The 72,089-nt window shown below is 43.7% G+C and overlaps 4 non-coding genes across 4 annotated transcripts; all 4 read left to right on the top strand.

Annotated features, from left to right (window-relative positions):
• The first annotated feature begins 1,645 nt into the window (after window positions 1–1,645).
• Window positions 1,646–1,727, top strand: trnas-uga (transfer RNA serine (anticodon UGA)). The gene has a single exon. It is a non-coding gene; the product is annotated as a tRNA-Ser (tRNA).
• A 22,240-nt stretch (window positions 1,728–23,967) lies between these two features.
• Window positions 23,968–24,049, top strand: trnas-aga (transfer RNA serine (anticodon AGA)). Its single transcript has one exon. It is a non-coding gene; the product is annotated as a tRNA-Ser (tRNA).
• A 2,127-nt stretch (window positions 24,050–26,176) lies between these two features.
• trnar-ucg (transfer RNA arginine (anticodon UCG)) lies at window positions 26,177–26,249 on the top strand. Its single transcript has one exon. It is a non-coding gene; the product is annotated as a tRNA-Arg (tRNA).
• Window positions 26,250–27,666: 1,417 nt separating this feature from the next.
• Window positions 27,667–27,748, top strand: trnas-aga (transfer RNA serine (anticodon AGA)). Its single transcript has one exon. It is a non-coding gene; the product is annotated as a tRNA-Ser (tRNA).
• The last annotated feature ends 44,341 nt before the right edge of the window (window positions 27,749–72,089 follow it).

Here is a 72,089-nt window from a genome sequence, read left to right as displayed (position 1 = left end):
GCAGTAAGTTTGAGGGGTTCACACTGATATTAAGGCGGTAAGTGTGAGGGGTCAGGTCTATAGTGATGCAGGAAGTGTCGGCGGGTCAGGCTGATAGTGATGCATTCAATGACCAAATATCCAAGGCTCACTGTAGTGCTGAATAGCGAGACTTCTCAAGGCTAAGACAAAAATCAATAGTTCTCATCCTGGTCATAATTCACAATGCTTCATTTTAAAATTGTCCTCTCCTGCTTCTCGATTCACCAATGAGGGAACAATATTTAATTGCACCACCCGGTTTATCTCTTCAAATATTTTGCAACTCTAAATGAGATTACCTCTCTTGTTTTGAAACTGTTAAAAAAAGACCGGATTTGCCCAATTTCAATGCACAGGACTAATGTTCATCCATGATATCAAGGCTAATCGCCATTCGTGGTATTCCTCATATGGCATTATTATCTTTCCTAAATTGAGGATTATAATTCCTCATACTGAAGTCGAAGTGCGGTCGAACTGAGCCACAATACATTGGAAATAATGCTTTGTTCTCGTGTTCTGAAATCCTTCTGCAGCTTTCACAACAGACTTCTACTACTGCTACTAGACTTCATTGACTTATGAAACACTTCTCCAAGATGCAATTCCAAAAGTCTCTACATCAGACTTTCTACTTCAAACCTTCGATAATAATCTCCACACATTTCCCTCCTGACAAGTGTGATAAAGTCAAATCGTTGCTATTTATTAAATCATGAGGGACATGGATAGGTTGACTCATCAAGGTATTTTCCTGCTGGTGAGGAAGTCAAAATTTAGAAAACAATGTTTTAAAATTAGTTGGTAAGGATTTAAAAGGGACGTCAGGGGCAAATTTTTCAGTCGTGTCCAGAATGAGCTGCCAGAGAAATTGTTGGAGACTGATACAACTGTAACATTTAATACCATCTGGATGGATATATGAGTAACAAGGTTTAGAGGGTTGTGGGCCAAATGTTGGCAAATGGGACCTATTAATTTAGGATAACTGTCCACCATGGTCAAATTGGAAAGAAGGGCCACTTTCCATGTTGTATTGTTCAAGGACTTGATGACTCTAGAACAATCGCAAAAACTTTGCAAATAATTCCTTCAAGACGATTTCAAGGTCCAAATCTTCGGTCAATCTTCCTCTCTTGTGCTCACAAGTTCATTACCTGATGTCAGAACTTACGGATTAGTTGCTGGATCCATTTCTGTAAATTGGTTCTGCATTCTTTCTAATTCCGATTTTTTTTAATGAATGTAGCTAGTGTTTATGGACTTAGCATCAATATTTCTAATACTATATTTCGATGAATATTAAAACACAACAGCATGTCTACTATGGCACCAGATGACGAGCAATTGAGTCAAAATCGATCGGACGCAGTGAGACAATGATCCTCACTTCGTGTGGTGTACATCCGTGACTCTATAATTCAATGAAGAATTATTCCCACAACTTCAGCTGTGTCAGGATCTCGTTTGCGGTGAAAGCCTGTCAATCTGCTAAGGTAACGTTCGTCTGGGTCTCTGCAAAGGATTTGGCGAAATCTTTGGGTCTTGACAATTTGTTCTTCAAACAAATTAAGTATTTCATGAATTCAGTTCTTTTGCTATGAAAATTGACACTCTGGATGCAGCTGTGATGGCCGAGAGGTTAAGGCGTTGGATTTGAAATCCCGTGGGGTCTTCCTACGCAGGTTCGAATCCTGCTCACAGCGTTGACTATTTTAAAACTCATTAATTCCTTTGCAGAATTTGGATTTCGTGGAGCTTGAGCTTTGCATTCAATCGAAAGTAAATTTTCAACTGTGAAGAATCCGAAGTAACTTCAAGATGTCTAATTGAATAAATTATATGTCGAGACACAAAAAGCCATCAACTGCCAACACGAATCAGTTTCCAAACATTTGTCGAACTATCGTGAAATTTGGATGTTCGGGAGGCGGGTGGGGTGAAATTAAGCAAAACAAGAAGCAATGCAATATATTTACCTGCAGGTGATGAGTTTTTTTTAGGATCAGTTGAAAGTCAAGCTGAGAAAGTTCAACCTAATTTACAGCTGACTCTCAAGGGCAATTATCTATTATATCAGCAGTCAATGAATTACAAAAAACAACTCCATGTGTGGAAAGGAACTCGACTGGTCCAGGTTCCTGGCTTGAGGTGTGATAAGGCAAGGCGATATCAGCGGAGTAGAATTTTCTGGAAATATGAGAAATGGAATGTTAACAGCCTTCTGCTGTCCACATTCGTAAGAAACTGTGCATTAAGAACTGAAATTGAAAATTAACGATGAAAATCAGACTTAGCCCTCTGTTTGTGGTGTAGCATTGTTCAGAACAATAGGTTGTTGCTGAGACTAAAATTGACCAAAATAATCGATGGGGATCTTATCCACGACCTCCGTTGGAGCAGTTGGTGTGGAGAGCTCAGCTTGAAGAACCAAGTGCCAATTATTCATCTTGGCTGTCTGAATTGCTCAGTTAAACATACTCCCAATTTAATGAAAAAACCTTTGCTATCAGTGCGAGATGTTTTCATGTCAGCATGTTCCGATATGAGAGGACACTCCATGGAGTAGATGTGACTTAAATTTTGACTCTAACGTCAGAGATGTTGACACATTTCTGCCCCAACACAGCACTACCATTGGTATCAAATCAAACTGAACAAAGGACTAGTTCCCGTGGACATTTCCTTTCTGCAGACTCTGCCAATGGACCGTTCAGGCCCGTTGTAGGAATAGGGCGTGGTGACATCTGTTCGCATGTGGATCACTTCATTCTTGCTCACGATCCATAAACCGTAATTCATTTTGAACTTCTTAGCCATCAGCATAATAAATGTGACATAATGCATAGGATTGCTTCTCGAAAGAAAGAGCGAAATCTTATTCAATGCAGACGCAAATTGAAGTTGTCTCTGGTCGACCAGAAGACAGATATCGTGAAACAAAGTGAATACAGAAAACAATCAATGTTTTCTGTGAGTCAAAAAGATGTACTGGAAGAACGGAAACGTATATTTGGAACTAAAGTCACATATTACTTCCAGACTAAATGTTCTTGAAATGTTATCTTAATTTGACCTTCATGTCCACCATTGCTGCAAAAATTATCTTAACAAATCAGAACTTTGTGTTCTTTGATATTGTCTCCTTCATGTTTCTCTTGATTTTGAAACTAAAACCGAGCAATAGTAATGCACCCTATTTCACTTGCAAAGATCAGAAGAAGATCAATTTATAAGAGAACAGAAATAAAGCTACGTCTGTCTTTCAAGAGAAAACACAGTTACCATTTCGCCTCCAAAAAGTCTTCTTCAGAAGTCTGCGCAATGAACTCGAAATAGAAGACCAAAAACGAAAAGAAAAGCCATAATGCCGCGAATACACGACCCGCAAGCGCATCAAGTCCTACTCGAATATGCCGTATACTCTCAACATCAGTGGAGAACGGAACAAAGCTCATTCTGCAGTTGTCAACCTGTTATGACGTAGTTTGTAACGTCAGAAATATGATTAGGTAAAAAGCGGGATGAAAGCTGAATATTAGAAGTCTGAAAAAAGCAAGTGTGTCCTCTGCTTTGAAGAAGGTTGGCAGTGATGAAAATGGAAATTAACTACAGTGACAGTTGCTTAATTAATACTCAGAATCGTTGCAACACACAGGGACGCAATTCTTTTTGCTGGGTTTCTGTTCTGCCATTTTATAATCATGACTGCTGTCGGGTTTGGTTCTCATTCCAGGCTTAGGTGACTGCCTGATGGAAGTTTGCACATTCGCCCAATTTCTGTGTGGTAGCTCTGGTTTGCTGCCACATTCTGAACATTTGCAGGTTATTTGGATTCGCCATTGAACGCACACGGTTACAGAAACAGTGATGTGGAGAGTGTCTGGATAGGACGTACTTCAGAGGATTTTTGTGAACTTAAATAGACAGAGTTGGGTGAGTCTGCTGTTTCTTGGGTGAGCTACATGGACAGAGAGGGGTCAGGGTATTCTTGACAGAGTTGGATTAGTTGCTCTTACCTGTGTCAGTCACGCAGATACAGTAGGGTCAGTCTGCCCTTCCCTGGGCGAATTTCTTTCATAGAGTGGTGATAGTCTGCTCTTCCCTGCCAGAGTGAAACAGAAAGAGCGGGGTCAGTATTCTCTTCCCTCGATAACTTTTGTTGACAGTCTGGCTTCTGTATGCTCTTCTCTGGCGAGTTACATTGGTAAAGTGGGGTCAGACCTCTCTTCAGTGAATGACTTATATTGACCGTGTTGGATCAGTCTGCTGAGTTACACTGAGATTGTGGGGTCAGTCTGCCCTTCACTCGGTGAGTAACACTGACTGGGTGGCTTCAGTTTGCTCTTCCCTCAGTGAGTTACATTGACAGAGTGGCATCAGTCTACTCTTTCCTGTGCGAGTTACATGGACAGAGTGGCTTCAGTCTGCTTTTCAAGGAGTGAGTTATTTGGACAGTGTGGGATCAGTCTGCACTTCCCTGGGTGAGTTGCATTGACAGAGTGGCGTCAGTCTGCAATTTCCTAGTTATGTTAAAGTGATCGTGTGAGGTCAGAGTGCTCTTTCCTGGTTGAGTCACATTGACAGATTGAGCTTCGTCTGCTCTTCCCTGGTAGAGTCATATTACCAGAATGGGGTCAGTCTGCTCCTTTCTACGTGAGTAATATCACAGATTGCACACAGTCTGTTCTTCCCTGGGTGAGCTACGTTAAGAGAGTGATGTCAGTCTGCTCCTCCACGGGCGTGTTACTTTCTCAGAATCGTGAGAGTCTGCTCTTCTCTGTCTGAGTTTAACAGCAAGGATGGTTTCATTACTGTCTTCGCTGGATGATTCACATAGACAGAATGGAATAAGTCTTCTCTTCTCTGAGTGAGTTACTTTGACAGAGTGGGGTCAGGCTCGTCTCCCTGCTTGTGTTTCATTGACAGAATCAGATTAGCCTGCTCTTTCCTGGATGAGTGACAGAGACAGAATGGGTAGAGCCTGTTCTTCTCTGAGTGGTGTCAGTCTGCCATTTTGCTGGGTGAGTTACATATGAAGTGTTGGGTCAGTCTGCTCTTCCCTGGATGACTATCATTGACAGAGTGGCGTCAGTCTACTCTTCCCTGGGTGAGTTACATGAACAGAGTGCGCTCAGGTCATAACTTCCTCGTTGAGTTACATTGATCATGTGATGTCAGACTTCTGTCCCCTGGTTGAGTTACATTGACAGAGTGGGGTCCATCTGCTCTTCTCTGGGTGAGTTACGTTAGCAGTTTGGGGTCGGTTTGCTTTCCGCAATCCAGGAACTCCATCTCTCACGGTTTCTTGTCAGTACCTCCATACTAAGGATTTGTGGAGTAAACAAAAGTAACTCGTCCACTACATCTTTGGGATAATTAGGGATTGGCAGTGAATCTTATCTCATTGAAAGACAACTAAGTCCCAGAAATGCATTTCTAATAATTGCATGTCCTCGTTCGACACTGCAATCGGTCGGGAATAACTTGAGGAGAGGTGCAGGGTAGAATAATTAAAGTCAAATGCTCCGATGCCTAGGAGACATGACACAAGATGTGAGTGTGGAGCTGATGGTGCAGGGCTCAGTGTCAGTGCTATTGGTTCAGCATTTATTGCTCACTGTTCGCAATGACTCACACACCACTGCTGTCAATTCACAACAATGAGCCTGTTCATCTTGGTTTGAAAATCCCTGCGTGTGTATTAACGTGGTTAATGGGACGCGAGAGGAGATGAGCACATCCTCTTTATTCTGTCAGTTTAAACAGACGAAAATATCTGTTGGATGCCAATGCAAGAGGATACTGTCTTTTTCTGTGCCTTTTTAGTGGGGCATGCTCAGCATTGAAACGTCTGTTTTAGCACAAGTAGAGTTTGATTGCCATTCATACTGAGCAACATTAATACAGAAAACACGTTTTCGAATTCCTGTGATCAAGTGGTTCAGGCATTGCACATATGGACGAGAAATCTGGCTCTTAACGTGGCGCCATGGCTTAGCTGGTGAAAGCAGCTCCCATCACACTGGTGCCTGCTCATTCTATTGAAAGCTCGTTATTTCTCGCAAGTATTGTTTTGCTGATCGAGAAACTCAGTGCTCTGTTTGAATTGCTGTGCATTCTGATTTCGCGTTCCAGCTTCATTTTCCTGGTTTAAATCCAGTCGTGTAGGTTGCTATTTTTAACTATTATTTTAACCTGGAGATTCTTCCTGCAGTTCCACAAGCACTTCTGCTTCTCATCCTCTTATTCTCATTCCTTCATTCCCAGTTTTGTGGAAATTAAGTGGTGAGGCAGGAGACACTGCAGCATTCCCGGGAAATGTTGTGGTAATGGCACTGACACCACGACATGATCACCCTCATCCTCTGCTGTCACCATTCATTCGTTGTACACCAACAGTAAATGCATCGTTGTTCTTCTTCAGCTATCATGTAATTACTTTCTTTTACTGATGGATAAGGAATACAACTATAACTTCGAAAGGGTCTTTAGATTTTGAGGAAGAAATGTCTCCTTGCCTCAGGTCGAAGTGACAGACGCATTATCTAGAGAATGTGAGACTACTTCGACCGACTCCAGCCAGACCTCAGAATGCCTCTCAGCAGTTCGAATCTCAAACTGTCTCTGAATGTCAGGCTTTTCAACAGCAGAAATGGGAAATGAGGGACATGGAGATCCAGAGAGTCAGAGAATGTGAAAAGGCCCAGGAGGATACAAAAACAAATATATAAAAAACAAAGACACATATTGAGGCAGAAACTGAAAGAAACAATTCTCCATTCGGCGTGACTGCTAAATAACGGAACCTAAAGGAAATGTAGCCAATAAAACATAGCCTTCCACCAGCTCAGGAAAATGAAAGTAGCATGACAGCTGATTAAGACCTTTTAAGATTGTAAATTCGATGTTTGTAAGCTCAAGAGTGATTTTGATAAATATCCTGATTCGACAGGGAAGATTATCCTTTTCCCAACAGTATAATCTAGAAATCTATAACTAACCTATTTCCTGTCCATCTTAAGAAAAAAACCTGTTTATCTCCACAGATGTTGCCAGGTGTAGCGGGTTTCTCTATCAATTCTCGTTTTTAGTTCATATTTCCAAAACCTGTACCTTTTTGATTTTTGATAACCTGGCACAAAACCAAGCATTACCAGGTTCGGACCAGTGGTAAGAAATACTGGTACCACGATACATTTGCACAATAAAACATGCATTCCCTGTCCGAGAATAGAACCAACACTATTGCAGTAAGAGTTCCAAATCCTAACTACAAGATTACACGGAATGAAGAAGACAATCTTGCACTTATTCTCAATGAAATAGATTTTCCATTTCATTTCTGATCAGATTAACTGCAGATTGGTTTCTACTCGTCTCCAAGTTTTACAGAATGGAAAATCCCTTTTGTTCCATGGTGCAGTCTGGTTTAAAGACATTCATCTATTCTATTACCAGTTTCCAGCTTTGATCCATTAACTTATATGTTCTGATGTTCCCAGTGCAAATGGCAGTGAGGTTCTCGCTTTGATCTTAGATGACACAACAATGGGATGGAAGTTCGACATAGTCACACTGTGTTATTACCCACGTCGTGTCTCCCACAGAAAGAGACACACAGACAGATTCCCCGAGAGGGGCAGAGTTCTCAGGATTTGACCAGGTCCTTGTGCTTCACTTCAGATGTCCGCTCCAACATGTATGTTCAACCTCCAAAAGGCAGCTTTTGGTTAAACCAAAGCCAGTTCTACAGACAATGAGAGACGTTGATCTGAGCTAGAATTTGAATTGGACAAAAGAAACTGTAAATTCAAAAACCCAAACCCTTCCGTTCCTGACAGACAACAGGAATGGACTAGCACGCTGCATCCTCGAGATTTTAAATGCGAACCGACAATCCCCTAATTCGACATCAGGCGTGTTACCAATTCTGTCACGAACCCAAAGACCAGATTTGGATATGACAGTTTGTCTACAGGTAATGTAATCGTCCACATCAGGGAAACAGCATTCACAAGGTGAAAAATCAGCAAACGTAATCACCGTCACTGTTTCACTTGGAATGCCACACTCTGTGAAACATTTCCCTTCACTGTACTTTCATACTTGAAGTTTTTTACATTCCAGAGCCTGAACTAATTCAGCGAGAAACCACTGGTCATTTCTAGCCCGTCATCCGGAATGAGGCGAGTTGAACGTTGCCTTTCTTGCTGGCAACACATCAGCGCAGCTCAAAACGAGCTTGTGTTAGCATCAGTCTTTAATTAACTTGCTGCAATATATCTGCTGAACAACAGCAGATTATCACAGCATTGCCTTCTTCACATTGAAACCAAGGGTGATAATATGAACCGACTTGGAAACTTGGAGAGAGAAACACTGCTGACGAAGACGATTATGACGTGAAGAGCAGGCACTAGAGTTTGTACAGGTCCCAAAGGCTACTGCAGTATCAATGGACATCCCTGCATACGAGTCTGAGTTTGCATTGCCCAGAACAGGCTTTCATTCCCAGTCAGGAAATGAAGATTTAATTCTCTTCTTGGGAATTATCCGAAGGAAAACTAAATCCTGGTTGCACCCGGAACACACACACGGATCCTGCCAGAACAATTCAGTGATCGATCAGCATCTGTCTGGAAGGACAATGGCAGCAAATATAAGCGAAAGCTATCACGCAATTACCCCTCCAAGGTTTTCACGTTTCCCATTCGAAAATACTTCGCTGCTTCTTCAATGTCACTACTTCTAAATCCTTGCCTCATGGCATCATGCCTCTACCCCGCTACTGAGGACATCCAGAGTTCTGCGGAGTAACTCAAAATCTCAATCTCTCGAGTAATTAGGGATTGACGGTGCATCCCATCACATTGAGCAATGACTTTGTCCCACTAATACGTTTCCAAAAGCTGCAGTTTCTAAGGGAACACTTGCAAGCTGTCGAGAATAAATTGTGTTTCGGAGATGCCGGTGTTGGACTGGGGTGTACCAAGTCAAAAATCACACAACACCAGGTTATAGTCCAACAGGTTTAATTGGAAGCACACTAGCTTTCGGAGCGATGCTCCTTCATCAGGTGTTTGTGGAGGGCTCGATCGTAACACAGAATTTATAGCAAACATTTGCAGTGTGATGTAACTGAAATTATACATTGAAGAATTGATTGTCTGTTAAGCCTTTCAACTGTTGAAAGAAGTGAAACTATCACTGTATTCTATGTGTAAATCACAAAACCCTTTTTATAAAAAGTTGCATTCTCTGGACAGCTGTTAACAATGGTAATAGCGAGACAATATGTTGAAGGTGTTACCCCCCTGAGTTATGTATCTATGACCTTATGCTTATATTGATTCCAATCCAATAAGTGAGATAACAGAGTTTTACATAATTTAATGCAGTTTTTGAGCTCAGAGTTCGACATGAATGTATGTGGTTTCTGAGTAAAGTGCAATGTAACCCTGAAAGTACCAAAAAAATTCATCACACAAAATATATGTGTGCATGTGGGTCTTTGTCTGTGTGTGTGTGTCTCCAGCGAAACCAAAAACTGACAACTCATGAACAGAAGCAGAACTGACAAAGAGAACATATTTTCAGACACACGGACTCATGAATGCTGTCTGTGAGGCAGAGCGAGTCGTCTGGGTCATGAGCTGCTCACACAAATTGCAGGGAGGCAATTCCAAATGGTGCTTGCAACGTACTGGCGCCTTAGAGCACCAATACTTCCAGGAAAGTGCTCAAGTAACACGAATCAGAACTGACTAACAATGAACCATGAAAAGTGAAGATTATCAATTACAGTCTCGATTAGATGAGGTTAACAATTGGGCTGATGTCTCCACCGGATCGAGAGGACCAATCACCAGCCTCTCTCATCAGGACAGAAATTAAGGAAACTAGGGATAAGTAACCAAGTTTCATATCGCAATTTCCCTCCTTTTGGTAACAACAACAGAAAACTGCGAGCGAATTCAATGTAGAACCAAATTTCACATCAACAGGGAAATAAATATCTCAATTCACGTGGCCGCGTAGGGATACAAACACAAGCCTTCTTAAGAAGTGGAATCTGAAAACAGAGTCTCAGCTTGCTAAGCCACGCGAGCACACAGGCCCAAACCGGAAACCCAAGAGCATGTACCTGATGATACCCTGCAGCATACTCACACCAACTGTACCAGTTCTGCAGAATAAGCGGTGGGAAGGAATTGCTCTATCTGAGCGGTCGTGCTTGTTGTTCTCATCAGCAAATCTGGCTTTGAATTTGCTAGCCCATATCTGCTGCCATGCTGAAACAGAATGCAATTCCGATTAGTCGCTGTGTGAAACTTTGTTCACTCTCTCTCCTCAGATAACGTGATCACTGGAGATAATGAATTCTGCTCCTGCCAGAAACGCCGACTCTCCTCCTGCTCAGACGAATTGAAAAACTGGTTTATCACTGGAATCCAAGAATGGCAGAACACGTAGCAAGCTTATTCGAAACCCACAGCCAATAAGAGTTCAAACTTTCATTTTATTTTTCCATAATAGTGCATTATCCAGCAGAGCCATGAGCAACTGCCACCTGGCTGCAAGCTGAGTTGGAAACCTATGTGGGAATCAAGGACATGTGACTCACTTATGGTGGGTAGATCAAACAGTTCTCACTTTGAGGTGTGCAAAAATTAGTTCCTATACATATTCAGGGAAGGTCAAAGGCGATCTGAGATGTCAAAGAGGTGGTCACTGTTCGTGATTGTTCTTTGTTCGATTGTGAAAAGGTTTCCCGCTTTAGTCACATTCACGTTTCTTATTGATGACTGAATCAAACAGAAGGTGTTTCACCAGAGCTGCACGTGACTTGCATTCTTCTCCCTCGCTGTCATATTTTCCTGGAACTCTGTGAGAACAAGAAAACAAAACACATACTGTCATTTGGCAGCCTGTCTGTGATTTCCTCATTTTCCATTACAACATGGCTTAGACTTCAGGCCACACGGTAATATTAGGAACAGTATGAGAACAAGAGTCGATAGTTCATCTGTGACTGTAAATCTTTTCATTCTGACTGAACTGTATCCGTGTCTGCTGCTTCGAAACTCGAATATGTGAACTGCTCCAAACTATGATCGAGGATTTCTGGTTTTGGTTGACACACGTTGAGAAACGCCAGACAGCGTTCAAATGAAGCTTTCAGAGCACATTTTCGGATGCATTTGACAGAGACTAACATCATGAATCCAGTGTTCGCTGTGACAGGAGGAAATGAATGTTCTCCTTGTTACTGATCCAGGCCACCTTCGCATGTCAAGCAAATGCGGTACTGTTGTTGCAGAAAGGATCAGTGCCCGGTATCTGTGTCCTTAAAGTGGACATGATCGAAAAAATAAAGAATACCATGTTGAAATATCCAGGAAATATTGGCTGAAAAGGCGCAGACAATTTTCCCTGCAGTGCCAAGACAGAGGAACATATGTAACTGCACTCTTAAACAGGATGGCCAGCAGTGATATAAACATCGCCACATATGAAGGACCACTGCGAATAGAAATTTGAAAATGAAATTCACGCAGCAGGTGTTTGGAATTATATTCTTTCCACCGCTACAGTAGTATTGGGCGAGTAAATTCAAAACAAGGCTTGCTGATGAGTATGCAACAAAGCCCCATCGATCATGATATGAAAGACTGTCATCCGTAAAGAGGGAACAACAATGTTTCTTCTAAGCTTAGTACTGGGCCACTTTCGCACAAACTGCTACTGCTACTCTCCAGAAAATATCAGGGCTCGGGGCATGCACTCTTAGAAATGGTGACCATCAGTGCTGGAAACATCCCTGCATATTCAGAACAAGGAAGAATACATATCGAATAAAAGCGTAGACGGCAATTAATTGGACTTGCATTCCCTTTCACCACAGCAGCTAGAATGTGCGGGAATATACAGAGTAAGGTTTACTGACCAGGTCAGAAAGCAATTACCTCCACATATCTTGACACACAAGCCTATCTTTCTTTCTGTCGGGTTTTTTTTTGAAGCGCCGATCCTTTCCGTAGGAGATGAAGATGATTACTGCTCCCCCGCAGGATCACAGTGGGGCCAGAGACCCGATCGAGCTGCTCAGAACAGTTCGTGTTTGCCGAGAATCATTGAAACTGAGATTGATGACACGTAGACACGGTGTAACAGCTGCCAACAAATGTGGAGGGTTTTGGGATGGATTAGGAACCACTCTGGGAAAAGAACGATATTAGCCAAATCGAATGGCGGAGCAGACTAGATATTCTGAAAGCGCTAACCGTCCTCCTCTGTCTTCCAATCTCTGGCCATCTGGTATCTAAGGAAATTTTAGAGACTGGGAAAATGTTTGGAGAGGAAGCAATAAATGTGAAGCTGAATATAAAGTTTGAAGTCAGGACAAGTTCAATAAAAAGGAAGTTTGTAGAAAGGCAGAGGAACATGGAGATGGAAAAAGAAGTGTCACCAGTCCCGAAATCTCATTTGGTTTTCATTTTCAAGATGCGACCGGACCTGCTGAGAATTTCCAGCAATTTCATTTGTTGATTCTGAAACAGAAGATGGGAGTGATCCTGGACCAATCAGCTCTCCAATGTTCTAGGAATATTTGACTTACCCGTTCGATCAGATCACGTTTGTCCCACACTGAAACCTCAGAATCCTTCGCAACCCCCACCCTCGTTACTGGCAATAAACTGTTCATTACATAAACTTACAGGAGCACACACAAGAACAATTGCAAAACGTTCAGGGAGAACTCCGTTCCGTTCCATCAGCACATTCTGAATCAGTTAATTGTTGTTCAGGACCCATGAGACATTAAGCCGTCTCTGTCAGACCACTAACAAATGGCCATTCGCGTTCTGTGTCTTTGAATACTTTGGAGAGTGCACGGATGTAGTGGAATCTCACGTTTTGAAATGGATATCATTCATAGTATTTTCAACTGCACTGATAAAGTTGACTCTGGCGCTTCCAGTGAAGTGCAGAGAGTTTTCACTCAGAAACCGGCATGTGATCAAAGCAGGAGGACATATGTGTCAATGAAAGCAACAGGAATGCTCCATCAGCGTTGGTTTGCAATTCTGCATGTGGAACGAAGAGCTGGAACTCGATTAAACCGTGAAAACGACTATTATGGGGCTTGGACGCACGACTCTCTGATTAAACACCTCACATTTCATCGAACTGAGGTATGCAGGCTTGGCACACGACGAATTAGTTTGCTGTTTCATTCTGAGCACAATTCACCTGGCACAGCAATTTGCAAAGATCCAGCTCATTCCTCCCAATCACAAAGAATATAATTTACATCTTTCACTTTTGTTATTTCTTCAAAACATTACAATCTATTTAGCACTTGTCCTGGTATTTAAGATTCAACCCGAATATTTTCGTACGAAGTGATTTCCAGTCACTCTGGCGAACAGTAAATCAGTCAGAAAGTTACCTTAGGAAACCCAATCATTTCCGTTTACAGTGTTGGGAATTTCCCATCTGCTGACGAGACAGAGTCCTCACAATCAACATTTTCTTTGTTCTTCATTTTTAAAACGTTTACCACTTCTTATTTTCAAGACAGGAGTTTTGTTTATAACACGTTCCAAATACAGGAACAACCTTCCAATCTCCTGAAGCCGTTTCCAATTTAAAATGGAAGTTTTCTTCCTTTCCCACAGGAAGAGCAGTTAATGAGAAAGGAGTTTCCACGAGCTGTGTCCCAGGGTTTGGCAGGAAGCCCTGATTGAAGCTGCAGTGGCCGCTTTGAGTTGGCATCGGGGGATTGGAGAACATGGTGTCGTATTCTGATGCGTGTAACCGTCTTACTCCCTATGTACTCGGGGTGAATCATGGATGAGTTTTCGGAACAATGCTGCCTTCCAGTCTCTGGCCATCTGCTATCTAAGGAAATAGAAACTATTATTTGTTAGTTCGAAGTCCTGGGCAATGTGAAAGATTGAACAGTTCTGATTCAAAACTGGAGACTGGGAAAATTGTTGGAGAGGAAGTAATAAAAGAGAAGCTGAATATAAAGTTGGAAGTCAGGAGACATTCAATAAAAAGGAAGAGTGTGCAAAAGCAGGTGGAGATGGACATGGAAAAGAAGTGCCACTAGTCCCGAAGTCTTAAATCAATTTATATTTCCAAGATGCTACCAGACCTGCTGAGATTTTCCAGTAATTTCATTTGTTGATTCTGAAACAGAAGATGGCAGTGATCCTGGACCAAACAGCTCTCCAGTGCTCTGGGTATATTTGACTTACTGTGTCTATGTCCCACACCGAAACCTCACGATCCTGTCGCACCTCCATTCTCGTTCCTGACAATATACTGTTCATTACGTTAAACACAAGAAGAACAATTGCAAAACGTTGAGGGAGAGTACCCTTCGGTTTCTATCAGAACAATCTGAATCACTGAAAATTGGTTCAGGACCCATGTGACATTGATCCGTCTCTGTCAGACCCCTCGCAAGTGGCCATTCGCTTTCCGTGCCTTTGAACACTTTGGGTGGTGCATGGTTGGTTTGGAACCTCACGTTTTCAAACGGACATCATTCATTGTATTTTCGGCTGCATTGATAAAGTTGTCTCTGGCGCCACCAGTTAAATGGAAACAGTGTTCACTCAGAAACCGACGTGTGATCAAAAGCAGGTGGACAGGTGTGTCAATGAAAGCAGCAACAATACTGCACGTGGAACGAAGAGCTGGAATTGTATGAAGCAGTGAAAGCGCCCATTGTGAGGCTTGCACCCACCACCCTCAGATTAAGCATCTCACACTGCACCAACTGAGCTAACCCAGCACGTGCGCTGTGGATTAGTTTGCTATGACATTGTGAGCATCATTCATCAGCAATTTGTTCGAATCCATTTCATTCCTCCTAATCACAAAAATATCATTCTCACCTTTCACTTCAGTTATTCCTTCAGAGCATTACAATCTATTCCCCACTTGTCCCGGGATTTAAGTTTCAACCTTAATATCTTCATATTTTTACCCTCACCTTTCTGTCGCTGATGTGAATTCCAATCTCTCTGGCAGACAGTAAATCAGTCGGGCAATTACCGAAGGAAACCCAATCATTTCCCTTTAAAGTTTGGGGCATTTCCCATCTGCTGACGAGACAGAGTCGTCTGAATGAACACTTTATTTGTTCTTTCTACCTAAAACCTTTACCACTTCTTATTTTCAAGTCAGGAGTTTTATTTATAACACGTTCGAAGAACTGGAGCAACATTCCAATATCCTGAAGCCCTTTCCAATTTTAAGTGAAAGTTTTGCTCCTTTCACACGGAAAGAGCTGTTACTAAGGGAGCAGTTTCCACGAGTTGTTTCCCATGGCTTGGCAGAAAGCCGCTGATTGAAGCTGCAGTGGCCGCTTTCTGTTGGCATCGGGAGCTTGGAGAAAGTGATGTCGTATTCTGCTGCGTGTAACTGTCTCGCTCCCTGCGGACTTGGGATGAATCATGGATGAGTTTTCCCGGTTATAATATCAATACATTGTCGAGGTAAATGCTTGTGCCGAAATATTTGAGGCTTATTCCCTGGGTGGGCTCGAACCACCAACATTTCAGCCAAATGCACTGACCATTTGAGATACAGAAACTGGCAACGCAGATATCCAAAAGCAAAGTTATCGACGGGATGTGAGGATCTGTCCGACAGCAGGAACTTGCGTTGTTTTCAGATACGGTCGCTGATTTTATCACCGAGAGGGTAAGCTCACTGAGGAGCTGCAAACACTCAAATTAAAAGGCATCCACACATGCGCAGTTCTCTCACATAGTTGCTCACTGACAATGCTGGTATTTGAAGCCACCATTCGATAGAAACTGAAGCTTTAAATCCAGCATATTAGACGGCTCGACCACGCTATCACGTAAAAGCCAGCAATCAGATTTGTTATGACTAGTGTTTCAGCATGGATTCACTTCAGACACTTAGACCTCGCAAATTTTGTTCTGAAATTGGCGTAATTTGAGAAGAAAGAACAAAAAAAATGTACAGACAAGGAACAGGCCCTTCATCCATTCAAGCCTGAGCCGATCCAAATCTACTGTTTAAACCTGTCACCGAATTCCTAAGCATCTGTATCCCTCTGCTCCCCACCTACTCATGCATCTGTCCAGACGCCTCTTAAATATATCTACCGTGATTACCTCTCCCGTCTCTGCTGGGAACGCGTTCCAGACACCCACCACCCGCTGTGTCAAGTCGTTGCCGCGTGCATCCCTCTTAAACTTATCACGTCTCACCTTGAAAGCGTGACCTGTCGGTATTTAATCCTTCAACCTGGGAAATAAAACTTTTCTCTATCTACCCTGTCTGTACCCTTCATGATTATGTAAACCTCAAAAAGGTCTCCCTCAAACTTTCCTTTTTTCTAATGAAAACAAACCTAATCTACTCAACCTCTCTTCCCAGATTGCACCATCCATATGAGGCAACATCCGCTGAAACCTTTTACACGCCCTCTCCAAAGCGTCCACATCCTTTTGGCAATGTGGCGACCACAAATTTACACAGTATTCTAAGTGTGGTCAGACCAATGTATTGTTCAGTTTTAACATGACTTGTTAGCCATTTTATTCAATACCCCATCCAATGAAGCCAAGCATATTCTATGCCTGCTTGACCACTCTATCCACCTGTGCATCAAACTTCAGTGTATAATGGACCTGCACTCACAGATCTCTCTATCCATCAGTTTTTTTCCCCCAAAGCTGTTCCGTTCATTGTATAACCCCATCTAGAATTAGACTGACCGAAATTCGTCACCTCACATTTGTCTGTTTTGAACCCCAGCTGCTACTTTTCTGCCCAACTTTCCAGTATATCTATATCCTCCTGTATTCTTTAATAGTCACTTATAATTTCTGCTAGTCCAGAAATCTTCGTGTCATCTGCAAACTTTCTGATTATTGCAACAGTGCTCTCTTCCAGATCATTTAAGTATATCACAAACAGCAGTAACCACAACACTGACCCGTGTGGAGCACTACTGGTCATCTTTCTCCATTTCCAGAAACTCCATTCAACTGCCACTCTGTCTCCTATTGCTCAACTAATTCTTTATCCACCTGTCTAGAACACCCTGCACACCATGTTACTTTACGTTCTGTATTTGGTTACCATGGGGAACCTTATCTAACTCCTTACTGCAGTGCATGTATATGACATCAGCAGCCTTTCCTTCATCTATCAACTTAGGCACTTCCCCGAAAAACTCAATGCCTCTCACTGAATTGCACATTATTTTCTAAATATGAATAGATCATGTCACTCAGTACCTTCTCCAGCAACTTTCCCAACACTGATGTTCGGCCCATTGTTCTGTAGTTATCCGGAATATCCCTATTATCCTTCTTTTACAGGGGACAATATGAGCAACGTCCCAGTCGGCCAGAACCTCACCTGTGCTGAAGGATGCCACGAAGATATCTGTCAGGGCCCCAGCTATTTCCTCTCTCACATCACTCAGGAACCAGGAATAGATCCCATCCCTTCCTGGGGATTTGTCCACATTAATTACTCCTAGCCTGCCCAATACAGCTTCCCTACTTATGTCAACATGATCCAGATTAATCAAATGTCTTCCTCTAGACTCAACATTCATCATGTTCCTCTCCTCAGTGAACACTGATGCAAAATAATCATTCAGAATCATACCCACTCTCTCAGATTTGACATACAGCCTTCCTTAATTTTCCTTTAGTGTACCAATCCTTTCTCTGGTTACCTGCTTGCTTCTTATATATGAATAATAGGCTTTAGGATTCTCCTTAATTGTGCTAGCGTGAGGTTGTTTCATGACCCCTTTTAACACCCTTGATTCCTCGTTTAAGACTTGTCCTACTCTTCTCATGTTCCTACAGGGACCATTATGTTGTTAGCTGGTGAGGCGTTATGTGTGCTTCCTTTTTCCTCTTGGCGAGTCGTACAATTGTCCTGTCATCAACAGTTCTCAAATCCTTTGCCTTCAACGGGACATGCCTATCCTGCACTATATTTAACCTAGCTTTGAAAGCCTGACACATATGAACTGTGGACTTTCCTACAAATAGCTGTGTCCAATCCACATTTCCGACCTCCTGCATAATTTTGATATAATTAGCTTTGGCCCAGTTTCGTACTCTTTCCTTAGGACCACCGTCATCTTTGTCAATGAGTATTCTAAAACTTATAGAATATTGGACACTTCCCAAAGAAATCACCCACGGCAACTGCTATCACCAGCCCCGGCTTATTCCCCAATATCAGTTCCAATATGGCCTATTCCCTCGTCTGACTATTGATATACCGCTCCAGAAAATTCACCTGGAGGCTTCTTACAAATGGCATCCCATCCAGACCTCTGAAGCGAAGAGTATCACGGTCAATGTTGGGAAAACGCAAATCTCCAATCAACACTAAATTATTGCCTCTACGTCTTTCCATGATCTGTTTAACTACTCTTTCTTACACCTCACGCTCACTGTAATACAGCCCCAAAAATCTAACCTCACCCTTCTTATTTCACTGCTCCATCTCACGACAAAAGCCCTACATGGTGTCCTCCTATCGCACAGCCATGATATCATCCCTGACCAGCAATGCAACTCATTCCCCTTTTACTTCCCTCCCTGTCCCGTCTGAAGCGTCTATATCCTAGAACATTTGGTTGCCAACCATGCCCTTCCGTCAACTAAATCTCTGTGATCGCAATAACGTCATATTCCCAGGCACCAATCTAAACCCTAAGTTCATCTGTCTATACTCGACGCATTAAAGTAGATGCATTTCAGGCCACCAGTTCTTTTGCATTCATCTGCTCTCTGCCTACTCTTCCCATTATTAATGCTAGCTTCCTGATTCTTGGCGTTTCCAGTTTCCACCTCACCTACCGACCTGTTTAATCTTGTGCTTCCCAGCCCCCTGCCACATTAGTATAAAACCTCCCCAACAGCAGTAGCAAAAACTACCGAAAGGACATACGATCCCGTATGGTTCAGATGTAGATCGTCAATTTTCTTATAGTCCCACATTCCCCAGAATTGGTCACAAAATCCAACAAATCTGAAACCCGCCCTGCAGCACCATTCCTCAACTCACGTGTTCATCGTGCCATTTTTAAAAATTCATTTCTACTCTGGCAGTCACACAGCACCGGCAGTAATCCTGAGATTACTAGCTTTGTGGTCCTCCTCTTTAATTTCTATCCGAGCTCCCTGAATTCTCCCTGCAGGTCCTCATCTCGTTTTTGTTTTCGTCAGTGCCTGTATGCACCAAGACAACTGGCTGTTCACGATCCCCTTTTCGAATGCTCTTCAGCCGATGGGCGACATCCCTGGCCTGAGCACCTGGGAGGCAACATAACTCTCCAGAATTGCTGACACTCCACAGTGAGTCCAACCACAGCTCCAGAGTGGCCACGCGGTCAAACAAGTGCTGCAGCTGGACACACTTCTTGCAAGTGTAAGTTTAGAAAACCTTTGCAAGGATTTGCAAGGTTTGCCGTGCTTGGACATGAGAACGAAACTGAATAGGCTTCGTCAGATTCCCAGGAGCTTCAGGGCTTAGATATGACCTCACAGAAGCTTATAAAATCATGAGGAAGACAGACAGAGTAAATAGTCAGGGAGCACTTCTTCACAAGACACGCGAGTTCAAATCTACATAGTAAATGTTAAATGTGAGAGAGGAAAGATTTAAAAGGGATGTGAGGGACACATGTTTTTCACACAGAACCTTTGTGTGTGTGGAATGAATCGCCACATTTAGTGGCAGAGTCTGGTGCACTCACAACTTTTCAAAGGCATCTGAATAGACAGGAAGACCTCGGAGAGAAAAGGCACAAATATTGGCAGAAATGTATGGATTAATTTCGGTTATCTATTCAGCAAGGGCAAGTTGGATTGCGGGATTTGTTTCCATGCTCGACAAGTCTGAGATGCTCCAGCCACCGGCACCGGTTTGAATACACCATTTGCAAAAAACCGCATGATGTTTGTTACTCAGTCAGCGAGCTTGGCTATTTTGTTTGGAGGGTGGATGAGCCTAACCGATCCAGAGATGATGGTTTTCCGGATATTTCCTGCCAATGACCATTCTTCTTGACACTTTCCCAAGTTCACCATCAAAGATTTTGGCTGAAGAAAAATACCTCACATATCGCATTATCCACTTTGCTCTCCAGCGAATCCAAAAACTGACAGCTCTTATCGGGGAACAGAATCAAAACTGAAAAGGCAGTACCATGATCAGACACACCGAAGCTGAAGTGCTGTCTGTGAGGCACTGTGAGTCGTCTCTGACATGAACTGCTCGCACAAATAACAGCGAGGCAATTCCAAACCTACTGGAGATTTAGTGTATTGCCAAGTCCCAGAAAGTGCTCAAGTATCATAAAACAAAACACAACAACGAACCATTAAAAGTGAACATTTCCAAGTATATCCGTGATTAAATTCGGCCATTAATGCGCCGGTGCCCCCATCTGATCGAGAGAGCCAATCACCTTTCTCCCTCACCTGGACAGTAATGAAGGAAATGAAAGCATAGCAACGGTTCACATCGCGATTGCCCACCTTTTCGCCACAACATCAAAAAACGGCGAACAGATTCAATGCAGGATCTTCTTTCGAAATAACGGTGAAATAACTATGTCTATTCACTTTCAGAGTAAACAGGGAACAACGCAAGTTGTCTGGAATATGAATAACCAACATAGACTACTTTGGTCCCAGATTCTACTGATGCACAGACTTTCATATGAAAAGGTACCTTGGGTGATTGCCCTACACCCAGAAATCTTCTGGCTGCCTTCTGTTTGCCCTGTCAGATTAACCTTGTGCTGCTCTAATCGAATTTGTAGTTCTTGCCATTTGTCCGTATTGCTACTAGGGATAGCTGGTCGTGGAAACTCGTGAATGCCACACAAATTCTTTGCCAAAATTGGATAGTCCCACAACGTGATTCGCAGTGCACAAACTTTGCAATGAGTATATGCCACACGGCAAGTTAAAACGCACGCTTCCATTTATTAAAGTAAGTTTCTAGGAACTGACAGCCAGATTCCTCCTTACACTCGGAATTATGACAACACATAAACCAACAGCCTCTCTCAGAGACAAGTGACCAATGCCCATCTTGTGCCGGACAAACGTAGTTGACAAGATTGCACGCAGGGACTGCACAGAAAACTATAGAGGAGAAGCAGACAGACGACTATCGAGCCGCATTCATGCAGTTCAGTTACCCTGTAAACCCCATGCACAGCTGTTCCTTGCAGGGACACACAGGGATCTGAGTGTCTCTGACTCCAGGACTTGGATCTCGGATTATATGACCGTCTGCAGCACTGGTTACTTCCTTGTGTGAGGTACCTCCCGATGGAACATATGTAACACACGATAGTTTATTGAGAAATACATCCAAAATAGTACCCAAGAGACGTATTTCTGTTGTGTTTCTCGTCCTGTTCCGGAAATGACATCCAGCATTGCACTTATTGTGTGCTTCCTGACGGTTTGGTGCATGCTTCCGTGATCGCATTGTGTGCAGTAACCTTCGTTTTAGCTGCAATTACGTGTGTTTGAAACCCAGGATCACCGGCCTCTATTTTGTTTTCCTCTTCTCGTTCGCAATTGCAATACAGTAAACGATCAATTAATATTGGAAAATGACATACACAGGCGTGTGAAAAGCCCAGTTTCCGTGGAAATTATGCAATGGTTAGAGATTACTTTGATTCAGGAGATAAGGATGGAAAGTGTGTTTGGGTAGAGATGTAGGAACATTGAGGAAAGAGTAAACCAGCCGGTGTGGCTGACAAGAACACTAACAGTAAACACAGTGTTAAAAAAAAGTAGAGGAAAAAAAACCGCCTGTGAATGATAAAAGAAGGCAAGAATTATGGGAGACATTCATTTCCCTTCTTCCTCTCCTGTTTGAATTGGAAGAAACTTTGAAGAAAAACAATCAAAAAGTCATATTTGCCCATCGAACAACGTGCGCTGTACCTTGGTCATTGATTACTGTAGATTAGAATACTTACAATGTGCAAACAGGCCCTTCGGCCCAGCAACTCCACACCGACCCGCCCGAGACCAAATGCATTCCTCTCCTTTAACCCCGTCAATTTAGCACGGCGATTTCAACTAACCGGTACATTTTTGGACCGTGGGACAAAACCAGAGCAAGCGCACGCAACCACGGGGACAACGTGCAAACTCCACACATTAAGTTCCTTGAGGCGGAAATTGACCCTGACTCTGTGGCATTGTGAAACAGCAGCGCTTACGATGGTGTCAGCGTGAGATGGGACTTATTTTCCTCTTTAATTGGGAAAAATCTCTGTCATTGTGAGCATCTGGAAAGATCGGTTCCTTCGCCAGAAAAAGAAATGAATATGAAATTAAACTTTGTTTGTTTCATGCGAGCGTGTCTCTTGGGCCAGTGCCGTAATGGATAACGCGTCGAAATTCGGATCCGAAGATTGCAGGTTCGAGTCCTACCTGGCTCGAAGGGGCATGTCTGACTTTAATCGTGATCCACGTTGACGCTCCCCTGTGAAGTCCTGCTGGGCCTTTGCATCTGTACTTCCACATTTGGAACTTGCATTTGTCCTATTATCCATTTCAAATTCCAGCTCACCACAACGAGACCTCTGTCGCTTTGGGGGTATCTTTCTGTGTGTCTCCCTTTGTGGGTGAAAATGAGCATGAGTTCCTCAAAAGAGTTCCAAGTCGTTGTGCAAGTGTCATACATTTACCCCATTATTGTGCCATTTAAGAACACAGGATAAAGTCATTGACATTTGCCCTGGGAACATTAGAACACACGAGACTTTGGGCCAAAGTTGGAAACTGCGACTGGAATGGATGGCTCTCTGATGAGCCGCGATGCACACAGGCGGAATGGCCTTTTCCCACTTTGTAAATCTACGAAGACAAGTTGAAAATAATCTGCAAGGAAAATGTTCATAAAGGGTGTTTTATTTACACCAAATACGACAGTATCTATCGCCTTGTCTTGTTATTTACTTGTGAGGATTCGATACTCTCAGATCCGTGGCCCGGATCGTATTCCGGCTCATGGAATGCTGGGATTGTTCAGCTAACATGTCGGTGTCCCAGTACTTCTGCCGATTTTCCGATGCTAGCAGGTCATTGGTTTTGTCCAAAACATGATGAATGTTAACATAATACGAATAGCTGCAGTTGCTGGAAATCTGAGCCAAAAACGAAAATTGTTTGCGGAACGCAGAAAGACTGGCAACAGAAACATCGACTTTCCTGCTCCTCGGATGCTGCTGTGCTTTTCCAAAATTTTCTGATCTAAAATCAGGTTTCCAGCATCTGCAGTCCTCACTTTTGCCTAGTTCCTTCAGTGTCGCTGGTTCCCAATTCAAGAACTCCATCTCTAGCGGTTTCATGTCTGTACCTCCATGCTGTCGAGTTGAAGAGTGAAGAAAAGTAACTCACCCCCTCCATCTCTGGGGTAATTAGGGGCTGAAAGTGAATCGTATCACATTGAAGTGTATCTACAAGCGACTTAATCGCTGTCTTTTATTGGGAACCATCTCTTTCATTGTAACCATCAGGAAAGACCATTTCGTTCGCTAAAAAGAGAAATGAATATGTCACTAACCTTTGTTTGTTTCATGGCCAAGAATACTCAGATCAATAGCTCCCTTGATTACCTCTGCTGGTCATGTTCGCAAAGAGGTCTAGCAAATTGCCAAGTGTGATTTTCCTTTCAATAAATAATGTTGAACCAATTTTGCTGCAAATATCTTGTCCTAACTTTGTGCTTTTCTTCTTTTACATTGGTGTCTCGCACCTTACAAATGACAGCAAAGGTATGAATGGAGATGGAAACATGTAACTCAAGTCAGCGGCAGCTTTCAATGAGATCACGGCTGATTTGGTCAATGCTCAGGGGGCGGTGCTGTCTGTAGTCATGGCCGAGTGGTTAAGGCGATGGATTAGAAATCCATTGGGGTTTCCACACGTAGGTACGAATCCTGCTGACTACGTTATGAACGCTTTCCTGCTGGAACTATTCAAAGTTCAGTACGCCTGTTTTGCAAACCAGGCCTGTAATTTGATTAGACTTGAGAAACTCGAGTTCTTCATCAGAAATGCTCCACATTTAAAACATGATCTCTGTTTCTCTTTCCAGATACACTGCTCGACACATCGGGTTTCTGCAGTTGTTATTGAACGCCCTGAGCAGAAGTGCTGCTTTTCATTAGATTCCTTTCATCCCTTGTCCTCTGTTCTCTGACTCTGGTCATTGGCAACACTTCCTCCTGCTCGTCAGAGTGCTCATTCCCCACCGCTCCCTCTCCCATCATTACAAACGACCGCAGGAAATTGCCACTTAATCATCTTTGTTCCAAAGTGAAACTCACCAGCCTAGGAACTCTCTCCACCAAACGGGACTTCTCATCCCTGGACATGGTGCAAGCCAGAGGATTGTGAAGAGTTACTGTAAAAATATTGTCAGTTGGCAGTTGGAAAAATGATTAGGAAGCAAACCATATAATTTAGGCTCCAGCTTTGGAAATCTTGAGAAACCCTTTGGGAAATGGAATCATAGGAGATTGAAGAAGTGTAAATTGTCAGTCCGAGTAGAGGAAGGGACATTGACTCTGATCTTCTCGGCACAGGAACTGATCTGAGACATTGAAAGTATTCTCGCTCCCGTACGCGAGGAATACAAACTTCATCTGGACTGTGGGATAATGAAAAACTCTGGAACACTCAAGACAATATCCAAATATTGACTGAGATCACTACAGTACGAGTACTATAGATGGGTCAGTTTTTGTCCACTGTGTGCGGGAGGGCTTCCTGACACAGTATGTAGACATGCCTTCAAGGGAAGAAGCCACTTTCGATTTAGTACTGGGTAAGGAGCCTGGCCAGGTTTTAGATTTGGAAGTAGGTGAGCACTGTGGAGACAGCGATCACAATTCTCTCAGGTTTACTTTCGTGATGGAAAGGGATAGGTGTACTCAACGGAGCAAGAGTTTCAGCTGGTGGAAGGGAAATCACGATGCAATGAGGTAAGCTTTAGGAATCGTAGAGTGGGGTAGGAAACTGTAGGGGGTGAGCACATTAAAAATGTGAAGGTTATTCAAGGAAAAGCTCCTGTGTGTCCTAGATAAGTATGTACCTGTCAGGGAGGGAGTAAGATATAGAACGCGTGAGCCGTACTTTACTAAGGAAGTGGAAACCCTGGTCAAGAAGAACAAGAAGTCTTATGTTAGGAGAAAACGTGAAAACTCAGTTCGAGCGCTCGAGGGTTCCAACGATATCAGGAAAGACCTAAAAAGAGAGCTGAGAAGAACCAGGAGGAGACATGCGAAGTTGTTGGCAGATAGGATCAGGGTTAACCCTAAGGCTTTCCATAGGTATGTGAGCACTAAAAGAATGACGAGAGTTAAATTTGGGACAATCAAGGATAATAGTGGGAAGTCGTATGTGGAGTCAGTGGAGATAGAGGAAGCACTAAATAAATATTTTTCGACAGAGTTCGCTATAGATAATGAAAATGTTGGCGAGGAAGATAGAGAGATACTTGCGTCTAGACTAGAAGAGATTGAGGTTCACATGGAAGAGATATTAGAAATGCTGCAGAGTGTGAAAATAGATAAGTCAGCTGGGCCGGACGGGATCTATCTGATGTTGTTCAGCAAATGCACGACAGGAAGGTACAAATCAAGCTGATGCTAACAACGGCTCGTTTTGAGCCGCTAATTTGCAGTGAAGTGGCGGCGCCAATAAAAGGTGTCACGCAGCTCGTCTAATTCCACATCCTGAGCTCGAAATGACCAGATGTCTCTCGCAGAGTTTCGGCAGGGTCTTGCTTAGACGACACCATGACACGTTTTCACTGGAGTGGATCATGAAATCGCGTCGGGACTGCGAATAAAACGATGGAAACTTCCAGCAGAGAAGGAGGCGACCCCGAAGCAGGCAACTGAGGACAAATGTTTCTCCTTTGCCTGTGAAAGTCACTGCTTCACAAATTGGAAACTTCGAAGTGAAGCAGTGTTGGTGATTTTCTTCGCTGCTTGTTCACCTTTTTAATTCTGATTCCGTGAAAGTCAATGGCATTACATATTGACATTCTGCCAGCGCTGAGCGTGTCAGTTGGGCCAGTGGCGTAATGGATAACGCGTCTGACTTCGGATCAGAAGATTGTAGGTTCGAGTCCTACCTGGCTCGAGGGGAGTGTCTGACTTTAACCGTGCCCCACGTTGACGTTCCCCTGTGATGTCCTGCCGGGACGTCGCTTCTGTGCTTCCACATTTGAAACTTGCATTTGTCCTATTATCCATTTCAAATTCCAGCTCACCACAACAGAGACCTCTGTCGCTTTGGGGGTATCTTTCTGTGTGTCTCCCTTTGTGGGTGAAAATGAGCATAAGTTCCTCAAAAGAGTTACAAGTCGCTGTGCAAAGGTCACACATCTGCCCCATTATTGTGCCATTTAAGAACACAGGATAAAGTCATTGACATTTGCACTGGGAACATTAGAACACACGAGACTTTGGGCCAAAGTTGGAAACTGCGACTGGAATGATTGGCTCTCTGATTAGCCGCGATGCACACAGGTGGAATGGCCTTTTCCCACTTTGTAAATCTACGAAGACAAGTTGAAAATGTTCATAAAGGGTGTTTTATTTACACCAAATACGACAGTATCTATCGCCTTGTCTTGTTATTTACTTGTGAGGATTCGATACTCTCAGAACCGTGGCCCGGATCGTATTCCGGCTCATGGAATGCTGGGATTGTTCAGCTAACATGTCGGTGTACCAGTACTTCTGCCGATTTTCCGATGCTAGCAGGTCATTGGTTTTGTCCAAAACATGATGAATGTTAACATAATACGAATAGCTGCAGTTGCTGGAAATCTGAGCCAAAAACGAAAATTGTTTGCGGAACGCAGAAAGACTGGCAACAGAAACATCGACTTTCCTGCTCCTCGGATGCTGCTGTGCTTTTCCAAAATTTTCTGATCTAAAATCAGCTTTCCAGCATCTGCAGTCCTCACTTTTGCCTAGTTCCTTCAGTGTCGCTGGTTCCCAATTCAAGAACTCCATCTCTAGCGGTTTCATGTCTGTACCTCCATGCTGTCGAGTTGAAGAGTGAAGAAAAGTAACTCACCCCCTCCATCTCTGGGGTAATTAGGGGCTGAAAGTGAATCGTATCACATTGAAGTGTATCTACAAGCGACTTAATCTCTGTCTTTTATTGGGAACCATCTATTTCATTGTAACCATCAGGAAAGACCATTTCGTTCGCTAAAAAGAGAAATGAATATGTCACTAACCTTTGTTTGTTTCATGGCCAAGAATACTCAGATCAATAGCTCCCTTGATTACCTCTGCTGGTCATGTTCGCAAAGAGGTCTAGCAAATTGCCAAGTGTGATTTTCCTTTCAATAAATAATGTTGAATCAATTTTGCTGCAAATATCTTGTCCTAACTTTGTGCTTTTCTTCTTTTACATTGGTGTCTCGCACCTTACAAATGACAGCAAAGGTATGAATGGAGATGGAAACATGCAACTCAAGTCAGCGGCAGCTTTCAATGAGATCACGGCTGATTTGGTCAATGCTCAGGGGGCGGTGCTGTCTGTAGTCATGGCCGAGTGGTTAAGGCGATGGATTAGAAATCCATTGGGGTTTCCCCACGTAGGTTCGAATCCTGCTGACTACGTTATGAACGCTTTCCTGCTGGACCTATTCAAAGTTTAGAAGGCCTGTTTTGCAAACAAGGCCTGTAATTTGATTAGACTTGAGAAACTCGAGTTCTTCATCAGAAATGCTCCACATTTAAAACATGATCTCTGTTTCTCTTTCCAGATACACTGCTCGACACATCGGGTTTCTGCAGTTGTTATTGAACCCCCTGAGCAGAAGTGCTGCTTTTCATTAGATTCCTTTCATCCCTTGTCCTCTGTTCTCTGACTCTGGTCATTGGCAACACTTCCTCCTGCTCGTCAGAGTGCTCCTTCCCCACCGCTCCCTCTCCCATCATTTACAAATGACCACAGGAAATTGCCACTTAACCATCTTTGTTCCAAAGTGAAACTCACCAGCCTCGGAACTCTCTCCACCAAACGGGACTTCTCATCCCTGGGCATGGTGCAAGCCAGAGGATTGTGAAGAGTTCCTGTGAAAATATTGTCAGTTGTCAGTTGGAAAAATGTTTATGAAGCAAACCATATAATTTAGGCTCCAGCTTCGGAAATCTTGAGAAACCCTTGGGAAATGGAATCATAGGAGATTGAAGAATTGTAAATTGTCAGTCCGAGTAGAGGAAGGGACATTGACTCTGATCTTCTCGGCACAGGAACTGATCTGAGACATTGAAAGAATTCTCGCTCCCGTACGCGAGGAATACAAACTTCATCTGGACTGTGGGATAATGAAAAACTCTGGAACACTCAAGACAATATCCAAATATTGACTGAGATCACGACAGTACGAGTACTTTAGATGGGTCAGTTTTCGTAGAGTGTGGTAGGAAACTGTAGGGGGTGAGCACATTAAAAATGTGGAGCTTATTCAAGGAAAAGCTCCTGTGTGTCCTGGATAAGTATGTACCTGTCGAGGGGAATGTCTGACTTTAACCGTGCCCCACGTTGACGCTCCCCTTTGTGTGTCTCCCTTTGTGGGTGAAAATGAGCATAAGTTCCTCAAAAGAGTTACAAGTCGCTGTGCACTGGTCACACATCTGCCCCATTATTGTGCCATTTAAGAACACAGGATAAAGTCATTGACATTTGCAATGGGAACATTAGAACACACGAGACTTTGCGCCAAAGTTGGAAACTGCGACTGGAATGATTGCCTCTCTGATTAGCCGCGATTCACACAGGTGGAATGGCTTTTTCCCACTTTGTAAATCTACGAAGACAAGTTGAAAATAATCTGCAAGGAAAATGTTCATAAAGGGTGTTTTATTTACACCAAATACGATAGTATCTATCGCCTTGTCTTGCCATTTACTTGTGAGGATTAGATACTCACAGCCTCGTGGCCCGGATCGTATTCCGGCTCATGGAATACTGGTATTGTTCAGCTAACATGTCGGTGTCCCAGTACTTCTGCCGATTTTCCGATGCTAGCAGGTCATTGGTTTTGTCCAAAACATGATGAATGTTAACATAATACAAATAGCTGCAATTGCTGGAAATCTGAGCCAAAAACGAAAAATGTTTGCTGAACGCAGAAAGACGGGCAACAGAAACATCGACTTTCCTGCTCCTCGAATGCTGCTGTGCTTTTCCAGCGTTTTCTGATATAAAATCAGATTTCCAGCATCTGCAGTCCTCACTTTTGCCGAGTTCCTTCAGTGCTGCTGGTTCCCAATTCAAGAACTCCATCTCTAGCGGTTTCATGTCTGTACCTCCATGCTGTCGAGTAGAAGAGTGAAGAAAAGTAACTCACCCCCTCCATCTCTGGGGTAATTAGGGGCTGAAAGTGAATCGTATCACATTGAAGTATACCTACAAGCGACTTAATCTCTGTCTTTTATTGGGAACCATCTCTTTCATTGTAACCATCAGGAAAGACCATTTCGTTCGCTAAAAAAAGAAATGAATATGTCACTAACCTTTGTTTGTTTCATGTCCAAGAATACTCAGATCAATAGCTCCCTTGATTACCTCTGCTGGTCATGTTCGCAAAGAGGTCTGGCAAATTGCCAAGTGTGATTTTCCTTTCAATAAATAATTTTGACTCAGTTTTGCTGCAAATATCTTTTCCAAACATGGTGCTTTTCTTCTTTTACATTGGTGTCTCGCACCTTACAAATGACAGCAAAGGTATGAAAGGAGATGGAAGCATTTAACTCATCAAGTCAGCGGCAGCTTTCAATGAGATATCGGCTCATTTGGTCACTGCTCAACATTCCAGCTTTGTCTGTCGTCATGGCCGCGTGGTTAAGCTGAATGATGAGAAGTTCTTTGGGGTTTCCCCACGTCGCTTCGTGTCCTGCTGATGTACGTTGAGAATGCTTTCCCGCTGGAACAATTTCTACTCGATGTTCAGAACGCTTATCTTGCAAACCAGACCGGTAATTTGATTAGACTTGGGAAATTCGAGTTCTTCATCAGAAATGTTCTGTATTTAAAGCATTATCTCTAAGAATGACGAGAGTTAAATTTGGGAAAATCAAGGATAATAGTGGGAAGTTTTGTGTGGAGTCAGAGGAGATAGGGGAAGCACTAAATTAATATTTTTCGACAGTGTTCGATATAGAAATGAAAACGTTGGCGAGGAAGATACAGAGATACTTGCGTCTAGTGTAGTAGAGATTGAGGTTCACAAGGATTAGGTAATAGAAATACTGAAGATTGTGAAAACAGACAAGTCCCCTGGGCCGGATGGGATCTGTCCTAGGAACCTTCTGGGAAGCAAGGGAAGACATTGATGAGCCTTTGGAATTGATCGTCAAATCATCGTTGTCTACAGGAATAGAGCCCGTGGAATGGAGCATAGCATATGTTGTTCTCTTGTGCAAAAGGTTTCGTAGAGACAACCCTGATAATTACAGACCAGTGAATACACTGCAGTTGTTGGTAACGTGTTGGAAAAGGTTATTATAGATAGGATTTATGACCATCTCGCAAAGAATAATCTGATCAGGGACAGTCAGCACAGTTTTGTGATGGTTAGGCCTTGGCTAACGAATCTCGTTGACTTTTTTGACAAAGTGACCAAACAGGTAGATAACAGTAACCCGGTTGATGTGGTGTATATGGGTTTCAGCAAGGTGTTCGATAAGTTTCCCCACAACAGGCTTTTATACAAAATGCGGAAGAATGGAATTATGGGAGAGTTTCCAGCTTTGATCAGTAATTGGCTTGCCAACAGAAAACAGTGTTGTAGTTGATGGAACATGTTCTTCTTGGTGTTTAGGTCCTGGCGCCGTAACACAAGGGTTGGTGTTAGGTCCACTGCTGTTACATGAGATCTAACCTTGCCAATCAGTCTCCCATGGGAAACATTATTGAACACCTTACTGAAGACCGTATGGATCACATTTACTGCTCTGCCCTCATCAATCTTCTTTGTTACTTCTTCAAAAAAATTATCAAGTTTGTGAGACATGATTTCCCACGCACAAAGCCATGTTAATAATCCCGAATCAGTCCTTGCCTTTCCAAATACATGTACATTCTGTTCCTCAGGATTCCCTCCAACAATTAGAGTATTCTTGGCAGATGCAGTTTCATGTAGGGAATGCGAGGTCATATACTTTGTTGGGAAGAATCAAAAGACACACTAGTGTTAAAATCGATCGATAAAAAAAGAAGTGCGGTGCAGAGGAGTCTCAGTGTTCTTATACATGAAACGAACAAAGGTTAATCACATATTTATTTCTTGCTGGCAAAACAAAGCCTTTTCTGATGCTCACAATTAAAGAGATGGTTTGCTTGAAAATAGGAAAATTAAGTCACCAGTAGAGTAATCAATTACCAAGATATCCCTCGTGATGTTTTATGGGACACCTGGCGGGAGGGTGGTCCTCCAACCAATCAAAGTGAACTAGAGGCAGAACTAAACTAAACCACGTGATCACCCTCGCGCGCGGAGGAGAGTCGCTGTAATGAATGATCGGGAAGTTATGGAGCGAAAGGATACGGTAAGGAAAGAAATAAATAAACAGAGGGAAACGGGAGAAAAACTGTGTTACTATGAGCGGAGAGGTTTTACAAACATGTTGTGCACGTCGGAAAACACAAATTTGAACAACCCAGTCCCGTGTTTGTAGTAAACGGGGAATTGCCTCAGCGCGGCTGCAGGCCTGAGTGAGCGCCGCCATCTTTATTCGGGGCAACGATTCAGTGGACACGTGTGCGGCCGCCATCTTTGTAGGGGGCAAGGTGCAGCATGGCGCATGTGCAGCCTTTCTCTGGTACAGAGTCATTGGGCAGGATTTACACAGAACACATTCACACTCAGAGTAATGGATGTTTATTTCTGGATTTGTTTCGTCATTCATTTAAATGACTTGCTGTCGTAACTGAGTTTGCATGTCATTCAAAATTGGAGGTATTGTGCATAGTGAAAAAGGTTACCTCAGGTTACACTGAGATATTGATCAGATACGGATTAATTTAGATAAATGTGTGGTGCTGCGTTTTGGAAAAGCAAGTCAGGGCAGGACTTATACACTAGGGGAAAGTGAAGACTGCAGATACTGGAGATCAGAGCTGAAAAATGTGTTGCTGGAAAATCACAGCAGGTCAAGCAGCATCCAAAGATCAGGAGAATCGACATTTCGGGCATGAACCCTTCTTCAGGATTCCTGAAGAAGGGCTCATGTCCGAAACGTCGATTAACCTGATCTTTGGATGCTGCCTGACCTGCTGTGCTTTTCCAGCAACACGTTTTTCAGCCCAGGACTTATACACTGAATGGCAAGGCCCTGGAGACGCTTGCGGAACAAAGAGACCTTGGACTGCAGGATCATAGTCCTTGCAAGTCAAGTTGCAGGTAGATAGGATGATGAAGAAGGTGTTCAGTATATTTTCCTTTATTGGTTAGAGCATTGAGAATAGGATGTGGGAGGTCATGTTGCTGTACAGGACATTCGTTCGGCCACTTTTGGAATAGTGTGTGCAGTTCTGGCCTGCCTCCAATCAGAAGGGTGCTGTGAAACTTGAAAGGTTTCAAAAAAGACTTACAAGGATGTTGTTAGGGTTGGAGGATTTGAGCTATAGGGTGAGGCGTAAAAGGCTGGGCCTGTTTTCCCTGGAGTGCCATTGGCTGAGCGGTGATGTTATGGAGGTTTATACAATCATGAGGAGCATGAACAGGGTAAATGAACAAGATGTTTTCCCTGGAGTAGTGGTCTCCAAAAGTAGAGGACATTGCTTTAGGGTGAACGGGGCAAAAATTCAAAGGGGGCTGAAGGGCAACTCTTTCATGCAGTGAGTGGAATGAGCTGTCAGAGAAAGTGGTGGAGGCTAGTACAATTAAAACTTGTTGAAGGCATCTAAATGGACACATGATATGATTGGGAAGCGTTTACAGGGATATGGGCCAAGTGCTGACAAATGGGAATGGATTAGGTTCGGATACCTTGTTGGCATGGATGAGTTAAACCGAAGGGTCTGTGTCGGTGCTATACATCTCGATGACTGTGGGATCATAACAGCTTATACAGCTTTGCTTCATCTCTGGGCTCCCTTATGACCACTTTGTCAATATCCAGCTTGCTCAGTACCGAACAATGGGTGTATTTTTGGTCTGTTTAGTATTTTACAATTACTTTTACAGACATTTTTGTAAGTTAATTTTTCTCTGCCGCCCAGCCCCTGACCATGTGCTGCTTATTAATTTTTTTCTGGAAAATCTTTGACAGTCAAGAATTCATTTTTCCAATAAGCAAGTGTATTTTCCTTCCATTTCTGACGATCACATTCTGCACCATTTTCATTCCCTGTAATCTGTTTTGCAATCCCTGAAACATCAACTGTGTTTCTCCTTCCACAGAAACCAGTGATTAATGCCAAAGCCCTGTTGCTTGTTGAGAGGGTGATGTTTGACTTTCTTGTACAGCTGCAGTGGTGAAGGTGCTCCCACAATGTGGTTGGGTAAGAGACATTACAGAGTATTCATTACAGCAACAGTGATGATTTGAAGTTAATGTCCACCTCAAGAACAGTTTGTAGTTTTATTATCCTGCTTATAATTTCACAAAAATATTATTGGGAACTTTAGACATGAGGCCAGAGAAGGATGATATTAGGTCAGGTGACCAAAAGCATTGCCAAATAAGCAGGCTTTGAGGAATGTCTTAAAGGAGGAAAGCAGACCTGTGAGGTTTTGGCTGTGAATTTCAGAAAATGTTGCTTTGGCAACTGTAAAAGCAGCCACACAGGTGAAGTAATGAATTAACAGATCATTGGGAGTCTCGAACAGAATGGGTTGTCGAGGTCTTCAAGGATGTGTGATGCAGCGAGCTAGGGATGGTCACAACCAGGAATTAAATCAAGGGTCAGAATTTTAAATTGAGGGATGTGGGCCGGATGCTGGCAGGTGAGACTAGATTGGGTTGGAATATCTGGTCGGCATGGACGGGTTGGATTGAAGGGTCTGTTTCCATGCTGTACATCTGTGTGGCTCTATGTTGTTGATTATGAATAGGAGCCTTTTGATGGATCAACAAGTTTTGGTACGAGGGAGTACTTGGGCAGCAGAGATTTAGTTTTTCTTAAAATTACAGGGAGATTGAATGTGGGAAGCTGGCCAGGAGTGTGTTTGGATACTGAAGTCTGGAAATAACACAAGGTAGATGAAAGTATGTGAGCTGAGACAAGGGTAGACACAACTAGAAATCGTAGTCTTGGAGTGGGACTGGGCTGTCACCCTCACCTCGCCTCTGGGATTCAGCTGGTTGTCAGATTGTGAATCAGGGCGGTAACACAATCGGGAGCTGAGTGGCCCTGGTGGTGCCTAAAATGAGTGTCACTCAGCTGGCTGTTGCTGAGCAGCTGCTGCTTGGTAGCCCTGTTGATGACATCTTCCATCACTTTACTGCTGATCGAGTGTGGACTGATAGATGGAAATTGCCTGGGTTGGGTTGCCCTGTGTTTTTGTGTTGAACATCCCTGGGCAATGTTCCACATTGTCGGTAGATGCCAGTGCTGGAGCGGTACTTGGCTCGGTGGGTGGCAAGTTCTGGAGCTCAAACCATCAGTATTATTGGCAGAATATTGGTAGGGCCCGTAGCCTTTGCACTACTTAACCATTTCTTGATGTTATTCACACTGAATCATACTGGCTTAAAACTCACATCTGTGATGTTAGAAACCACTGGAGAAGGCTAAGATGGATCATCCCACTTTGCACTTCTGGCTGCAGATTGCTGCAAATGCTGTCATCTTATCTGGTGCGTGGGCGTGTGAGACCCCTCCATCGGTAAGGGTGGGAATATCTGTGATGCTTCCTCCAGTGAGTTGTTTAATTGTCCATCACCGTTCACAACTGGGTGTGGCTGAACTGCAGAGCTCCGATCTGTTCCATTGGTTGTGGGATCATTTAGCTCTGTTGATTGCTGCTGATGCTGTTTGACATGAAATAGCTTCAGGGAATGGTTTAAGTAGAATCCAAAGAGATTAAACAAATATATCACAGACAAAAGATGAACTGGACCAGAGAATAGGACCCCTTAAAGATTAACGAGGCTGTCTATGGAACCACCGGGGGGGTGGGAAAGATATGCGAATATTTCACGTCATTTTTACTGGAGAAAGATATGGAATCTCGAGAGGTTGGAGAAATAAACAGAGAGAACTTGAAAAGTATCCGTGTTACATTGGAGGTGTTACTGGATGTCTTGAATCACATCAAGGTAGATAAAGCCCTGGGACCTGATCAGATGTATCCCGGAACTTTCTGGAAATCTAGGGATTTGATTGTTGGGCCTCTCCTGAGGTATTTGTATCATTGATAGCGACAGGTGAGGTGCCATTATTTTAAAAAGGTGGTAAGGAGAGGCCATGGAACAAGAGAATAGTGAGCCTGAAGTCAGTGGCAGGCAAGTTGTTGGAAGGGATTCTGAGGGACAGGATATCCATCTATTTGGAAAAGTAAGGAATAATCATTGACTGTTGTCAATGTGGTTTTGTACGTGCACAATCGTGTCTCACTAACTTGAGTGAGTGTTTTGAAGTAACAAAGAAAATTGATTAAGCCAGGCGGTGAACGTTGTTTATATGGACATTCAGCAAGGTTCCACAAAGCAGACTGGTTAGCAGGGTTAGATAATATGGAAGGTAAAAACAATGACTGCAGATGCTGAAAACCAAATACTGGATTAGTGGTGCTGGAAGAGCACAGCAGTTCAGGCAGCATCCAACGAGCAGCGAAAACGTCGATTTCGCTGCTCGTTGGATGCTGCCTGAACTGCTGTGCTCTTCCAGCACCACTAATCCAGTACATAATATGGAATGCAGGGAGAACAAGCCACTTGGGTTCAAAACTGGCTTGATGGTAGGAGACAGAGGGTGATGATGGAGGTTTGCTTTGTGGACTGGAGGCCTGTGAGCAGCAGTGTGCTACAAGGATCGATTATTGGGTCCTTAAATAAATGACTTGGGTGTGAATATTTGAGATATGGTTAGTAGCTTTACACAAGACACCAAAATTGGAGGTGTAGTGGACAGCGAAGAAGGTTAGTTCAGAATACAACAGGATCTTGATCAGATGGGCCAGTGGAGCAAGGAATGGCAGATAGAGTTCAATTTAGATAAATGTTAGCTGTTGGATTTTGGAAAGGCAAATCAGGGCAGGACTTAATACACTTACTGGTAAGGTCCTGGGCAGTGTTGCTGAACAAAGAGACCTTGGAGTGCAGGTTCATAGTTCCTTGAAAGTAGAGTCACAGGTAGGCAAGGGAGTGAATGCAGCGTTTGTTATGCTCTCCGTCATGTTGTGGCTGTACGAGACATTGATTAAGGCTCTTCTGGAATTCCGTTTTCAGTTCCAATTTCCCTGTTCCAGGAATGATGTTGTGAAACTTGAAACATTTCAGAAAATGTTTGCAAGGACTTTGCCAGAGTTGGACAGTTTGAGGGCAGTGCATGTTTGGAGTGAGCTGCCAAGGGAAGGGGTGGAGGCTAGTACAATTACAACATTTAAAAGACATTGATTAAGCCACTTCTCGAATTCTGTTTTCAGTTTGATTTTCCCTGTTCTGGGAAGGATGTTGTGAAACGTGAAAAGGTTCGGGCAAGATTTACAAAAATGCTGCCAGGATTGGAGGATTTGGGCTACAGGGAGAGGTTGAATAGGCTGGGGTTAATTTCCCTGGAGAGTCCAAGACTGAGAGGTGACTTCATGGAGATTTATAAAATCACGAGGGGCATGGATAAGGTGAGCAGCCGGGGTTCTTTTTCCTGAGGTTAGGTGGGTCCAAAACTAGAGCACATGGTTGAGAGGGCAACGATTTAAAAGGAATCTAAGGGCAACGTTTTCAAGCTGAGTGTGGTGTGTGTATGGAATGAGCTGCCAGATGCAGTAGTGGAGGCTGATAAAATCACAACATTTAAAAGGCATCCGATTAGGTACGTGAACAGGAAGGGTTTTGATGGATGCAGGCCAATAGCTGGCAAATGGGACTCCAGTAGTTTAGGATTCCTAGTTGGCATGGACGAATTGGACCGAAGTTCTGTTTCTGTGCTGTATATGTCTATGACGTTAATAAACTAAGATGCGTTCCTCTTTTGTGGAGAGCAAGCTGCAGCACCGATAATTGTCCTTGGAGCTGAGAAGGTGAAGCAGTGATTTTGACCTGGTGCAGATTTGGTTCCAAGGTCTTGAATTTGTGGAGAGAGAGGAATTGTTAACACTGTCACAACTTTTAGTAACTACTTTCAAGTAATTGGCAAATAATACAAAGTGAAAATGTGAACACTATTTTACTCAGTAAGTTCTGAGCATCTGGAACAGTCTGAACGACACAGATTCAGCAGGCATTCTGAAAGAGACTTGGAATTTTAATTTTTAAGGAAAGATTTGGGGGGCTGTGGGCAAATAGAAGGGGAATTGGGACAGATTTGCAGCATCTCCAGAGGGAGAGAGGACAGCCCCAATTGGCTGAATAGCCCCCAGGCCCTGTGATGTGTGTATCTGTGATACTGCCCCATTCACTGTGAATGATGAAGCTCATCCCAGGGCAGAGAGAGGGATGAGCCCTCCACTCTCATCACAATGGGGCCTGGCTAATTGACGGCAGCTCCAGACCAATGGGAGGAGAGTCTGTGTGGTCCTGCAGCCAATAGGAGTGAATGAGGTGTGTGGCCAGCAAGATGACACATGTCCATGAGCTGTGCAGGTGCAGTGTCACTGGGTGGGGTTGGGAGAGATAGCAGAGACTGGGACAGAGGCTGTGGGACCTGAATTACAAACTCCCGGGAAATTAAAACCAAAAGAACTGCGGAAGATGTAAATCAGAAACAACAACCAGGAGGTTCTGGAAAAACTCAGCAGGTCTGGCAGCATCTGTAAAGAGAAATCAGTTAAAGTTTCAGACCCAGTGTCCCTTCCTCAGAACTGATACTGAGAGAAAAAAAGTTGGTTTATATGCAGCAGGTAGGGTTTAGGGGAGGATGTAAGGATTAAAGGATAGGTGGGGATAGAGCAAGAAGAAGGGCTGGATAAAGGAATCGATAATGATCTGGCTGGGGGAGGGTGACGAGCTGTTACTGGAGACTGTTAGTGGTTAACCATTGGTAGTATGTAATGGCAGGCTGTGAGAACAAGGCCTGGGGTGTGGGGTAGGGGGGCGAGGACATGGGGTTGTTAAACTATGGTTAGCCACGAACTGTCTCCGTTGTAAGCTGTTTCCCACAGACATCACTCCATGATTGGAGCTGCAGAGGACAGCTGCAGATGGGCGGCACGGTGGCACAGTGGTTAGCACTGCTGCCTCTCAGTGCCAGAGACCCGGGTTCTATTCCCACCTCAGGCAACTGTCTGTGTGGAGTTTGCACATTCTCCCAGTGTCTGCGTGGGTTTCCTCCGGGTGCTCCGGTTTCCTCCCACAGTCCAAAAATGTACAGGTTAGGTGAATTAGCCACGCTAAATTGCCCGTCGTGTTAGATGTAGGGGAATGGGTCTGGGTGGGTTGCTCTTTAGACGGTTTGTCTGATCTAAAAACCTCTTCAATATCCTTCCCAACCCCCTCTGTACTCCTCCTCAAAGATGTATCTTAAAGTTGTTCTCTTTAATCAATGTTTCCAGCATTCGTGAAGCACTTTAGCAGAATTGTCAGTGTGAAAGGCTCCATACAATGTAGTTCGTTGTTGTTAATGTCTGACATTAGGAGAAACAGGAATGAACACTCTCTCTTTTTCCTGATGAACAGCAGCAAAATCAGGAAGCACTGAGCATGCTCCAGCCCACAAAGGGCCTCTGGTGATTGATCTCAGTGCAGGACCAATAAGAGGATGGGCACAGGGCTGGAAGACAAGGTCGTGCCGGTTGGTCTGAGTGAATGAGGGGCGTGGCTACACTCACCCACGTGATAAGCTTCTGGATCTGGGATAAGGAAAGACATATTGACCAGGAAGGGAAGGAAATTTTAATGGAACGGGCTGAGACGTTTTACAGAATTTAGTGCACATCGGAAAACACAAATTAGAAAATCCCAGGCCTGTGTTTGTGGCAAATGGCAAAATGCTTCAAATGGTGAAAGGTGTGAGTGATCACCGCCATCTTTATTGGGGGCAGTGATCCGTGGGACATGTGTGTGGCCGCCAACTTTGAGAGGGACAAGCTGTAGGGGGACGCATGCGCAGCCTTCCTTGGCAGGGAGTGATAGGGCAGGATTTACACAGTGTCAGAGTCAGGATGTTTTCAATGTCAAAGAGTGTGATGCTGGAAAAGCACAGCAGGTCAGGCAGCAGCCGATTGGTGGAAAGGAAGATGGAAACGTAGGACAGGTCAAAAGGGCAGTGCCGAGTTGGAAGGCTGGATCTGGGATAAGGTGGGGGGAGTGGAAATGAGGAAACTGGTGAAATCCACATTGATCCCATGTGGTTGGAGGATCTGAACACAGATGATGAGGCGTTCTTCATCCAGGCATCAGATGCCTGGGATTTGGCGGTGGAGGTGGCCCAGGACCTGCATATCTTTGGTGGAGCGGGAAGGGGAGTTAAAGTCTTTGGGCACAGGCAGTTTGGCTTGTTTAGTGTTTTATTGTTACTTTCAAAGACATTTTGTTAGTTAATTTTCCTCTGCTGCCCAACCCCTGACAATGTGCTGCTCTCTCAACGGACTAAATTTTCCACAGTATCTTTGCCAGTGAATAATTCTTCTTTTTTTCAACAAAAGAGTGCATTTTCCTTCCATTTCTGACCATCAAATTCTGCAACATTCTCACTTCCTGTAATGCATTTAGCACTCCCTGAAATATCAACTATGTGTTTCTCCCTCCACAGACACCAGTGATTAATGCCAGAGTCCCATTGCCTGTGGAGAGGGTGATGTTTGACTTGCTTGTCCAGCTGCAGCTCGTGTGGTGAATGTGCTCCCACAACTAATTTGGGTAAGAGATGTTGCAGATTATTCACTCAGCGACAGTGAAGAGTTGACAATGTGTGTGCAAATCAACAACAGTTTGTATTTTTATCATTTTTATAATTTCACAGAAATTAAAAATTTCTGACATATCCCCATTCTGATGGGGATATTGGGTCAGGTGATCAAAAGTATTGCCAAATAAGCAGGTTTTCAGGAATACCTTAAAGGATGAAAGCAGGTCTGAGAGGGTCAGGGTGCGAATTCCAGACAGTGTTCCCTTGACCGTGTCAAAACAGCCAGACCGGTGAAGCAATGAGTAAATGAATCTTTGGGAGTCTGAAAGAAAATGAGTTGTCGAGATCTCTCAGGTTGTGTGATGCAGGGAGACAGGGATGTTCACAGCCAGGAATTACATCAAGGGAGAGAATTTTAAATTGTTGCTTGTTAATAGGAGCCTTTTGATGGATCAACAAGTTTTGGTACAAGTGAGCACTATGGGCAATAGGGTTTTAGATACTCTTGAGCCTATATGTAAGTTGAATGTGGGAGGCTGGCCAGGACTGTGTTTGGATAACGAAGTCTGGAGATAACACAGGGCTGGATGAGTATTTCAGTAAATGAGCTGAGACTAGGGTGGAGTTGGGTGATGTCACTGATGTAGAAATAGCAGTTATGGAGTCGGGCCCTTCCTCATCACTCCCCCTCACCAATTCACAAATATTGTTCCTTGTTCTGTCTGTCTTTTCTGGTTATGTCCTTCTTTCCAATTCTGCAAAGAACTAATATTTGACCTCTCAGTTGTTGGAAAATCCTGCTCCATCTCCACTCTCCCTTTCCTTTCTGAATTCCTCATATGTGGTGTCCATCCAGGATCTATCTTTGTTCCCTCCTGTATCTCCCCTACACACTGCCAGGAGGTGACATCGTATTGGTTTCACATGTACACTGACAATGCCCAGCTCTCTCTCCCTATCATCCCTCTCCATTGCTCCACTGTTACCCATTCATCAAACTGCTTACCAAACGCCTACAACTCGATTGGCTGCAATTTCCTCCAATGAAACACTGCAATGGTTAAACCCATTGCCTTCAGTTGCTGTTACAAATTCCTTTCCCTTACTGCTGAGCCCCTCCCTCTCACTGGGAAATGCCTGAGGCAGAACTTCACAATATTGCTCTCATATTCTGACCCCAAGGTGACCTCCTGATCAGACATCTACACAATTGCAAACACCAGGAATTCCAATCTCTAAAATGTTGCTTTTCTTCACCTCACCCCAGCTCCATTGCTACTGAAACCCCTTACCCATGTCTGTGTTGCATTAAAGTTGACAAATCTAAAACAGAACCCTTGATTCTGGAACTGATCCAGAATCTGGTTCCAGGTTCCCTCATGATGGGACACATCCTCTCAGTATTTACCCTGACATACCCCTTAATAAGTCTATATGTTTCAATAAGATCCCCTCTCATTCTCCCCCAAATCCAATGAGTCAAGTCCCAACTTCTTCAGCCTTTTCTTAAAAGATAATCCCTGCAAACCAGGGATCATCCCAGTAAATCTTCTCTGAATGCTTCCGATGAAGTGATGTATTTCCTTAAATAAAGGGACCAAACCTTCTCTCATTACTCCATATGTGGTTCACTCGCACTGTATAAAGTAGCTCTCAGGTATATACTCCAAACTCTTATACTGCAAATCCCCTGAAATCAGGAATAATATTCCATTCCCCTTCCTGATGACCTGTTGTAACTGTGTTCTAGCTTTCTGTGTTTCCTGCACAGTTACCCCCTGGTCTCTTTTGTGTTGCAGCTTTCTACAGTTTCCACCATTTAAATAGTCCTCTGTTCTTTTATTACCTCCTCCAAAATGAACAACTTCACATTATCCCAAGTTATGCTCCATTTACCAACTTGTCCACTTCTCCGAATCCCTCTCTGTAAACTGTTTATAATCCTTTTGGAAGTTTACTGTTCTACATTTTCTAGGAGATTCCCCCCTCATTCTTCTAAATCTTTCCAGGGAGCACCGGACAGTGGGAAGCATGCTGAGTTGCTGTGTTTTCAGAGAGACTCTTTGGAGTGACTGGGAGGATCTTGCTGCCCATTGGTCAGAATGGAGACAACTTGCCCATCGAGCTGCATGAGACTTTCACCCCCCATGTCTTATTGATGAGGCACAGTGGCAGCACGGAAGGAAAGAAAAGGAAGGACATCCTGCTCTCCACATCTCACTGACTCTTGGAACATTCTGTCCCATGTGTCAAAGATCTGCCCTGTTCGGTCACATGAACTCCCAAGGTGGAAACTCAAAGAAACCCACATAGATTTCCCCCTGAACTGACTGCTGGTCTCCACAAGGGGTAATGTGTACAGTCATCCTGGACCAGGAGGAAGGGATGGTGTGAGTTTCTCACCTGACCTGACAGTGACAGATGTTATAAACTTGTATTACAGGATACTACAGTTGGATATTAGTGGGCAGCACGGTGGCACAGTGGTTAGCACTGCTGCCTCAAAGCGCCAGAGATCCGGGTTCATTTCCCGCCTCAGGCGACTCTCTGTGTGGAGTTTGCACGTTCTCCCCGTGTCTGCGTGGGTTTCCTCCGGGTGCTCCGGTTTCCTCCCACACTCCAAAGATGTGCTGGTCAGGTGAATTGGCCATGCTAAATTGCCCGTAGTGTTAGGTAAGGGGTAAATGTAGGGGTATGGGTGGGTTGCGCTTCGGCGGGTGCGGTGTGGACTTGTTGGGCCGAAGGGCCTGTTTCCACACTGTAAATAATCTAATCTAATCTGATATTCAGATGGGAATCTCAGTAATTGTAACGCCAAACTCTGATTGAATTACTCCATTCATCAGGACCTGGATATTTGCACTGTGTGGGAGTATTTTGTTCCAGCTCAATTCCATTTTCTGCATAAAAATTCTCCTTTGAATCAAACCGTCCTGTCAATAGATCTCCCCGAAATCTTCAATATGTGTCCAGTAATCCATTTATGATGAGTTGATGAGTGCAAGGTTTAACATCCTACTGTATATGTTTTGTAAGCACTTGTCTCTCAGCTCCCCTCAATTCCCTTTGCTACAAGGAGAACACCTAAGTTTCCCAAACCCCGGCCCCAGTGTCTGTTTGCTCTCTATAAGGCACACATCAGGATCGTGTTGGAACATTCTCCACTTGCCTTCATCAGTGCAGCCCTCAACAGTATAAAAGAAAGCGAACATCCTCCAGGACAAAGCACTGTGCCTGAGTGGTGTCCCATCCACCACCTTCAGCATTCCCTCTCTTCACCCCCGATGCACAGTGGCATCACTGTCTAAAAGGTAAAGTCAGCATTGTCCTACCAGACCATAGGGCTGCTCTCTCATTAGGGAGAGATGTCTGGTGGTGGTTTAACCTGAAGGTAACCACAGCCCAGGCAAGGGGAGAGGTTGAGAATGAGAGTCCATCTATTATAGATGGATATTCTTGATCTGTATTAACAACACCCATGTCCCTGCAACTAAAATCCCCCATTCCTTGAGCCATCCTGGTAACTCTCCTGTGCCCCCTCTCAGGGACCCTGCCATCCTTCCCAATGTATGGGCGACCTCTGGTTTGCACAGACCCAGCTGCTCTGTGTTCCTGTGGGTGATGTCATCATCGAACAACAGTTGCACTAAACCTCACTGTCTGTGAGGGTGGGAGACACAAATCCCCAAAACATTTGAGATGTATTTAGTGTGCACTTGCTATGCCATGATAGATGACACTTTTCCACAAGTACTGGAAAATAGATGAGGATACTTCGGTGGTAGTTTTTTTTCTCACAGACTCGATTGACCACCAGAGCGTTTTTCTGTTCTGTGGACCGCTGAGATGTTTATTATAGGAATATGACAGGCTCCATTGGACATCAGGTCAGAAAAGGTGATACTAGAATAGATGACACGTGATTGGTTAATGTTTTTGGGAGGAAAGTGAGACGCAGAGGTTTAAGAGGAAATTCAGAAGCTCAGCGCAGGAATTGGAAAGGGCCATCATCAAGTGAGAAATAAACATTGGGCATCCTGAAAGCTGGAAATAAAGAAAGGCACATATAGCAGAGCTTTGAGAGACTGGAGGGGATTAGACATGGGGAGGATAATGAAGCTGGAGGAGATGCAAGTTGGAAAGGATTGTGAGGATGGAGGATGTTACAGAGATCGAGATATTTTGTGATAGAGGTTTTTGGATTTTGAGGCTGGAGTGGAATTATAGAGATGAGGAAGATTTGTAAGGCTGGATGAGGTGGCACTGATCGGGAGAGTTCCAAGCAGAGAGGAATTTACAGAGATAACGAGTCATAAAGTTACACAGCATCGACACAGACCCTGTGGTCCAACCAGTCCGTGTCGACCATAAATTCGAACTGAACTAATCGCACCTGCCTCCACTTGGTCCAAGTCCATCCTGGCATTCCCTATTGATATACGGGTCCAAATGTTTTTTTCCTATTAGAATCCCATTCCCCTGCCCTTTTGCTCTATATTTACCCCTGACTAATTCACTCAACCCTATCATCCCTGAACACTATGGGCAATTGAGCACGGCCAGTTCACCTACCCTGTACATCTGTGGATTGTGGGAGGAAACGGCAGCACCTGGAGGAACCCGCGCTGTCATGGGGAAGAATATGCAAACTCCACATGGACAGTCACCCAATACAGGAATTGAGCCTGTGTCCCTGGCGCTGAGAGGTGGCATTGCTAACCATTGAGCCACAGTGCCACCCTGAAATTGTAATTGTATTCACATCTACCACGTCCTTTGCAAGTTTATTCCACATGTGAACCACTCTTTGTGCAAAAACAAAAAATAAAATCCCGAACTTCTTTTGAAAGCCTTACTTTTTAACGTGAGAAACGTATGTCCCCAATCTTGAATCGCGCCCCCTCCTAGAAATGGCACCTGCTGTTCACATTACCGAAACTCTTCAGGATTTTATAAACCTCTAATAAGGTCACCCCTCAGCCTCCTGTGCTCCAGTTAAAAAGGACCCAGCCTATCCAGACTCTGCTTATAACTCAAACCATCCATTCCCATCACCATCCTGGTAAATCTATTCTGAACCTGCTCCAATTTAATAATATCCTTCGTATAACAGCACAACCAGAACTAGACACAGTATTCCAGAAGAGGCCTCACCAACATCCTGTACAACTTTAAAGCCCTTCTGAACCACCCTGTCTGCATGTGACACATACTTCAAAGATCTGAACCCCTCGGTCTCTTTGTTCCATATCACTATCCGAGGCCCAACTTTTAATCAGTGTAAGTCCTGCCCTCGTTTGTTTTACCAAGATGTAATATTTTGCATTTATTCCAATCCAACAAATCACAAATATCCTTTGCGTATAAAGGCAAGAGGAGTATACTTAAGAGTAAAATTAGTAAGGCAAAAAGGGGATAGGACACCGCTTTGGCGAATAGGGAAAGGGTTTTTAGAAATACATTAAGAGCAAATGGGTCACTAGAGAGAGAATAGGCCACCTCAAAGATCAGCAAGGCAGCCTATGTGTGAAGATGCAGGAGATGGGGTTTTGGGGGGATACTAAACGTGTGGCATCAGTGTTTACTGTGGAGAAGGACAGATTTGTGGGGGTTGTCAAGATTAGAGATCGTGAGGGTGATGAGACAGGAGGAGATTGGAGGATGTTACAGAGATTGAGATGTTTGTGATACCAGAGATAGTGATGGTTCTGAGGCTAGAGAGGATTTCTAGAGATAAGGAAGAGTTTAGTCTGGATGAGGTGACAGTGATCTGAGGAGTTGTGAGCATGGAGGAATTCACAGAGATAGCGTCATAAAGTGATACAGAACAGAGACAGACCCTGTGGTTAAACCATTCCGTGTCGACCATAATTCCCAACAAATCTAATCGCACCTCCCTCCGCTTGGTCCACATTCATCCAAACATTTCCTGTTTATGGACTTGTCTAAATGTCTTTTAAACATTGTAATTGTACTCACAGCTGCTTCTTTTTCTGGGAGTTCACTTCACACATGTAAAAGTAAAAACAAATCCCCAATTTACTTTTCAAACCTTTCTCATCTATTTTCAAATTGTATGCACCCAGGTTTTGAATTCCACCCCTCCACCCCCGGCCATTCACCTTGTCTACACGCTTCATGGTTTTATAAACCTCTAAGGTCATCCCTTAACCTCCGACGCTCTAGTGAAAAAGCATCCCAGCCTATCCAGCTTCTCCTTGTGACACAATCCCTCCATTCATGGCAACATCCAGGTTAGTCTCTTCCGAATCCGCTCCAATTTAATAATATCCTTCCTATCACAGCACAACCAGAACTAGACACAGTATTCCAGAAGAGGCCTCCCCAACATCCTGTACAGCCTCAACCTAAATTCCCAACTCCGGTACTCAGAGGTCTGAGCAATGAAGGTAAGTGTGCTAACCACCTTCTTAACCACCCTGTCTACATGTGACACAGACTAAGAAGACCTGAACCCCTTGGTCTCTTTGTTCCATATCACTTCTCAAAGCCTTACTTTTAATGAGTGTAACTCCTGCCCTTGTTTGTTTTATCAAGATGCAATATTTTGCATCAGTATTTACTGTGGAGAAGGACATGGGAGATGTACAATGTGGGGAAATAAATGGTGACATCTTGAAAATTGTCCATAATACAAAGTACTGGATATTGGAAACGTATAAAGGTGGATCAATCTCCAGGCTTTGATCAGGTGTATCCAAAAATTCTGTAGAAAGCAAGGGAAGTGATTTCTGGGCCTCTTGCTGAGATTTTTGTATTATTGATAGTCATAGCTGAGATGCCAGAAGACTGCGAGTTGGTTAATATGGTGCTACTGTTTAACGAAGGTGGTTTGGACAAGCTCGGGAACTACAGATGCTGTGCTAGACTAGGTTTTGGAGGGAGCCCGAAGCCACAGGATTTGCGTGTATTTGGAAAAGCACAGACTGATTAGGGATAGTCAGCATAACTTTCTGCATGGGAAATCATGTCACGTACTTGATCTGGTTTTTAAGAAGTAACAAAGAGGATTGATGAGAGAAGAGTAGTAGATGTGATCTATATGGACTTCAGTAAGGCGTTCAACAAGGTTCCCCATGGGAGACTGGTTAGCAAGGTTAGATCTCCCGGAAGTAGCCATCTGGATATAGAACTGGCTCAAAGGCAGAAGACAGAGGGTGGTGGTGATGGATGATTATTTTTCAGACTGGAGGCCTGGGACTAGTGGAGTGCCACAAGGATCGGTGCTGGGTCCACTACTTCTCATCATTTATATAAATGAATTGGATATGAACACAGGAGGTGTAGTTAGTAAGATTGTAGATGGCACCAAAATTGGAGATGTAGTGGACAGTGAAGAAGGTTACCTCAGATTTCAATGGGATTTTGATCAGATGGGCAAATGGGCTGAGGAGTGGCAGATGGAGTTCAATTCAGATAAGTGCGAGGTGCTGCATTTTGGAAAAGCGAAGCTTCGCAGGACTGATACACATCATGGTCAGGTCCTGGGGAGTGTTGCTGAACAAAGAGACCTTGTTGTGCAGGTTCACAGCTTCTTGAAAGTAGAGGTGCAGGTAGATATGATAGTGAAGGTGTTTGGTATGATTTCCTTTATTGGTCAGAGTATTGAGTAAGAGAGTTGGGAGGTCATGTTGCAGCTGTTGAGGACATTGGTTTGGCCACTCTTGCAATATTGTGCACAATTCTGTTCTCCACCGAGCACAAGGATGTTGTGTAACTTGAAAGGTTCACAAAAGATTTATAAGGATATTGCCAGGGTTGGAGGGTTTGAGATATAGGGAGAGGCTGTACAGGCTGGGGCTGTTTTCCCTGGAGTGTCAGAGGCTGAGGAGTGATCTCAGAGGTTTATAAAATCATGAGCATGGATCAGATAGACAAGGTATTTTCACTGGAGTGAGGGAGTCTAGAACTAGAGGGCATAGATTTAGCGTGAGAGGGGAAAGACATAAAAAGTACCTAACGGGCAACATTTTCATGCGACGGTGTTGCATTTATGGAATGAGCTGCCAGAGGGAGTTGTGAAGGCTGCTACAATTGCAACATTTATTAGGCATCTGGATGGGTATATGAATAGGAAGGGTTTGGAGGGATATCGACCAAGTGCTGGCAAATGGGACGAGATGAGGTTCGGATATCTGGTTGGTATGGACGAGTTTGACTGAAGGGTCTGTTTCCGTGCTGTATGTCTGTGACTCGCAGCCGGGGATCAGCTCAGTGGGTTTCTTAAAAGGGAAATCTTACTCTGCTTTACTTTTTAAAATCCGCAACATTCAGTAGGGTGAGTGCTTACTAGTTTAAGTGCCTCTGTTATGATCTTTTGGTTGAATGTTTTAAATATAAATTACAGGCTCTAATGTATTCGAGAGTAGTCTTTTGTAAAGCTGTAAGACTCTGCCCTTTTTCTGGGTCTACAGATTAAGGTGCAGAGACGGCCATTCGTACAGTGATGTGCACTTCCTGGAGGAGAGTAGGGGGAGTTTGAATGATCCTGAGGATAGCCTGCAGGAAGTGATGCAAATCCTCTTGGATCACATGGATCAGAGGGAGGAGTGCTTACTGGTAATGAAGAATTTACAAGAGTCAGGGTGTGTGATAGGTGGCAGTTTCAGGCCGGAAACCTGAAAATACAGTCAGGTAGATGGGTTACCTCTCGGAAAGGTAGGAGAGGGAGGTAGGTAGAGCATGAGTCTCCTGTGGAGAAAGTGAGGACTGCAGATTCTGGAGATCAGAGCTGAAAAATGTTTTGCTAGAAAAGGGATTCTGCCCGAAACGTCGATTCTCCTGCTCCTTCAATGCTGCCTGACCTGCTGCGCTTTTCCAGCAACACATTTTTTCAGCCATGAGTCTCCTGTGGCTCTCCCCATCTCAAACAAGTTTACTGTTTTGGATAATATAGGTTGTCATAGACTTTCAGGGAATGTTGCACTGACAGCCAAGTTACTGGTACTGAGATTGGCTCCACTATACTGAGAGGTAGATCAGATTCCAAACGCTCAAGGATGATAAGGGACTTTCTAGTCGGGCACAGACTGCTGTTTCTGCAGCTGACAGTGAGACATCAGAATGGGTGGTACCTCCCTGGTGCCAGGGTCAAGGATGTTTCGGACAGGTAGTAGAATATTCTCAAAGGAAAGAATGACCAGTGGGAGGTCATTGTACATTGGTACCAATGACATAAGAAGGGGAAAAGATAAAGTCCTGATGAGAGAATATAGCAAATTAGCCTGGAATATAATAAACCAGGTCCTCGGTCATAATATGTGGATTACTCCAGGTACTACATGCTCATGAGACTAGGAATAGCAGGATGGAGGAGATGAATGATTGGCTAAGGAGCTGGTGTAGGGCAGAAGGATTCACATCTTTTGATCATTGTAATCTTCTCTTGAGTAGAGTTGATGTGCATAAGATGGATGGATTGTACCTGAATTGGAAGGTGTCTGATATCCAGGCAATAAGATTTGCTCGTGCTACTCAGGAGTCATTAAACCAGTGAGGGAGTGTGGGTAAACTCAAAGAGATAGTGAGAAAAGAGGTAAGTCTGAGGCTGGTACAGTTCAGAAGTCAGGCAGTCAAGGCAGGCAAGGGCAAGGCACAGAACCAGGTAGAACTGACAAGTTACACTGCATTGACTTCAAAACAAGAGGCCTGACAGGGAAGGCAGATGGGCTCAGGGTATGGTTTTGAATGTGGCACTGGGATATCATGAGTATTACAGAAACGTTGCTCAGAGATGGGTAGGACTGGCAGCGTAATGTTCCAGGGTATCGATGCAAGAAGAAGGATAGAAAGGGGGACATGAGAGGAGGTGGAGTGGCCTTTTTGATTAGGGGTAGCATTACAGTTGTGCTGAGGGAGGATATTCTGAGATTACGTCCAGCGAAGTTATTTAGGTTGACCTGGGAAATAAGAAAGGGATGATCACCTTGTTGTTATTACCTGCGAGGGATTCGTCTGTTTGCTGTTGTTTCCTCCCACTATCTAAAGATATGCAGGTTGGGTGGATATTCCAGGCTGAATTGCCCATATTATTCAGGGATGTGCAGGCTAGGTGGATTAGCCACGGGGAATGCAGCGTTACAGGTTTAAGGTAGGAGGCTTTGAGGGTCAGTGTGGATGTGATGGGCCGAATGGCCTGCTTCCACACTCTCAGGATTCTCTGATAATTCTGCTAGTTTTAAAATAGTTACAGAAAATAATAAACCAGATCTAAACGGTGTTCTAAATTGGACAAAGGCGAATTTTGACGGTACAAGGCGAGAACTTTCAATATTTCTTTGCTATTCCCAGGTAAAGGGACAGCTCGAAAGTGGGAACATAAGAACAGAAGGAATAGGAGCAGGAGTAGGCTACCTGGCCCCTCGAGCCTGCTCTGCCATTCAATAAGACCAGGGCTGATCTTTTAATGGCCTCAGCTCCACTTTCCTGTTCTCTCACCATAACCCTTAATTCCTTTCCTTTTCATAAATCTACCTTTTGACCTAACGATAGTCAAGTTGATAACGTCAACTGCTGCACTCAGCAGCAAATTCCACAGATTCACAGATTTATCTGAAGAAGTCCATCCTGAACTCAGTCCTAAATCTGATATCCCCTTATTTTGACTCTCTGCTCCCTAGTTTGCTCCGTCCCCAGTGGAAATCACCTCCCTGCTTCTAGTTTATCTACTCCCTTCATAAATTCAATTGTTTTCCTATCCAACCCCCCATACTTCGAAATTCCGATGAGTATAGAACTAGTTTTCTCAATCTCTTCGCATACGTCAACCCTCTGAAATCCTGACTCAAACTAGTGATCCTCCTCTGCACCCTCTCCAGTGCCAGTCCATCCTTCCTGAAGTAAGGAGACCAAACCTGTACACAGTACTCCAGGTGTGGCCCCTCCAGCACCCTGTACAGCTGCAGCATAACCATCCCTCTAGCAATGAAGGACAATATTCCCTTCACTGTCTTATTTACCTGCTGCACCTGCAAACCACCTTCCTCTGATTCATGCACAAGGAAACCCAGCTCCCTCTGTACAGCAGCCTGCTGCAAGTTTTCACCATTTCATCAGTTAGCTGTTAGTCCGACCAAAATGGATGACCTCACATTTCCCAACATTGTCCTCCATCTGTTCGACCCTGACCCACTCACTTAAGCTATCCGTATCCCACTGCAGACTTACATTGGCCTCGGCACACATTGCTCTACCACTCAGCTTAGTGTTGTCTACCTTTCATGAATCGATGCTGTGTCTGCTCTGAGACAATTTCTACCCAGATAGCTCACTATTTCTTCCTTGCGAGATCGAGCATTTCCCCCACGACAGAAGTTATGCGAACAGGTCCATTTTAAAATATTGGCATCACATTTGCAGCTATCTAATCTGTCAGAACCGTCCCAGAGTCCAGCACATTTTAGTGAATTATCACGAGTGCGTTTGCTATTTAGCCTCTGCCATCTGTTATAGTCCCCTGGGATGCACTCCATCATGGCCAGACGACCCATCTACCTTTAGGCTGTTATCTTTCCCAACACCACCTCTTTACTGAGAATGATTACTTCTCTGTCCTCATCTGCCATTGCATCCATAGGCCTGCAACAACGAGAGTACACAGACAGTATGTTCCTGATAAGGCCAAGGCTGGGAGGTGTAAGGAATGCTGCCTGTCGAGAGAAATTGAGGGCCTGGTCAAGAAAATGAAGGAGGGATATGGCAGGTACAGACAGCTGGGTTTGCGTGAATCCCTCCAGGAGTAAAAGGGCAGTGGGAGTATAGTCGAGTGAAACCATGAGGGCTAAAAGGGGCTATGAGATAGCTTTGGGAAATAGGTTTAAGGGAGAACCCAAAGGGATTCGACAAATACACCTAGGACAAAAGAGTAACCAGGCAGAGATTAGGGACCCTCCAAGATCAGCAAGGCTGTCTATGGAACCATCGGAGGTGGGAGGATTTCATGTCAGCTTTTACTTAGAGGATGTGGAAGTGAGACAGTTTGGAAAAATAAATCGGGAAAACTTGACAAGTGTCCATATTACAGAGAATGAGGTACTGGATATCTGATAATACATAAAGCTGAATAAATCCCTGGGACCTGATCAGGTGTGTCCCAGAACTTTGTGGGAAGTTAGGGAAGTGATTGCCGGGCCCCTCGCTGAGATATTTGTATCACCAATAGACACAGGTGAGGTGCTGTAAGACGGGCCCCATTATTTGAGAAAGGTGGTGAGGAAAGTCCAGGGAACAATACACTGGTGAGCCTGAAGTCAGGCAAGTTGTTGGAAGGACTTCTCAGGGACAGGATTTGGATGTAATTGGAAAGGCAAGAAATAATTAGGGATAGTCAGCATGGCTTTGTGCATGGAAATCACTAACTTGGACTTCAGAAAGACATTCAACAAGGTTCAACATAACAGACTGGTTAACAAATTATACAAAATTGGCTGGAAAATTGGAGACAGAGGATAGTGGTGAAGGGTTGCTTTTCGGACTGGAGGCCTGTGATGAGCAATATGGTGTAAGGATTGGGGTTGGGTCCACTGCTTTTCATCATTTATATAAATGATTTCTATGTGAATATAGGAGCTATGATTAGTGACTTTACATCGACACCAAAATTGGAGATGCAGTGGACAGGGAAGAAAGTTACCTCCGAGTACAATGAGACTTCAATCAACTGGGCTGAGGAGTGGCAGATGGAGTGGAATTCAGATAAATGTGAGGTGCTGCATTTTGGAAAAACAAATCAGGGAAGGGCCTGGGGAGTGTTGCTGAACAAAGAGATGTTGAGGTGCAGGTTCACAGTTCTTTGAAAGTGGAATAGGCAGGGTGGTGAAGAAGGCGTTTGGTTAACTTGCCTTTATTGGTCTGTGCATTGAGTATAGGAGTTACGACATTATTTTGCAGCTGTAGAGGACATTGATTCAGCCATTTCTGGAATTCTGCTTTCAGTCCTGATCTCCCTGCTATCGGAATGATGATATAAAACTTGAAAGGATTCGGAAAAGATGTGCAAAGATGTTTCCAGGGTTGAGGGTTTGACCCATACAGAGAGGCTGAATAGGCTCGGGCTGTTTTCACTGGAGCATCGGATGCTGAGAGGTGACCTTCGAGGTTGATAAATCGTGAAGGACATGGTTAGGGTGAACAGCCAGGGTCTTATTCCCAGGTTAGGGGAGTCCAAAACCAGAGAGCACAGACGGGAGGTGTGAGGGAAAAGATTTAAATGCGATCTAAAGAGCAATGTTTTCAAGCTGAATATGGTACGTGTATGGAATGAGCTGCCTGAGGAAGTGTGGAGGCTGGTACAATTTACATTTAAAAGGCATCTGATTGGGTACGTGTTTAGGAAACTTCGAAGGATATGGGCAAAGTGTTGGCAAATGGGACGAGATTAATTTAGGATATCTGGGCGGCATTGACGAGTTGGACTGAAGTGTCTGTTTCTGTGCTGTGCATCTCTATGACACTAATAAATTCAAATTAAGATAGATTTCTCTTTTATGGAGAGTTCGCAAAAGACCTGACAATTCTCCTTGGAGCTGAGAAGCTGAAGCAGTGATTTCAACCAGAAACAGATTTGTTTCCAGGATATTTAATTTACAGAGACACTGAGAGAAATTATTGTCACAATTTTTAGTAACTACTTTCAGGTAATTGGCAAATGATGCAGGTTAAAAATGTGAAGGTTAATTTACTCAGTAGGTTCTCAGCATCTGGAACAGTTTGAATCACATCTGGATGCAGCTTTTGTTATTGTCAAAACAGATTTGGAATTTAACTATTTGACGATAAATGTGGAGGGCTACTGGTAAATGGGAGGGGAGTAAGGGCAGATTGGCAGCATCTCCAGAGGAAGAAAGTACAGCCCCAATGGGCTGAATAGCCCCCAGCCCCTGTGCTCTGTGATACTGCCCCATTCACTGAATGATGAAGCTCATCCCAGGGCAGAGACACAGTCATGTACAGCAAGGAAACAGACCCTTTAGTCAAACCCATCCACACCGACCAGATATCCCAACCTAATCTAGTCCTATCTGACAGCAGTTGGCCCATATCAGTCTACGCCCTTCCCATTCATATACCCATCCAGCTGCCTTTCAGATGGTGACAGCTTGTATAGTTACACCACTTCACAAACAGTAGATTCCATACACACACATGAAAATAGTTGCCCCTTGGGTCTCTTTTATATCATTCTCCTCTCACCTTAAACCTATGCCCCCTCGTTCTGGACTTCCTAACATCAGGGAAAAGACCTTGTCTCTGTATCCCATCCACGCCCCTCATGATTTTATAAACCTCTGAGGTCACCCCTCAGCCTCCTACCACTCAAGTCACAATGGGACCTGGCTGATTGATGGCAGCTTCAGACCAATAGGGGAGTTGGTGTAATCCTCCCGCCAATGGGAGTGAATGAGGGGTGTGGCCAGCAGGCCAACACGTGACCATGAGCTGTGCAGGTGCAATGTCACTGTGAGGGGGGACCCAGTGAGTGTGAAGGGAGTGGGAGAGACAGCAGAGACTGGGAGAGAAATTGAGTTTGTGGACTGGGTGGGTTGATAAACACACGCTGTTGGCTGCTGGACCTGAATTACCAACTCCCAGTAAATGAAAACCAAAGGAATTGCGGATGCTGTGAATCAGAAACAACAACCAGAAGATCCTGAAAATGCTCAGCAGGTCTGGCAGCATCTGTGAAGAGAAGTCAAAGTGAACATTTCTGATCCAATGACCCTTCGTCAGAACTGCTGTTCCTGAGAAACAATGTCGGTTTATATGCAGAAGGTAGGGGTTAAGGAGTAAATGATAGGGGGTGATAGATTCCAAAGAACGCGATGGGAGCAGTTGACAAAGGAGTGGATAACGATCTGGCTGGGGGAGAGTGAATAGCTGTTTATGGAGACTGTTAGTGACTAACCATAGGTGGTGTGTAATTGCAGGCGATATAATAACAGGGCCTGGTCTATGGGATGGGGGCCATGACACTAGTACGTAGGAGACTTATGACCTAAAATTATGGAATCCAATATTGAGGCCAGAGGGCTGAAGGGTCCCCAGGTACAAGATGAGATGATGTTCTTCCAGCTTGTGTTAAAGTGTGGCGCTGGATATGCACAGCAGGTCAGGCAGTATGCAAGGAGCAGGCGAATTGACATATTGGGCCTAAGCACTACTTCAGGAATGTGAGGGAGGGGAAGAGGACAGATAATAGGATGGGTGTGTAGGGCTGGTGGGAAGGTAGTTGGGAAGGCGATAGGAAAATGCAGGTGGCGGTAATGGTGAGAGGGTGGAGAGGATAATTGGGAAGGAAGATGGACAGATGGGACAGTTTGAGGGCGGTGCTGAGTTGGAGGGTTGGATCTGAGATAAGGTCGGGGAGAGGAGATGAGTAAATGTTGCCATGTTGTTGAAGGGTCGCTCCATCCCACCTATTATTTACTCTTTTACCCCTATCTCCTGCAGTCCAAAGATGTGTAGGTTAGGTGAATTGGCCAAGCTTAATTTCCCGTCGTGTTCAGGGATGTGTAGGTGAGATGCGTTGTTCAGGAGAAATTTAGAATAATAGAGTTGCGGAATGGGTTTGGGTGGGATACCCTTCAGAGGGTCAGTGTGGATTTGTTGGACCGAATGGCCTGTTTCCACACTGTAGGGAGTCTAATTTTCCCAGCTGCCATCGGTTCTGAGGAAGGGTAACTGGACCCGGAATGGCCCTTGGTGTGTGCAGGAGCCGGAAACTGGGAAGGGGGATTGGCAGCGGAAACCGGGAGAAAATGATTCAGTTTAGACTGGGAGGATTTATTTACACGTCTGTACAGGGTGTTAGTCCTGAATTAGAAACATTTGGTCCCATGTTTCCAGCAAATGGGAAAATGGCTGTGGGCCTCAGTCAGTGATAGGTCCTGGGTTATGGCCGCCATTTTTTTGGGGGGGGCACGGTACAGCGAGGTGCATGGACATGTCCTCTTCCTGGGTGGGGGGGTGGGGGGGGTGATTTGAAAGAGGAGCATTTATACATCAGACACATATCAGAGAAATATTTGTCTTTCCAATTCATCCTGCACTGGCTGAGATTTGTTTTGTGAATTCTTTTTATGGGATATTAAATGAGAATAATTGAGGACAGGATCTCTAAAAAGCAGATTTCTGCACTCAGCGGAGTCATCAGGATCTGGATATCATTAACATTTTACTGTGGAAGGAGAAAGGGCTGTCTGTTCTGTCTCTGGGAAAATATCTCCAATACTTTTGTGAAGCAACATGCAGAAAGATGTTCAAATTTGTGGTTGAATCCCCCATGGGCGATTTGGCCTGAGTGGGAGCACAGATTTATCCAGATTATACCTAGTATCTTTGCAGGAACTGTCAGATTTTGTCCCAATCACTCACTTCATGATGTTAACCTGTAAACCCCTAATTTTCAACTCCCTGCAAAATTCTCATTAAAATTCTTTGTGAACTCAAATTCCAGCACATTTTCAGGTGGAATGTTCCAGGTTCTGACAACTGTCTGTTCATCCAGAAACTGCTGAGGTCCATGTTGACTCTGGGGTTACAAAGGGCTGAGCTGAAAGATGAGATGCAGTTCCTGAGCCCCCATTGCGATGCATTGGAACAGGACAGGAGGCTGAGGGCAGTGTAGGTGTGACCAGACAGTGAAAATGACAGGGCTGCTCTGAGTGTTGCTTGACTCAATGAGTGCGTTTTGGAGTTAGGTGAAAACAGAGGGAGGTGAGACAGGGAGAAGTTCAAGCTGAAACTCTAGTTCAGGCCATTGAGAAATTCACATGGTCCCAATGGGAACAGCCAATTTGTAAGTGATATCTGCAGAGTATTTGGTAAGTTTTTAAAATATAACGTATCAGCTTAAATAAAGATTGGGGCTTTTGATATATAATGGAAATGTTTGAAGTGAAGGAAGGTTGAAAGCTCTTTTAAATTCTCTTAATGGGAGTAATTAGCTGAATCTAGAGAGACATTGAGACAGGAGCCCTCAGACCCGTGGGGTGCTCCTCTTGTACAATGTGGGAAATAAGGGATACTTTGATTGTCCCTGACGGCTATGTGTGCAGGAAGTGTGTCCATCTGCGCTACTGGGGAAACTGCTTTTCAGACTTGGAGTTATGAGTGGACTCACTGTCGAGCATCTGAGAATGTTATTGACAGCACATTTAGTGAGTTCGTCACACTGCAAGGTGAGGGTTACACAGGCAGAAAGGGAATGGGTGACCATCAAACCAAATAAAAGGCTCAGGAAGGCAGTGCAGGAATCCCCAGTGATCATCCACTTCTCAAAAAGATATTGAATCCTGCTTGGGATTCTGTTGGGGGTGAATGCGTGGAGTGGCTTCTCGGGAAATCAGCAACAGCCAGGTTCATGATACCACAGATAGCTCTGCTGCACAGAACCGGAGGAAAGACAGTGGCAGGGCTATAGTGACAGGGGATTCGATGGTCAAGGGTACAGGCAGGCACTTCTGTGGCCACAGACATGAATCCAGGATGGTATGTTACCTCCCTGGTGCCAGAATCCACGATTATCATGGAGCAGCTGCAGGACATTCTGGAGCTGGTGGGTAAAGTCAGTGGTTGTGGAACACACCGATACCAATGACATCGCTAAACAAAGGGATGAGGTCCTGAAAGCTGGATATAGGGAGATCAGGGATACAGTAAAATGTAACTCCTGAAATAAAATAATGTCAGACTTACTCACAGTGCCATGTGCTAGTGAGAGCAGGAATAAGAGGATAGATCAGCTGGAGGTGTGACTGGGGAAATGGTGTACCAGAGAAGGGTTTAGATTCTTCAGGCACTGGGACCGTTTCTGGGTGGGTCCTGTACCAATTTTCCTGCTCCTTGGATGCTGCCTGACCTGCTGTGCTTTTCCAACACCACTTTAGGGGGTAGGGCTGGGGGAAGGGCAGGTGAGATGGTGATAGGTGGATGTAGGTGGGGGTAATTGTGAGGTGGAGTGGACAGGTGATTAGGAGGATGGACATACAGGAATAAAAAAAATTAATAGGAATAAAAATACCTGTTTCAACAAATAACTGACTGTAGTATCTGTAATATTGTGACTATGATTAATAATTGAGTTTGAGTGCATTTCAGAGAACGAACAGTACAAAATGCAGAATCTGGGCCATTTAATAGAGAAAATCTTGAATGAGACATTTGACTTAAGACATTATGACTCGATTTTGCCCAGCTCACAAATCCAATTTCTCGAGTTGCAGACATTTCTCTTCTTTTCGTATGATAATGACAAATATTGACTTTGTCGGTTGTCCACATTGCCCATTTTTTATTCCCAGCCGCTTCCATAGAAGCAAGTGTTAACTCTAAAGTGTGACAAACTCAGGAATATTTGAATTGCATTTACAGAATATCTGTTCCTTAATCAGATCATACGACTCCAAGTTATAGTTGAACAACCAAAAGAGAAAATGCTGGAAAATCTCAGCAGGTCTGGCAGCATCTGTACGGAGAGAAAAGAGCTGACGTTTTGAGTCTAACTGACCCTTTGTCAAAGCTTTGATGCTGCCAGACCTGCTGAGATTTTCCAGCATTTTCTCTTTTGATTTCAGATTCCAGCATCCACAGTAATTTGCTTTTATAGTTCAACAGGTTTATTTAGAAGTACAGGTAGTCAATCCTTTATTCAAAATCCTGAAATCCGAAAATCTCCCAAATCCAAAATTCCTTTTGTGAAGTTTTTTTCTCATTCACAAAGTTGTTTGGCGTGCAGACAGTTAACCCAACTCCACACTCACTCAACCCACATCGCTCAGATGTGACATGGGGGCATGACCCAGCACTGGCAGGCGTGAATTCTGTCTCGGGGCCTGTAATACCCACCAATGAGACTGCTATTCAGTACATTTTTTAAAAAATTCACGATTAAACAGCCACTTATTTTGAAATACAAAAACTTCCAAATTCCAAAAACCAACTGGTCCTGAGGGTTCAGATAAAGGATTGTGTATCTGTAGTAGCTTTCGGAACACCTCTCCTTCGTTAGGTAGCTCATGGGGCAGGTTCATAAGACACAGAATTTAGAGCACAAGATCATAGTGTCATGCAAGTGATACAATACATTGAAGAAATCTAGATTGCTGTTAAGTCTTTCTTTTAGAATGGGTGCTTTCTTTTAGGATATGTAAATCCCAGAATTTCTTTCAAGTCATATTCCCGAGATAACTTAAGGTTTTACAAAAAAAATTCACATCGCTACTCAGACAATGCATTAAATGTGTGAGGTTAGAGACTGTATCTATTCCATCCTTGAGTCAGACTGGTTCTAGTTCCAACGTAGGAACTTATAAAATGTTACATGGATTAACTGCCTGCATTCACTGCCTGCAGGTTGTGTGCTTTTTGAGCAAAATAGATTGTATCTACAAATACAATTCTGCAAATGCAAATTCAGCCCATTGACTTAAATGTTTGTGTGTGTGCATGTGAGGGAGAGAGGAGCGAGTGTGTATGTGCATGCATGTGTATGCGTGTGTGTGTAAGGGAGAGAGTGTGTGTGTGCGAGCATGTGTGCATGCTTGATAGACTGTGAGTGTGACGGAGTATAAGCCTGTGAGAGGGAGTGCAAGTGGGGAATGTATGTGTGTGTGGCTGAGAGAGAGAATATGTATATGAGAGAGTCAATGTGAGTGTATGTGCACATAAGAATGTGTGTGTATGTGAGAGTATATGTGTGTATATAGTGTTGTGGAGTCAACTGTAGTATAACATGAACCCCAGATCCCGTTGAGGCCAACCTCATGGGTATCAAATGTGGCTATCGACCATTCCATCTCTACACACTCCATTCAGCATGCACACACTCACACTCTGTCCCTCTCCCCCAACCCCCAACACACACGCACTCTCTCTCTCACACACGCACGCATGCACACACACACATAAGTCAATGAGGTGAATTTGCATTTGCAGAATTGTATTTGCAGATGCATTCGATCTTATATTATTGACCAGAGACAAACTAATTTGTATTTTAACTCATCCATAAACACACTCTTGGCGAAAGCAAATTCAGCAAAACAGTGTGATTCTCATTGCGGTCTTCTCATTCTAACGTGGCAGAATGAAATACTGAAAGAACCCTTTCAACAACTGAGAGAACCCTCAAGATTTTTTGCAGCAGCAGAGAGAGAGCTGTATTGACCAGTTTCAACTCCAAAACACGATTTCAACAACAGATAGCAGAAACTAAAACCCGAAGTTTGTGAACTATGGTTTATGAATTCCATCACAAACACGAAGTTTGTGAGCCTAACTCCATCCACTCAGGATGTTGTTGAGTAAATTTAAAAAATATCAAAGCTATTTACTCTGCTTTCCACGGAGCAGACACCTCACCATTAGTTGACAATAGCTCTCTTCAAGAGAAACAGGACAAAATAAATCCCTCTTAACGGCATATTTCCCACACACTGTAGTCCCATGTAGCCCGGTCCATGTTAGAATGAAAGCTTTCCTTCTCTGAAAGACATTTGTGAAGGAGATGGGATTCTTTTTTTCCTGACAACTGATAACAGTTTAGTGGTCACCATTAGACTGTTAAGTCTAGATTTGTATTGAATTCACCGTCTGCCGTTGTGGATATCGAACCCAGCTCCCCTTGATCTCTGAAATCATTGTCTCACAAGACCAAAACGCCATCATCTCCCCTAATCTTTGACATTGGACTGGACCCACAGCAGCAGTCCCTGATACCAAGCTCCAAGAAGGCAGCGGTGTAGGATGTTCCAGCCAGAACTCATCCGCTCCACGTGTTCTTCTTTCTCTTTTCCTGCTCCTTTCCTTCCTGGCCGCTGGTGAGCAATGATTCCTTGCTTGCAGAGACGATTCCCAGCCTCTGGCAACCACTCCCGTCGTCTCGAGAGCACGATTCCTTGCCTGCAGAGATGATTTGCGCCCTTTGGTGACAACCCCTGGACTGGCACAGCAGCCTCCTCTCACAGTTCCTGGCCTGGCACAACAGCTTCCTGGCATGTTGTGGGCAGCCTTAATGTTCCCATAGCAGCATTCCGGTGAGGAGTGGCATCCTCCTGGCCTGTTGCAAGGGCCTCCCAGCCTAGAGCAGCAGCCTTCCAGCATGGCGTGCCATCCTCCCATCCTGGCGCAGTGGCCTCTCGGTGTGGCATCCTCCTGACCTGGTACAGTGGCATTACGGCACAGTGACCTCCCCGCCTGGTGCAGCAGCCTCCCGGGGTGACATAGCAATGTCCTAGTCTGGTGTAGCAGCCTCCTTACATCGTGGCTTCTTGGCATGGTGTGTCATTGGTGCAGAATGAAAACTAGCTGCCAGCATGGTCTGCTGTCCTGAACTTTTACTTTTGTATCTCAGTTGGCACTGTAATTGGTGAAAAAAAAACTCCTCACTGTACTCAAGCAGTTTATGTGACAATAAAGGCTACTCTGTGTTTGGTCTCCTCGAACAAGTTGTGGTGCAATTCTGGTGATCTCTACAGAGAGTGCTGGTTAAACCGTGAAGATTCCTAGCCCTAGTGTGTGCTCCAAATCTGGGAGGGGGATCTCCATTCACAAGGAGAGAGCCGAGGAGAGGAGTTTTGGAGCGTGAGCCTTGACATCAGGCAAGAAGCTTTGCTTAATCCCAGATAAAGTGTCTGATTTCTAAACTGGAAAGATGCAATGAACTATGTTGCATGGAGTCAGATTTTATTTGTGTGAAGACTATGGTTTACAGGCTTGAACATGTGACGGAATTCCATCACAAATATTGGAAGTTGGGTGGCATGGTGGCTCAGTGGTTAGCACTGCTGTCTTGCAGCACCAGGAAGACAGATTCAATCCCAGCTTCTGGTGACTGTGTGTTGATTACAAATTCTCCCTGGGTCTGTATCAGTTTCATTTGGGTGCTCTGGTCTCCTTACACAGTCCAAAAATATGCAGGGTCGGTGGATTGGCCATGGGAAACAGTGTTACTGGGATTGGGAGGCAGGTGTTTGAGTGGGACACTCTTCAGAGTTGGTGTGGACTTGTTGGGCTGAAGGACTTGTTTCCACACTGTACAGATTTTTTAAAAAAGCACTTCTTTTAATTTTGGTGCAATCTAACCTGGGACATGGTGGTTGAAATCACTGCTGAATACCTTCAACGTTCTGATTGTCAGTATGTTCAGTCCTGTGCATGAGGGAGTGACTCAATGTCCAATCATTCACCTGCCCATAATGTGGAGGGCATCCATTTCTGGTTACTGTGCCGTGATTCCATATCTTGTCCTGTCCTTCATAAAGTGTGGATATAAAATTCTGGAGGCAATCTGAGCTGTGGAGACTCCAAAACTGAATGCAAACATTTTGCAGTTAATGTCCATGTCAGGTGTCTCCCATTCTCTACTTTATTGATCCCAGATGTCTTCTTGCGGATGTTGTGGTCTTATGATAAACTCCTGCCAGTCAGAGTAACCTATGAAAGAGAAGAAACAATATTGAGTATATTAACATGTTTCTGCGGGTGATTGCTGCTGATGCATTTCCCTATGTGTCTCTAGAAGGGCAATTGTTTGGTTTGAGAGGTGTTACTATAATTGTTCAGATGATAAGACACAGAGCAACAATTATCTTTGTGCTAAAATCCATCATGCATAGAGAATATTTGATCAGTAACTTTGTCTCTTTTTTTCCTTTCTCTCTCTTACAGTTAGTCTAGCAGCAGTTCTAATCTTGTCTGAGGGCAAGTGTGGTCTTTCGACAAGCACCGCTCACTATCTGGGAACCATGGCAGTGTCTGATCTACAGTACGTTACTTTTGATATCATGCTTTTTAAGTTTACTTACTATTATTATCCATGGTGCCTTCTGGACATCACTCCTGTTTGTAGAGCCATCTATGCCCTGAGCCGCTTGACCATTGATTGTTCTGTCTGGTTCACTGTCGCTTTTTCTTTTGATTGATTTGTTGCCATTTGTATTCATCAGATGACATCTCAGTATTGCACAGACAAAACTGCAATGAGGGTTTTAGCAATAATTCTTTCTTTAAAGAATATTCCCCAACTATTTTCGATTTGAAGCCGAAATGATCATTAACAATGTTCCATGGTACTGTTACACCATCTGCAGATATTATAATGATGCTCGTTGGCTGAGTTATCGATATATTGAAACATTTTTAACACCACTTCTCCCATTCACATTTATTCTCTTTCTGAACATCCTGAATACATGAGTGAGAATTTAAAATTGAGAATTTGGAGGATAGTATGTCTGTGTTGCTTCTTGCAATCACAGGATGATCAGGGAATATTGGGATTTGCTGGGAAAGCAGGAGGGAGGAAGACATTTGGACAAAGTAAAGGTATGGAGTTTATAATCTAGTCTCCAGCCGATATGGTGCTTGTTACAAAGGTCCAGATATAACAACCGAAAAAATGACTGTTTCACCAAATATAAACTGAGGCAGGGGTAGGAGCTATTTTGCAGATGGAAGCAATTCTTCATGATGATATAAATATCATTTTGAATTTATCACACCCCTCAATACGAAGCCACAAGCAAACAGGTTCATCCAGAGTCAGTTCACAGTGAGCTCCATGGAGACAGTTGGGTGGGCTAGAGGTTATTAAGGTGGACAAATCCCCAGGGCTGGATGGGATCTATCCCAGATTGCTGAGGGAGATGAGAATGGAAATAGCTGGGGCCCTGACCGATATCTTTGTAGCATTCCTAAAAAACAGGTGAGGTGCTGAAGGACTGGAGGGTTGCTCATGTTGTGCCCCTGTACAATAAGGGTAGAAGGAATATTCCAGGTAACTCCTGACCTGTGAGCCTGACGTCAATGGTGGGAAATATGTAGGAGAAGGTACTGAGGGATAGGATCTATATATACTTAGAACAGAATGGGCTTATCAGTGATTGGCAACATGGTTTTGTGCGGGGGAGATTGTGCTTTGCCAAATTAATAGAGTTCTTTGAGGAAGTCATGTCAAATACATGAACTTTTGTAAGGCATTTGATTAGGTTCCCCATGGTAAACTAATAGAGAAAGTGAAGTCACATGGTGTGTGGAGTGTTCTAGCTCGGTGGGTAAAGAACTGGTTGAGCAACAGGAGACAGAGAGTAGTAGTTGAAGGGAGTTTCCCGAAATGGAGAAAGGTTCCACAGGCACACTGTTGTTGGTACTGGGGCCTCTGTTGTTTGTGATATACACAAATGATCTGGAAGAAGGCACTGTTGATATGATCAGCAAGTTTGCAGATGACACGAAGATTGGTGGAGTAGCAGAAAGCATAGGGGATTGTCAAAGAATACAGGAGAATATAGATAGACTGGAGAGTTGGGCAGAGAAGTGGCAGGTGGAGTTCAATCCAGGTAAATGTGAGGTGACGCATTTTGGGAAGTCTATTTCCCGAGCGAATTGTACTGTAAACGGAAGAGCCTTGGGGAAAATTGATGAGCAGAGAGATCTGGGACTTCAGGTCCATTGTACCCTGAAGGTTGCTGCAGAGGTGGATAGAGTGGTCAAGAAGGCCTTCATCGGACGGGGTATTGACTATAAGAGCTGGCAGATCATGTTACAGTTGTATAGGGCTATGGTTTGGCCACATTTGGAATACTGCATATAGTTCTGGTCACCACATTACCAAAAGGATGTGGACACTTTGGAGAGGGTGCAGAGAAGGTTTACGAGGATGTTGTCTGGTATGGAAGGTGCTAGCTATGAAGAGAAGTTGAGTAGGTTAGGTTTATTTTCATTAGAAAAAAGGAGATTGAGGGGGGACATGATTGAGGTCTATAAAATCATGAAGCGTATAGACAGGGTAGATAGAGATGAGCTTTTTCCCAGGGTGAAGGATTCAATAATGAGAGGTCATACTTTCAAGGTGAGAGGTGAAAAGTTTAAGGGGGATACACACAGCATGTACTTTACACAGAGGGTGATAGGTGCCTGGAACCCGTTGCCAGCAGAGGTAGTAGAGGCAGGTACAGCAGATTAATTTGAGATGCATCTGGACAGATGCATAAGTAGGTGGGGTGCAGAGGGATACTTAGGTGTAGGGCGACAGGTTTAGACAGTTGATTTGGATCAGCTCAGGCTTGGAGGGCTGAAGGGCCTGTTCCTGGGCCGTTAAATTTCTTTGATCTTTGTTCACAACCAGCTATATCTGTATTGTCCAGTGCATATGGCGGAGATTTGTCATGTCAACAAAGATTGCTCATCAGTGACAGACAGAGTGGGTTTTTGGTGAATACAGAATTCTCGAGATGCAACAGTGCCCATTGTACCAACAGCCAGAGGACATTTCCCTGTGTCCTTCCACTGAAACTGGGTTGGAACAGATTTTCTGTAAAATCAATGAATTAGTCACTTGACTCCAGGTCCGTTTCCTGCAAACTGAGAGTAAATGGTCATATTTGAGTTAACAATGAGAAACAGACAGAATTTATTCAGAATCTGACAGTAATCATGCATCCTGTAAACAGTGAAGGGAACATGACAGAGTATCTCCCTTTGTTATCGCTGTCACAGTTTTCTTTTGTTTTGATTCCTTTCAGATGACAGTTGGTAAGGATCCAGTAATTTGCATCCCCATCTTCTGTTTTTTCTCTTTTCCCACTGCACCCTCCACCCCTTCTTTGGTTAATATTGTTACTCTGTCATTTCAGCCTCTCCTGCCCTCCAGCCCATCACAGCCTTTCCCTTCTGCTCTTCTTCCCACCTTACAGCTGAGACACAAGTAACAATGCGGGTAGTTCCCTCTCACACACACTCACATTATCACTGACATAGATACAGAGACACAGAGGGTCATCACTCCCAAAGGCTCAGACAGAGACAGTGTTCAGTCTCACTACGATCCCACTTTCCAGTGATATATTTTTATTCTAACATTCATACAAAGCAAGAGAGAAAGGAGTCATTTCTCTCCAAATTGGTCTGTAAACATATCCCAGCCTCTAAATCACAGCAACTATAAGATCAATAAGAACTGTGTTAATATCTCAATAGTAACCTACAACAACCAATTGAAGAGTATGTTTATGCAGATTTATAATTTGAAGAACTATATACTCCAGATGCTGTGAACATTAAATAAAAACAGAGACTATTGGAAATACTCAGTCACTTTCTCTGATGAAAGATCATTGACCAGAAACATTCATTGTCTTTCTCCCTCCACAGATGCTGTCTGATCTGCTGAGTATTTGCTGTTTCCATCATGAAAGTTTACTCCATGTTCAGAAAGCACACAAGTTATTTAATTAAAACAGGTATTCCCATAGAGTTCAGGTTATTTATAATTGATATACCACATAGAAAACTATTTATACATTACAATATTAAAGATATAATTACAAACAAAAGTATGGAGATAAACATTAAATATATGGTCCTAATCCATCAGACATACAAAGAATAACAGATCTGAGTGCTGAGTGATCTCACTCCTATGTACAATATCAAAGGCAGGGAAACAAACATGCTGTAATATCCAGAGATTGAATTAATCCCACTGTCAGCTTGAAAATCTTTAACCTTTGGATCAGGCCGATACTTTTCCATAGCTATTTTAAAACTGATAGAATTGTGGTAAGTGTTTCCCCACTAATACCTCAGTGACTTGCCCTGCCTTATTTCCCAAGAGAAGGTTGGGTTTTGCCCCTTCTCTCAGAGGGCCATCTACATACTAATTGAGAAAGATTTATTGCATACACTTAACAAATCCCTCACAGCCATTACCAATCTGTGTTTGGAAAGTTAAGATCCACTTATTATTCTTACACCTATCAGTGACTTCCCTACATATTTGCTCCTCAATATCCCACTGACTACTGGGGAATCTATAGTAAAATCCCATCAAAGTAATAACACCCTTTTTTCACAACTCAGATAGCTTCACTGGACGATCCATCAGGAACATCCTCTCTCAGTATTGCTGTGATATTTCCCTAATCAAAATAGCCAGTCCCACTCCTTTGTTACCTCCCCTTTTCATCCTTCCTAAGAACAGTTCATTTGAGCTCAATTTTGGAGATCCCGATCTTACTACTTCTGATGAAGGGTCACTGACTTGAAATGTTAACTATTTTCTCTCCATAGGTGTTGCCAGACCTGCTGAATTTCTCCAGCAGTTGTGGTTTACCCAGCTTCAGCAGCAAGTCAAATTCCAAATTATTTCTTCATTCCCCTTTCTCCTTCTGTGACTGTCATGCTCGGGATGTCCTGGTATTGGCTCATTTAATTGGTTTCAATGACACCACTGTCCTGTTTCAAGCCCATCCCCAGATGTCATCTCTCTGCTCCTCTCGGCAAGATTGCGGTTGAAGAAATATGTGCAGCTGTCTGGGGTGTTATTTCCAAATGCCGTATCTTCATAGTCATTGTAACAATGGGACACAGTTCTCCAATACAGTGTTTATGTCTTAACTATCTTTGATGCAGTTCCTTGGTCAGGGAAGCATTTCGACTTCAAAACCAATTCATGAGACGATGCCTCAGACAAATCTTTCCCACAGATCTTCACCACAACAGGTTTATATTCATTAACATGGAATAAATCACAAACATAGTAACATGATTCGTTGTGATTAAAGTAATAAAATACTAAGCGATGCATTGGATTATTGTTTGTGTGAGTGTGCAGTGGCAACATTAATCACCTTGCACTTGACAGCCCTATAATTTTCATAGTTATCCTTTTGCTCTTAATTTCATAATAAACCACTTTTTCTTTTTGATCTTACCCACTAACATTGCCCTGTCCTTCCTTGGCCTTTCCAAGTGTTTTTTTAGTTTTCAGTTCACCCATTTAGATTCTTGGCTATGCTTCCTATAGTTTTTGAATTGTTTTGTCAGGATCAGTATCTTTCTTTTACTGTTTCCTGTCACCTTGTCTGCTTGAGGACACCTATGGAGCACTAGATCTGGAAGCATAATGATTTCTGTTGTTGGGTCATGTTTACACTGTGTCTCTAGAATCTCACTTTTGAAATCCTCCCACTGGTTTGTCATTATTTTATCTTCAAATATTTGCATCCAGTTGAACTTCGTCAGATAATCTCTCAGATTCATGAGATTTCCTTCATCAGACATGGATGTCTAATGTGGAGGGCAGAGGTGTCGGACATGGCTGAGATGCATTGGAGGGCATTTTCAACCACGTGGGAGGGGACATTACGGTCTTTAAAGAAGGAGGTCATCTGGTGTGTTCTCTGGTGGAACTGGTGGCTCCCAGCCTCATTCCTGACGAAGGGCTCCTGCTCGAAAGGTCAATTTTCCTGCTCCTTGGATGTTGCCTGACCTGCTGTGCTTTTCCAACACCACTTTAATCTTGACACCGTGAGAGTCCTCAGGGCGGGCCTTGGTTCTCTATCCCGCTCTGATTGGTTAGAAAGTCTGTCCATCTCGAGCTTATAGCCAATAGGAAGTGTGGTCCCACCTTGGGACTGTCGTCTGGATGTGAATGTGAATGAAAAGAGAAATCACTTGAGAAACTCAGCAGGTTTGGCAGATTCTGTGGAGTTAAAGCAGAGTTAACGTTTTAGATCCAGTAATCCTTCATCGTAACTGATAGGAACCTACGCTGCACTCCCTCAATCGCCAGAATGTCTTTCCTCAAATTTGGAGACCAAAACTGCGCACAATCTTCCAGGTGCGGTCTCACCAGGGCCCTGTACAGCTGCAGAAGGACCTCTTTGCTCCGATACTCAATTCCTCTTGTTTTGAAGGCCAGCATGCTATTAGCTTTCTTCACTGCCTGCTGTACCTGCATGCTTGCTTTCATTGAATGAACACCTAGATCTTGTTGTACTGCCCCTTTACCTAACTTGACTCCATTTAGGTAGTAATCTGCCTTCTTGTTCTTGCCACCAAAGTGGATAACCACACATTTATCCACATTAAACTTCATCTGCCATGCATCCGTCCACTCACCTAACCTGTCCAGGTCACCCTGTATTCTCCTAACATCCTCCTCACATTTCACCCTGTCACCCAGCTTTGTGTCATCAGCAAATTTGCTAATATTACTTTTAATATCTTCATCTATATCATTAATGGTAGGTCAAGTTTTGCAGCTTCCCTCGTAGGTAAATCCATAAACTGAACCAGAAAATGTTCTTGTACACCCTTAACAAATCCCTCTCCATCCAAGCCCTTAACACTATGTCAATCCCAGTCTATGCTTGGAAAGTTAAAATCACCTACCATAACCACCCTATTATTCTCACAGATAACTGAGATCTCCTTACAAATTTGGTTCTCAATTTTTCACTGACTATTGAAGGGCAATTGTAGTACAATCTCAATAAAGTGATCATCCCTTTCTTATTTCTCAGTTTTACCCGAATAACTTTCCTCTATGCATTTGCAGGAAGATCCGCCCTAAGTACAGCTGTAATGTTATCACTAATCAGAAATGCCCTTCTCCTTCCTCTCTTGACCACCTTTTTATCCTTCCGGTAGCATCTATGCCCTGGAATATTAAGCTGTCAGTCCTGTCCATCCTCAGCCACATCTCTATAATTGCCATGCTATCCCAGTCCCATGCTGAGGTCATCTGCCTTACTTGCTAGGCCCTGTGCATTAAATAAATGCAGTTTAATTTACCAGTCTTATTTTGTTCTCTGCATGGTTCCTGCCTCCCCTGATAATTTGATTTGCTCCTTTTCCCAACTTTTATTGAGGCTGGGAATCCTGCAGCGAGTAACTCACTTCCTGAATCCCCAAAGCCTGTCCCACCATCGAGAAGGCACAAGTCAGGAGTGTGTGATGGAATACTCCTCACTTGCCCTAGATGGGCAACTTTTCTCTCTTTCCTCACTGTCTCCTTCGGTCTCTCTTCACTAGCACCGCACTCCCACCTCCTGCCACCCTGGACCCTTTCCCACCCTGCACCAGTTTAAATCCTCCTGCACAGTTCTAAGACATCTCCCTGCCAGTATATTCGACAAGTTTGAAAACCTTACAACGTTTAAAAAATATTTGGATGAGCACTTGAAACATCACAACATTCAAGCCTATGGGATGCAGTATAATTTGGGTGAATGTGAGGTTATTCACTTTGGAAGGAAACACAAGGAGACAGATTCCTACCTGAATGGCTGTAAATTGGGAGAGGGGAGTGTGCAGTGGGACCTGGGGGTCCTTGTGCACCAGTCACTGAAGATGAGCATGCAGGTGCAGCAGGTGCGAAAGAAGGCAAATGGTATGTTGGCCTTCATTGTAATAGGTTTCAAGTACGGGAGCAGGGACGTGTTGTTGCAAATATACAGGGCCTTGCAGAGGCCACACCGAGAATATTCTGGGCACTTTTGGTCTGTTTTTCTGAGGAAGAACGTTCTTGCTCTCAAGGGAGTGCAGCGAAGATTTACCACACTGATTCCGGGGAGGACGGGACTGACCTATGAGAAGAGGTTGACTAGGGTTAGGATTGTTTTTGCTGGAGTTCTGAGGAATGAGGAGAGATCTCATGAAGACTTATAAAATTCTAACCAGACTAGACGGGATGGATGCAGAGAGGATATTCCCAATGGTGGGAATGTCCAGAAGCAGGGGTTACAGACTGAGAAATCAGGATGGACCATTTAGGAATGAGATGAGGAAACATTTCTTCACCCAAAGAATGGTGAGCCTGTTGAATTCATTACCACAGGAAGTAGTTGATGACAAAACATTGAATGTATTCAAGAGGCAGTTACATACAGCACTTAGGGTGAATAGGATCAAAGGTTATGGGGAAAAACAAAATTAGCCAATTGAATTGGACAATCTGCTGTGATTGTGATGCATGGCTGAGCAGGCTTGAGGGGCCAAATGGCCTCTTCCTGCTCCTGTCTTCTATGTTTCTCTGTAGCATTGAATGCCACATTGTTTGGAGAAGACATTTCTAGCATACTTCATTGATCTTAATTATGTCCATCTTAGATTGATGTCATCTCACTTTTATTCTTCATCTGTGAAAATGACTTTTTGAGTCCACATCATCAAATGCCCTCAATTTTAAACATATACCTAAGCAGCTTCCTGCTCTTCCTTCCAATGTAAGTACACCGGCTCTTAAAGTTATTTGCCACTGTCCTGCCCATTCTGCTCACCTTCCTGTACTCTGCTACTTTATTACAATCTTCCTCAGTATTAGCCATAAGCCCCAATTTCCTGTCATCCACATAACTGCTATACCTCTGATCTCCAGACACAATTATTTTAGATAATTATTGTCAGGACTAGTACCCTATGGAACAACACATTCTTTCAGTCTGAGCAACTAGCTTTAAGATTTAGTTTTTATTTGTAGCTGAGCTTTTCCAGCAATTTTTGTTTTTGTTTCTGATTTACAGCACCTGCAGTTCTTTTGGTTTTTAAATGAGTGTCCACCATATTGCTATCTATTCTGTTCCTTCCTTCCTGAATCCATGTTGCAACTTTAGTCATGCGTTTACTTGGAGGTACCTTTTAAAGGTCCAGGTATAATACAGTCTCTGTAGTACCTTTACCCATCCTGTTATGTCAGCAAACAATTCAATAGGGTTTGATACCAGTGCTGACTGCTCTTTATTGTATTCTCAGTTTTGGATATTTTTCCATGATGGCTTTAGTAAAGACTGCAATATTTTTCCTCCAATCACTTTAAACAGGTTGGCCTGCAGACTCATGGTACATTATACTATGATTGTGATTTAGTAGCTGAGGATTAAGTAATAAGGCCAAATATGCATTGAATATTATCAAACTTATACAAAATCTGTTTGATCAATGAGCTCATCTTGACCTAATGTTTAAAAGCTTTAAAAAAAAAGTTAAATGTCTGCCACCAAAACACTCACTGTTTTGATATCGTGGAAGTAATGGGCAGTATTATCTCTAGACCATTAACCCAGAGGCCCAAGTAATTTTCTGGGGATCCAACATCAAATCCCGTACAGTCGGAGATGAAATCTGAATTTAACAAAAGATCTGTAATTAAGAGTCATAACAGTGACCATTATCAATTGTTGGAAAAACCCATCTGGTTCA

This window comes from Chiloscyllium punctatum, chromosome 29 (assembly GCF_047496795.1).
Source record: "Chiloscyllium punctatum isolate Juve2018m chromosome 29, sChiPun1.3, whole genome shotgun sequence".
Classification (NCBI taxonomy): Eukaryota; Metazoa; Chordata; class Chondrichthyes; order Orectolobiformes; family Hemiscylliidae; genus Chiloscyllium; species Chiloscyllium punctatum.
This window is presented reverse-complemented; position numbering and strand designations above follow the sequence as displayed.